At 44.9% G+C, this 71,691-nt stretch overlaps 2 protein-coding genes across 3 annotated transcripts; one reads left to right on the top strand and one right to left on the bottom strand.

Annotated features, from left to right (window-relative positions):
• The first annotated feature begins 13,410 nt into the window (after nt 1–13,410).
• On the top strand, nt 13,411–23,617 carry GTF3A (general transcription factor IIIA). The gene is given in 11 exon segments (XM_025364195.1): nt 13,411–13,449; nt 13,451–13,525; nt 13,527–13,793; nt 15,950–16,050; nt 18,586–18,682; nt 19,245–19,333; nt 21,441–21,514; nt 22,078–22,158; nt 22,741–22,970; nt 23,067–23,126; nt 23,360–23,617. Coding segments are annotated over 11 exon segments (1,278 nt in total). The 3' UTR covers nt 23,525–23,617.
• MTIF3 (mitochondrial translational initiation factor 3) lies at nt 23,570–38,188 on the bottom strand. Of its 2 annotated transcripts, XM_025364197.1 has the most exons (5): nt 38,124–38,188; nt 32,681–32,748; nt 27,894–28,354; nt 25,035–25,192; nt 23,570–23,820 (listed from the first exon to the last, which is right to left on the bottom strand). In XM_025364197.1, exons 3-5 carry the CDS (start codon nt 28,351–28,353, stop codon nt 23,602–23,604), a joined length of 837 nt encoding a protein of 278 aa, XP_025219982.1. In that variant the 5' UTR covers nt 28,354; nt 32,681–32,748; nt 38,124–38,188; the 3' UTR covers nt 23,570–23,601. The 2 variants fall into 2 exon arrangements, with proteins under 2 accessions (XP_025219982.1, XP_025219981.1); XM_025364196.1 differs by lacking the exons at nt 32,681–32,748; nt 38,124–38,188 and having other exon boundaries at nt 27,894–30,961.
• Nucleotides 38,189–71,691: the final 33,503 nt, after the last annotated feature.

Raw genomic sequence — 71,691 nt, forward strand, 5'->3', positions numbered from 1 at the left:
GGCGGATCCCTTGAGGTCAGGAGTCTGAGAAGTGCTCCAGGAGAAATTTCTCCCAAAGCTAAAATTGGTCAAATACCTGATGCAACATTGAGCTGCGATTCAGATAAGTTGAATTTGTGATAAATTTATAAGACACAGAAGAACAGATAAACAAACAAAAAAATAATTTTAAACTCTGGGTAAAATAAAACGTCTTGCAAGAGGGAAAGAGAAAACACAGTTTACCACCTGCATAGCACTGATGTAATCATATTAGTATAAATACTGAAGACTGGTCTAACTAAAATTATGGCATAATCCCAGCATATGATGTGTAATTGAGTGCATAGACTCTGAAACCATACTGTTTATATTCAAATCTGTATCCATCACCTGCTAGCTGTGTGACTGGGCCATCACTCGGTGACCCAGTTTCCTTATCTGTAAAACGGGGATCATCACAGAACTTATTATCTAGGGCTTGGGGGAGTATTGAGTGAATTAACACATGTAAAATGCCTAGAGCAATGCCTGGAATGTAGTAAGTTCTATATAACAGTAACCTAGTATTGTTTTGTTTTGTTTTGTTTTGAGATGGAGTCTCTCTCTGCTGCCCAGGCTGGAGTGCAATGGCGTGATCTCTGCTCACTGCAACCTCTGCCTCCCGGGCTCAAACGATTCTCCTGCCTCAGCCTCCTGAGTAGCTGGGATTACAGGCGTGAGCCACCTGTAATTTTTGTATTTGTAGTAGAGACGGGGTTTCACCATGTTGACCAGGATGGTATTGATCTTCTGACCTTACAATCCACCTGCCTCGGCCTCCCAAAGTGCTAGGATTACAGGCATGAGCCACCGAGCCTGGCCCCTAGTATTGTTTCATAACCATGTTAGGAAAATGGAGAGAAAGAGGTGAGCTGAGGGTGGGGGTGGGGATGGAGGGTGGGAACTTAATTGTCTGTCACATTCCATAGAGGAAAATCAATAGAAATGCCTAAAACTGAAAAATCAGGAAGCCCCACTATAGGAATGTTATTCAGAGATCTGAAGGAACATAGGGGGAAAAAAAGCTAAAACAAATGTAGAATGAATGGTTGCTTCTGGAGAACATGAAACTGAACGGAATCCAGGGGATGATGGCACATTGTTTTCACAATAAGCTTTATATAATGATTTGACTCTGAGTTCCCCAGAAGCAGACCCAGAGATGGAGATTGGTGTGCAAGTGATGTATTAAGAAAGTGCTCCCAGGGGAAACTGGTAAGGGCAGGAGAAGCACATCCCAGACTGCACCAGACCCTGCTCCAGCTCCAGGCAAGGCTGCTGGGCTTTGTCACTCCCTCCAGCACCTCTGGAGGGCCAGGCACTGAGATGGAGAGGGCCAAGGGCACCAAGGGCCACAGGTGGAGAGGCTCCTGCACCCCAGGGCACCCAGAAGGCTGGTGACATACCTCTGAGATGTAAGAGGATCTGAGAGGATTTGGGTGATGACCTCGAAATACCTACGAGTCCTAAAATATAGTTCAATATGCTGCAATCTGCATCTCCCAGCCAGACTTTTCCAGATTTGTACATCACATGGGACAGGCAATAAACCCAACTTGTTCAAGCTCAGGGGGTCCCAGAGATCTGTGCTGGTGGGTGCTAATGAGCAGCTTCCCAGGAAGATTTGCTTTGCGTTTCCAGGTACCCAACACCTTGTGTGCCTTCAAGCTTGAAAGAGAGGAACGATCATGGGGTAGGGTTCTTTCTCGAACCCCAGATTCATTCCCTGGAGACAGTCACTTACTTCTAGGTGGGCATTAATGTGATGAGTGGGCTACACTCTGGAGATTAATTCTTGCTGTTTATTCCCACTCCTGTATAATTTATTCAAGTAAAAACAGTAGTGTTTCAGCAAAGTCAATTTTAGAACAATGATAATATTCAGAAAGTATTTTTTTTTTTACAAATACAGACAGCAACAAAAAACTCCCTGTTGCTCAAAATAACTTTGAAAGAGAAAAACTGGCCCTTTAATTTTCTCCAGAGGACTACAACCTAAATTTCTCCCAGTTGTACATGCTTTCATTTATTAAGCAAAATAAACTAAGCAGAAGCTTAATTAAAAGTTTGTATGTGATATGAACAAAGCTCACAGGAAATCTCTCTTTACCAATCCTGCTATAAATGAGCGACCTCACACTCTAATGTTTTAAATACTTTTTACCACTAATATGGCACTGGCCCCAGTTGTCTCAAGACAGCGAGGAGCTGGAAGGTTCTGTGGCACATGCCCTGAGCATCACCTTGGGGCTGGCACAGCATGCCACATGGAGATGCCCAAAAAACATCTGACAGACAGCCGGGCAAGGTGGCTTACGCCCATAATCCCACCACTTTGGGAGGCCAAGGTGGGCAGATCACCTGAGGTCAGGAGTTTGAGACCAGCCTGGCCAACATGGCAAAACCCCATCTCTACTAAAAATACAAAAAATTAGCTGGGTGTGGTGGTGCGTGCCTGTAATCCCAGCTACTCGGGAGGCTAAGGCAGGAGAATCATTTGAACCTGGGAGGCAGAAGTTGCAGTGAGCCAAGATAGTGTCATTGCACTCCAGCCTGAGCCACAGAGCGAGACTCCATCTCAAAAACACAAAACAAAACTGAAAGAACCAACCTGAAGCCCTTACGTGCAGGTTTACTCCATTGTCACTGCTACCATAAGCAAATGTCTTTCTGTGGCAGTTGCTGAGGAAGGTGAAGTCACGGGTAAGAAAACCACCTGCTTACATGCAGGATTCCTTGTCACAAACGATCCCATGGGAGGACAGGCTCCCTTCCGGGGGATCCTGGCCACCCACCTTTGGGATGCTGGAGGAGGGTACTGAGCTGGAAACAGTCAACAGCTCCAGGACTTAAACTGTGACAATGAAGACCAACTGAAAGATCTAATTTTTTTTTTTTTTTTTTTTTGAGATGGAATCTCACTCTGTCACCCAGGCTGGAGGGCAGTGGCACCATCTCGGCTCACTGCAACCTCCGCCTGCTGGGTTCAAGCAATTCTCCTGCCTCAGCCTCCCAAGTAACTGGGACTACAGGCATGTGCCACCATGCCCGGCTAATTTCTTTCTTTCTTTTTTTTTTTTTTTTTTTGTATTTTTAGTAGAGACGGGGTTTCACCATGCTGGTCAGGCTGGTCTCAAACTCCTGACCTCATGATCCACCTGCCTTGGCCTCCCAAAGTGCTGGGATTATAGGCATGAGCCACCGCCCCCGGCAAGATCTAAAATTTCAAACCATGTTGCTGTCCCCATTCAATCTCAGCTGCCCTAAGTTACTTTTGAAAATTTTTTTTCTTCTGAGTGCCATGGCTCATGCCTGTAGTCCCAGCACTATGGGAGGCCGAGGTGGGAGGATCATTTGAACCTAGGAGTTTGAGGTCAGCCTGAGGAACATAATGTGACCCCATCTCCACAAAAACATTTAAAAGACAACCATGCAGCTGTAGTCCCAGCTACTGGGGAGGTTGAGGCAGGAGGATTGCTTGAATCTGGGAGTTCAAGGCTGCAGGGAGCCATGATCACTACGGTACTAGAGCCTGTCTTGAAAGAGGGGAGAAGGGAGAGGAGAAAGGAGAGGAAAGGAAAGGAAGGGTGAAAGAAAGATCCTTTTCTACGCACCTTAGGAGCAGGAATTCTGAACCTGGGGTCAGAAGTCCATGAAACTGCATGACATATGTTTTGCTTCTGTGTGTATATTCTGGGGAGACAGCCCTGGGATGGTCCTCCAGTTGTAGTGATAGAGTGGTAAGGGGGTGTAAGGGTGACAAAGGAAGAGCTTTTGGTGTGCTGTATTTTTTTTCTACATTTGCTAAAGGAAACGCCCACATAATTCAGTGTCTTAGAATGACAAAAGGCCTGCAAAGGAGAAAAGCTGAATAGAAACACATCATCCCAACCCATTCCAGCTGCAAGCAGATGAGGGCATGTTCCCTTTTTCGAGTCTTTCTTCCCTCTGGACGGGGCGGGGCAGCACACAGTCAGGAGAATTAACAACTGTGCCTGCATCTGCTCTAATCCCTATTTTTAGAAGAAGGCACATTTGAGACCAGCTGTTTTCTCTTCTCCATGGGTAAGAGAGTATTTATAGAAGTCCTATTGAGACTCTGGGGCAAGTTTGTATCATCACGTCAAGTAGAATAGTGGTTTTCCAGGATATATCCTGCAAGTTCTCAGACAGGACCCCAGATGTCCCAAGGAGAACAGAAACCTTTCCTCTTCTATCCCTTCTCAGGCCAGCCCTCCACCGCAAGAGAGATGGTTCCGATCTCTGAAGCTGGCCTCAGCGACAAGCAAGAAAGGACTGGACCCGCCTGTACTTTCCTCATCTCTTCTGTCTTACATTCCTGTTGAGGTCAACATAGAGGCTGGAATCTCCTCAACATGAACTTTTTTGAGCAAACATGAACAAACCCGTCAGTTTGAAAGTTCCAAGAGGGAGAGAACTTGCCTCAAGTTTTAAGTCTCCCCTTGCAGGGGCTGGAGACCACCAGGCACCTGGTAGTCTGGGCTGAGAGCCTGGGCTTCCCCGTCCTCTACAGGAGGTGAGGGGAGATGGATGGATTCTATCCCTAAAGTAAGCCAAGGAGCCATCCAGAAATGGGGTGAAGGCTCCCTAATGGTGACTGCTCACCTCTACCAGGGGCATCTCTGGTGGCTCAGAGTAAAAAGCTATCAGAGGAAATTAGCGAACACAAGGATCTTGCATGTGCTGTGGATGGAACTGCGCACATTCAAGCACCTGACCCTGTGGGTAATCAGAGAGCAATTAGGCCTCGCTTACTAGATGGAATCTGGCCACCACAGACTGAAATGGATTTGAAGTGGATGGCAGTGATTAAGCCCAGGCCTGTGGCGGTACCCTGCAGGGTCAATTACAGCTGCAGAAAAACGTGATGCTCCAACCAAGTGAGAGGAGGGCTAATTAGAGAAGCCGGGCCAGAATCGCAGATGAGCCCATCATCGAGAAGGCAAGATGGTCCTGTGTCTAAACACCACCCGCTAGATGATTCCAGATGAGCAAACATCCAAGGGAAGTGGTGGGCAGCATTCAAAAAGCTGACCCTGAGAGAGGGTGAGAAATCTGCTGATGAGTTCAGCTGGGAGCCAGGACAAAGGCACTGGTGACAGCCTGGGGGACCTGTCCTAACTGGGCGATTAGACAGTCAGTGACTCATTGAGGCTTCCTCAGAGACTGAGATATAGCAGGAAAGTGGCCTAGAAGTGAGAATCTTTCTTGTTCAATCCAGAGGCAAAGTGGAGAGCACTTTTTTAATCCCTTGTCTTCCAGCTCACCTTGCCAACATAATGGTGCTCATCCACTCGTTCACTGTCTGTCTGGGCCAATATTTGAGAACCTATTGTCAGACACTATTGTCAGATGGTGGCACTTTGTCACTGACACGTGTTCCAGCAGATCATAATGATAACAATGCGAAGAGCTAACATTTCCTGAGCAATTCCTCTCTGCTGTGTCTTTTGCTATGTGCTTTACATGTATTTTCTTGTTGAATCCTTACAAACTGGGAGGTAGGTACCACTATCATCGATTGATGAGGCAGACAGAGGTTAACTTGCCAAGACCTCACGGGATGCTTGTAATACCCCTGTGAATGAGGCAGGCAGGGTCTCCTCCATTCTTTAGAAGAGGTCATGCAGGCTGGATAGAGTTGCCTAAAGTCAGACTCAAGTCATGAATGGCAAGTAGGGTCCAATCTGAAGGTCTTTCTACCATGCCATGTGGCCGATAAGAGGAGAAACAGAGCATGTGGTCTGCTTCTTTAGTTAAAGGTGTGTTTCTGTGGTGACGTCCTGGTTCCTTGCCTGACCTGCATGGACAGTGGCTCTCACTAACCACCTTGGCTGTGCTGCGTCCATCTGGGAGGAGATAATGTTGGAGATAACAGGAAAATTGGCATACAAGGGACCACCCATTGAAGAATTTTCCAGGACAGTCCACATTTGAGACAGTTTGTGCAGTTATCATCATAACTACACTCATTCTTGTCACACTGTGTACAGTAAGTCCTCACTTAATGTTGTCAATAGGTTTTTGAAAACCATGACTTCAAAGTGAAATGACATCCGTTTGGTCCTTGCAGAAGGCCATTTCTCTAATGTTGGTGGCAAAAAGAAAATGTTTTCATTCAAAGTCATTTGCTTTAAGAGTTGCAGTTTCCAAGAACCTACTGACATTATTTTATTTATTTATTTATTTAGAGACAGAATTTCGCTCTGTCGCCCAGGCTGGAGTGCAGTGGCACGATCTCGGCTCACTGCAACCTCCGCCTCCCAGGTTCAAGTGATTCTCCTGCCTCAGCCTCCTGAGTAGCTGGGATTACAGGTGCCCGCTACCACGCCCAGCTAATTTTTGTATTTTTAGTAGAGACGGGGTTTCGCCATGTTGGCCAGACTGGTCTTGAACTCCTGACCTCAAATGATCCGCCCGCCTCGGCCTCCCAAAGTGCTGGGATTACAGGCATGAGCCACCACGCCTGGCCCCTCTGACATTATTAAGTGAGGACTTACTGTATCTGATTTATGGTTAGGAAGACATTTTGTAAAATGGCTGGATTTTGTGTCAGAGCCCCACCCCCTTCCAGAACCCCCTTTGTTCAAATGCTCCCTCCTCCATGTGAGTTCAGAGCCACCAGGCCTAGAGTCATTTTGTGGCATGAAAAGCCTGGACTCTGTGTATTAGTTATGCAGCATAACAAGTTACCCTAAAACGCAGTGGCTGAAACCAAATACACGTTTATTATCTCACAGTTTCTGTGGGCCCAGAATCAAGGTATGGCTTAAATGAATTCTCTTTCAGGGCCTCTCCCAGGATGCAGTGAAGAAATCAGCCAGGTTAGGGTCTCACCTGAAGGTTTGACTGCAGCAGAAGCCAATTCTAAGCTTGCAGCATTGCTGGCAGAATTCAGTTCTTTCTGGGCTCCTGACTGAGGGCCTCTGTTCCTAGTTGGCTGTTGCTCAGAGGCCACCACCAATTATTTTCCTTGTAGACTTCTCCAACAGGGTAGCTGGTTAAAGCAAAGTGTGGAAGCCAAGAAGGTCAAGGAGGCAAGGAGGAGAGTCTGCTAGCGAGATGCAAGTCTCAACCTTCTGTAATCTAATTGCACAAAAAAAAAAAAAAAAAAAAAAACTACTATTTTTTGATTGCTTACTATGTGCTGGGCTCTGTGTTAAACACCTCACATGAATTATCTCATATAATTCTCACGACCATGATGTGGCATAAATATTATCTCCATTGTACAGAAAACCTGAACTCCAGAGGGATTAAATATCTGTCTCAAGGTCAAATAGTAAATGCCAGAGCCAGGATTCAGTCAGGTCTACCAACCTCCAAAGCCTGTGCCTCCAACCACCACCATTGCTGAATTGCCATTTAACCTAAACACTCAAATTTCTTCTACCTGTCCCCTTCTTTTTGGTTCCATGGTCACACCCTGGAGTCCAGACCTCCTACTCTGGTGATGATAATGATGATACTGTCAGGAGAGTAGTGTGCCTTCCTACTCTACGACTCTCTCCTAATCCTATTCTACATCCTTATTTGCTTTAGCACCATATTTATCCTGTCAAGCCCTGACTCAAAAAGTTATCACTACCTCCCTCTTTCTTATCATAGAATCATAGAACGTTAGAGCTGGAAGTATCACATTTATCTTGCCAACCTCTAGCTCAAAAAAGTCTTACCATCTCCCTATTTCCTGTCAAAGAATCAGAATGTCAGAGCCGGAAGGGATCTTGGCTTTCTATTTGATGCAAATTCATTCATAAGTTGGATAGTGGCAAGCGGGGAGGCTAATGTGGATTTCCACATGCTATGCCCATGATAAAATCACACTCACTCAGATGGTATAGAAAGAAGGCCCAGTCTTGGCAGACTAATGGGAGAACTGGGGAGATGTGGAACCGTTTGGGGGAGAATGGCCCCTGAGCAGGACTCTTTCCACATGACTAGGGGGTGGCTGGTTTGCTCTCTGGACACTCCTTTTCTGATGGAATCACAGCTGACTATGGGAACTAGAGGATCAGAGCCTCCCTTCGGTGTCACTGAAGATGGGGACATAAAATCAACAGTGACAGATCATTTCATAAATGCAAGGGTGAGAGAAGGGAAGGAGCCATGGGTTCATTCAGCTGGGTGGATGGTGGCACTGCTCATGGAGACAGGGAAACCCTGAGGTCAGTGGGGAGAGCAGTTTTGAATATGCTGACGTTGAGGTCTGTGAGTCGTAGATTGGCCCTGGAGGCAGTTAGATAAAACAAGAATGGCAAAAAATTGGCTATTGAAACTGGATAATAGGTCCAAAGGGGTTCTTTGTACTACTCTATTTTTGTATATGCTTAAAATTTCTGTGATGATGATGAAAGTGTGAACAGGCAAACTAGAAGAAGATCATGGACTAATCTTTTCAGTGAATTTGGCCATGAAGGGAAGGAGTGAGATCCAGCAATGACTGAGAGGCATAAAAGGGAGTTGTCTGATTACGAGAAGAGAGAGTAATATAGTTTGAATATTTCTCCCCTCCAAATCTCAGGTTGAAATTTGACCCCCAAATTCAAATTCATAGGGATCAAATTGTTAAAGGTAGGGCCTCATGGGAGTGTTTGGTTAGTGGGGGCAGATTCCTCATGAATGGCTTGGTGCCATCCCGAGGTAGGCTGTGAATTCAGAAGCAAGTTCAGAGTTCTTGCTCTGTTAGTTCATGCGAGAGCTGGTTTAAGAGAGCCTGGCATCTCCTCTTCTCTCTCTTGCTCCCTTCCTCTTACCATGTGATGTCAGCTCCCCTTCCCTCCCACTATGAGTGGAGGCTTCCTGAGGCCATCAATAGAAGCAGATGCTGGCACCATGCTTCTTGTACAGCCTGCAGAATCATCAGTCAAATAAACCTCTTTTTTTTTTTTTTAATAAACTACCCAGCCTCAGGTATTCCTTTATATCAAAAATAGGCTAAGACAAAGAGACCTGAGCATGTATATTGGCTGAGGGGAAGCACCAGCAAAGAGGGTGTATCAGCTAGCTATTGCCACAAAATTGCTGCATAACAAAACTACCCTAGAGCTATTGGCTTATGGTCATTTATGGTCACAGATCTGTGGATTGGCTGATGGGTCAGCTGATGGGAGGCCAGGCTCAGCTGGGATGGCTCAGCTTTGCCCCTCACATCTCTCTTCTTCCTGAGACAGACTAATGCAGAAATGTGGTCCTTGTGGCAATAGCAGAGCACAGGGAGCAATACGTGAGGTCTCCTGAGGCCTAGGCTTGGAACCTGCACACTGTCAGTTCCAACTTACAGAACTGAAGCACGTCATGTGGATGGACTCATAGACAATGGGTGAGAAAATATCTCCAGCCCCCTTTATGGGCAAAACAAAGCCACATGGTAAAGGGTGGCTAGTACATGACATTTACTCGCTTGGGCAGGCACGCCATAGTTCTGTTTAAGTTCACCTTCGAGGTTGACCTTCATGACCCACAGTTTTATCACCTCCAGACCGAAGCTCTGGGCCTGGGGGAGAGCTTGAACCCCAGTCGGGCCACAGGTTCTCTTTCAGGGGTCATTAGCCATGGGGAGTTAAGAGAATAGATTACATAAGGTCTGGGCTGTTTGGGTGGAGTCAAAGCCCTCGGAAAACTACACTCACAGAGGCAGAAACTCAGCCTTATAGACGAACTTGATCTGCACAGAAAAGAGTGGAGAGACAGGCAGAGGTGAGGAAAGGCCTGGGCCTGTGAGGACTTGAAACCTGGGAGGGTAGGTGGGCAGGAGGGAGGAAAGAGAAGGTCAGGGGAGGGACAGCTGAGCAACACACACGTATGTGCACACAGGACATGAATGCAGCAGTCTAAGAGATGCCTGGAGAGCAAAGGGGGAGCGAGACTAAGGAGAACAGCAGATTCCAATGATGACAGACTGAGACCCAAGCGTTTGCAGACAACTCTCCCACCCTGAGGCCTTTCTGCAGTTGGTCCCATGAGATCCCCTTGTATCCTTAGAATAACTCCCTTTTCATTAGATTAGTTTGAATGGAATTATGTTCCCTGCACACAAAAGATTACTTGCTGAAGACATTCATGTAAAATCTTTAAGGCTTCGCACAATGAGTTCATAGTTGTTCATTCGACTAACAAATAATAAAGTTATCCCTTCACGTATGCATGTCATCTTGCTACTGAGGACTTGAAAAGAGTATCTTCCAGTCCCTAGCCTTATAGAGGTTAAACCAAGGTCAGGGAAATAAGAAATTATGTGCCTGAATAGTCAAAAATAACCCAACACATTTGAGGATTACTATAGAAAGAAAGGGCCACAAAAGTTCAAAGGAAGAGAAGACAGGTGAGGGTTGTAGTCACCAGGGGAAGCTTATCTAGAGGAGGCAGAACTTGATCTGGGCCTGGAATTGAGCCTCAGGTAGGAAGGGGCCTGGAGGAGGCCTGCACCCTGGGCTTCTGTGTCCCACCTGAGCACTGTTACCTGATTTGTAGGAATAATTGCTAGCAGGAATAAAAATGCTTTGCAAGTATTAGTCTTGTAAATTTAAACCTATAACGAAACTACCCTAGAGCTATTGGCTCAGGTGTTTTAGGGAGATGACACGGCAGCTATATGCAAGAGAGACTAAAGGTAGGAGAGTGTAAAGGCAGGAAAATCTGTTGACAGGCTGTTATAGGTGGACCCACGGCATAGACACTCTCTCATAATGCAGACTCCACCCAAGCAGCCCAGACCTTACGTAATCTATTCCCTTAACTCCCCGTGGCTAATGACTCCTGAAAGAGAACCTTCAGCCCAATTGGGGTTCAAGCTCTTCCCCAGGCCCAAATAGCTTCGGACAAAGAAAAGCCTAGCTTTCTATCCAAGGAAAATGGATAGGACAGGTCCAGGAGCCAGCTAGGGAAGTGCAGATGAGAGAGCAGGTGATACTGTCAGTGGTTTCCAACCCTGAATCAGAGACTCATTTCACTGGTATGGTGGCATCAGCATTTTCAAAAGCTTCCAGGTGGCTAACGTGCAGCCAGGGTTGAGAACCACTGTTGTAAGTTTTCATGACTGGAGACAGAATTATGCCACCATTGACAGAGAGAAAAAGGGCAAAAAGAGGTGTGGCAGATAAAGGCAATGAGATTGACTTACAAAGAATGTTGAGTTTAAGGTGACTGCCTGACATTCAAGTAAAACAAAGAAAAAAGAAACAAAAAACACAAACCCCAGTTGTCATCTAGAAATGTGGGATATTAGAAAAATTAGAAAACCACATTGGGGGCCAGGCACGGTGGCTCACGCCTGTAATTCCAACCCTTTGGGAGGCCAAGGCGGATGGATCCCTTGAGGTCAGGAGTTCGAGACCAGCTTGGCCAACATGGTAAAACCCCATCTCTACTAAAAATACAAAAATTATCCAGGTGTGGTGATGTGCTCCTGTAGTCCCAGTTACTCAGGAGGCTGAGGCAGGAGAATCATTTGAGCCCGGGAGGCAGAGCTTGCAGTGAGCTGAGATCGCCAAAATTCCACCACTGCACTTCAACCTGGACAACAGAGCAAGACTTTGTCTAAAAAGAAAAAAAAAAAAAGAAAAAGAAAAAAAAGAAAAACACATTGGGAAGTAAACTGCAGAGAGAAAGGAGGTGGAGCTGTGGATCACACGGTGAGAAAGAACAAAGAAAAAAGACCAACAGTTGTTGAGTATACAGAATGACCTGGATCCTATTAGCTGCTTTACGTGGAGAGTTGTTGGAAGAGCTGTAGGTTGTTGGTAAATGTGTCTAGCACAGGGGATGGCACCTAAGAAATACAACTACTGGTTAACAGAATCTCATTTAATTTTTAAAATGGCTCTAACTGGTGGGTATTAACAGTCTCAGTCTAGAGATAAGAAAAGAAACTCAAAGAGCCCTTATCCAAAATCCTACAGTTACTAAATTTAGAGTTGGAATTCAATGTCAGGGATTGACGCTGAAAGCCAGCGCTTGCCTGCTATATAATATGTCAGCGCACAGGGCTAAGAACCAAGCTAAAAAGGTGGAAGAACGATTGTCCAAGGAGGCAGGACAAGTCAGGAAGGCAGGGGGAAGCCATGAGTGTGGCTACGCTGCATGGGGTCACTGGCCAAGAAAGGCCAAAAGAAAGTAGGATCTCAGAGATTTACGTGCACCCTGGCCCTGGGCATGAGGCATGGGGAGGAGAAAACCAGAACTCGCGCAAGGGAAACCATTTTTGACTTCGGAGTTGTGGGAGGCATGTGTGTAGAATTCTCTCATCCATGGACGGGGGCTGGAGTGGCAAATAAAGAAAGGAACAGGTGGACCCACGACATAGACACTCTCTCACAGCCCCGTTATCTTGAGACGGAGGACGAGATAGGCGTTATCACCTTTCCCACTTTCAAGATGAGGAGACTGAGGCAAAGGAGTGTTCGTGAACTGGAATACTCAGTTCATAAGCGCTGATGTTAAGCCCCGGCTTGTTTCCACAACTGCGCTGCTGTGCAGGGACCTCTTCATCAGATTCCGACAAGGGCTTAATGATTTGGAATAATGCAGGATGTGAAAAATACGTATCTGGCGATCATCCCACAAATCATCCTGCCAGTTATCTGTACCCAAGGACATTTTTTAGGCACGTGGTCCTCATAAACTAAGATACTTATATTCATTCAGGCGTCTCAAAAGGGCTTCTCAGGTTTTAATATGCACTGAGTCACCTGGAGATTTGTTTCAAGTAGGTCATCAAGACTCCAGGGCAGTGTTCCCAAATTTTTCCTTTATTTTTTTTCCAACCACCTGGTCAGTTTGCGGGGGGTGGGGAAGGGTAGGATGGGGAGACATCTGTATTTATTCTTTTAGAGGTCCGGGTCTCACTCTGGGCTCAAGCGATTCGCCCCCGTAGCTGGGACTACAGGTGCGCACCACTGTGCCAGGACAGTGGTTCCCAAACTTTTCTGCGAATTGAAATCACCTGGGAAGTTTCCAAAAATACTGACACCTGTTTCCCACCCCCAGAAATTGTGATTTAATTGGTCCAAGTATGCTCTAGGCTTCGGAATTTTGTAAAGCTCTCTCCACGTGCATCTGAGTTTAGGAACCTCTGAGCTGGGGCTTGCAGCAGAAGCACGTAGAGCATGCAAGGAAACGAATCCACAAAGAGGACACATTAGCAATGTGGCAACAGGCTAACAAATTATGTAAGGCTAGTGCTTTCCAGAGTGTACTGGAGGACGGGAAACAAGTCCCATTTAAGCAGTGCCTCGGGATTTCAGTTGCCTGTGAAACGCAATAGCCTTTTGCAAAGGACGCAGAAGCCCCGCCTCTTATCCAGGGCGGGCGGGGCGCGTGGCGCGGGCGGCGGCGGCGCTTTCTGGCGCAGGCGCGATCTCCCGGAGCATGCGCAGCCGTGGCGCCGGCGCGGGGCGGGGCCTGGTGCCCCCCCCGACCCCGCGCTCCCGGAAGTGTGCCGGCGTCGCGCGAAGGTTCAGCCTGGAGCAGTGGGCCGGGCGCGCCGGTTCCCGGCACGTGTCTCGGCACATGGCAGCGCGCCTGGCCCGGGGCGTGGAGGCGCCAGCGCCCTGGATCCGCCGGCCGTGGTCGCGGAGTCGGTGTCGTCCCTGACCATCGCTGAAGCGTTCATCGCAGCCGGCGAAAGCTCAGCTCCGACCCCGCCGCGCCCCGCGCTTCCCAGGAGGTTCATCTGCTCCTTCCCCGACTGCAGCGCCAATTACAGCAAGGCCTGGAAGCTTGACGCGCACCTGTGCAAGCACACGGGGGAGGTGAGGGGGGCGAGGCGGCCAACCCTGAACCTAGGGATGGCGGTGGCTCGCCAGTGGGCTCTGCCCAGCGGCCTGGGAAGGGCGCGTGGCCCCCCGGCAGCCACTGCAGTCATGGCCAGGGCCTCAGGCCCCGCTGTGCCGGGCGTTCAGCTTTGACATCCTGGACTTGGGGAAGGAGCTGAGGAAGTAGACAAGAAGTTCTAGGACCTTCGTTCTGCGACCTTGGCTTGGGGCTAAGCAATCATTTCCCCTTCTTTGATCGTGAGTCTCGGCCAGCCAAGTGCCTCTGGTAATCTGCAAATAAGTGCGAGGTTTGAGGGGGCCCACCACTACTAGACACCTGCCAAATACTGGCCCCTGGAGTTGGTACAGAAGATAGGTTACGTGTACCGGGGGTCGTGAAAGCAGCATGTGCTCCTTTCTTCATAACTCCACACTGGACAGAGCAGTGAGCAATACAGGCAAACCCAGGGTTTCTGCTGCCATGGGCCTTCGTTCCTGGGTCGAGCCGACCAGAGGATAGGTGGGAATGACTTGCAGTGTTGTGGTCAGGAAAGGCCTCTCTGTGTGAGCCGAATAAGAAGGATCTAGCTATGCAGACATTTGAGTTGGGCAGAGAGAACGCAAAGGGAGCCTGTGGCCCTCGGGGTGGGAAGCAGGTGGGTGTGTTTAGGTGCGGAGATCACGGTATGAGTTCTGAGAAGTAGGTCTAGTAGGAGTTTGGATTTTATTTTGAGGGCAGGAGAATGTCAGATACCATGATATGACGTGGCAGCCCATGTCACACACAGGTGAGGAAAACGAGGGTCATGGAGGTCAAGGAATCTGCCCATCTTCCCAGTTTTTGGCAGAGCTGGGCTTCACACTGCCTCAGCTTAAGGCTCTTAATTTTAAACCACTGGGCTGCAGTCCATACCTTTGACCCTTGCACCTCCTCTAATTTATGGGCCACCTCCTCCAGGTGTCCTCATGGGCCTCATTCCTTACCCTCTCCAGCACTGGAAGGTGGACGGCTTCCTACTTGAGACCTTCTCTGGTTCTTTTCCTCTTCCTCGTCTGCCCTTTTCATTGGATCTTCTGCCCTCTGCATTTCCACCCCACCCACTCCCTCTTGCAGTCTTATGTAGCCACTGGCATCACTCATAACATCCTTTATGCTTTGCTCCTCTGCCGTTCTTCTTGCCCGTTCTAGTCTCTAAATTCTGGGCTCTGTATTACCAGTAGATCCAAATAAGAGCTTGCCTTTCCTTTTAGACCTGTGTGCTGTATTTTGGATACTGGCACTACCAGTTTCCTTAATACAGGTTGAAAAAGTTGGAGTCATCTTTGTTGTCCCAAATCTCTCATGTAGATTAATTTGACAAATGTTTATTGAGCCTACTCCACGCCTGCCACTGCAAGGTTCTGTGGCTCTGCCCCTGGTGATACAGCTCACTGTGTACCTGTTTGCTCGCTTTGCTCCTAGTACTCTTATGGAGGCCTGGGTGCCTCCCTCCTGGACACCTTGGTGGTACGCTCTTCATAGTTAGATGCACCAAACTGGTTATTTGGGTGTGTGTTTGGCTTTTACTGTAGATTCAAAATGAGTCACCCCCTCCCAACCCCTGAATCACAACAGGTGGTTGCATTTAGGGTGTTGAGCTGTTTGCTTCGCCCTGGCACCTGTGAGCTTTTTCAGGTGTGACACACTTTCCTATAGCTGTGCTTGGCATTCTCTTAGCACAGACACTGGGCTTGTCTGGGATGAGACAGGCCTCCCTCATTCCTCTGCCCTAGGCTTGCTTTTTACATGTTAAATCATGCGGCGGTGGGCATCTGTGCAGACAAGCCATGCTAAGAGCCAGGGCATCTTTAAGATGCCCCGTGAAAGCCTGCTGCCAGGTTGGGAGCAGGTTAAAAATGCTATGCCTGCTTATTTTAAATGCTGTTCATAGAACAAAAATCTGTGTAGTGACTTTGTGAGAAGTTGTGGCGTTTATGTTGTGTAACTTCGTGCAGGAACGCTGTGTCTTGCAGCAGGTGCATAGCTCTTATGAGTAGAAACCACCTCTGCATAGGAAGTCTGTGGCCTTAACACTAGGCAGTTTAAGCTTTTAAATAATACCAGAGTTACTAACTAGTGCAGGAGTGACATGCTTTTTCTTTTTTCCTGCTAGAGACCATTTGTTTGTGACTACGAAGGGTGTGGCAAGGCCTTCATCAGGGATTACCATCTGAGCCGCCACATTCTGACTCACACTGGAGAAAAGCCGTTTGTGTAAGTAGAGACCTGGTTTTAGGCTTTGAAGTGGGCTGTGTTGGGCATATAGACCTGGTAAGAAGATTGATTGTTAACTCATGAGATCAGGAATGTGAAGCCTGGCAGGGTGCGGTGGCTCATGCCTGTAATCCCAGCACTTTGGGAGGCGGAGATGGGCAGATCACTTGAACCCAGGAGTTTGAGACAAACCTGGGCAACATGGCGAAACCCCGTATCTACGAAAGTACAAAAATTAGTCGGGGGTGGTTTGTGGCCTGTAATCTTAGCAGCTAAAATGCTCATGAGTGAGGACAAGTTAAAGTGTATCAACACAATGGGATACCCTACAGCCAGGAAAATGAATGCAGATGCTCTCTGCAAAGCCATGAGAAAATCACCAGGGCACTTTAATTGAAAACCCAAGGTGCAGAAGAGTCCTCCGTAGCCTACCTTTATGTGTGTAAAAAAGCTAGGGGGTGGAGGGAGGGGTGAGCAGTGGGTGTTGGGTAGGCAGGAAGCAACTGTATTTGTATTTGTTCTTATTTGTAAAGAAGTCTTAAAAGTTACATAACAAAACTAAAAATGTCATCTGTTTTGGCAGCAGTGGGGGGTCCTGGCCAAGTAGGGGGTGGATATGGTAGGAAATGCCATGCAACCGGGAACTACTGGACAGTGACTCTTCCAGCTTGTGCTCTAGCCCAGACCGTGCCCCTCTTTAGCTGTAGATCCCCGTTTCCCACTGCTCGGGACAGCGCCACTTGGCTGTCTCTGTGTCTTAAATTCCATGTGGTAGGCTGGGTGTGGTGGCGCAAGCCTGTAATCCTATCACTTTGAGAGGCTGAGGTGGGAGGATTGCTTTGAGGCCAAGAGTTCAGGCTAGGCAAGATGGTCAGGTCAATCTCTATTAAAAAAATAAAAAATTCCATGTGGCCCATATTTGTCACAGTCAAACTGAACTCACTTTTCTCTTTGATCTTCTCTCATGGTCTTGTCTGGAGAGGTGGCCTTGCTGTCTGTCCAGTGACCCATAGCAAAGATAAGGCAGCTCCCTGGACTCTCCATTCTTTCTCCCATCCCTTGCAACAGGTGGGTTGCCAGGTCGTGTAACTGACCTGTCAGATCCAGCAGCCACCATCTTATCTCGGTCCCTTCCTTTGTCTGTAGGCCAGCCCTCTCCCCCAGTGCCCTCCCGCGCGCTTCCCTTAAAGCTGTGCAGTGCTTTCAAGCACGGCCTACATATGAAGTCCAGGTTTCAAGTGTGTCCTACAGTGACCTGTGTGATTTGGCCCTTTTCTGCTTCTCTTGCCCTATTTGCTTGACTTGCAGGCATGAAGTTGTGGTCCAGCTCTGCTAACTAACCAGCCCTCTCTCCAAGTGTGCTGGGGTCTCTCATGCCCATTTGGTTCCTGTCAGGACTCTTCCCCACCTGTCCTCCTGCCCCACACTCGGTTGGGTTAGATGCCTGTGTCAGGTTTAGAGTGAAGAATGGCAAGAAACCCAGCATAAGAGACGCTTAAACAAGATGGGCTTTTTGTCTTGTGTGACTGAAATACAGAAATACAGAGGCAGGAGCTCTGGAGCCCCTTCTAACTGGTCTCTGCCATCTTCATCTTGGGTTTCAACCTCACTGTGCTATCTGTTAGGGCCCAGCTGTTGCATAAGCATGCCGCGGGCAGGAAGGAGGAAAGGACGTAAGAGGCACGCCCCCGCCCCCCTTATTTAGAGAGGTGGGCTGGACTTAGCCATGAGCCGCCCTAATTGCAGGGGAGGCCGGAGAGCACGCTTACTGTTGGCTGCCTGCCCAGCTAACACTCAGCATTCTGTCCCTGCAGTTAGTGGGGGCTTCTAGGGTCTCTCCCATTTGTGGGCCTCTGCGCTGTGCCTCCCATGGTCACTGCTGGCTTGTCTCTGCTTGGCCCTAGGAATGGGACAGTGCCTGCCCTAGGGTTATCAGTGAGTGATGGCTAAGATTGATGCTGGGAAGGGAAGTCCTGCTTCATCCCTCAAGCTTACAAAGGCTCATCACAAGAGGCACAAATTTTCTTTTGGGGAAAAAAAAAAAAAGCTTTGCAGGGACTTAGATCATTCGAAGCCAAGATGCCAAGATAAGAACTAGAATGGCTTGATAAGCCAGGGAACGTAATGGTTCTGGTTCTGCTCTAAGTATCTGTTTCACCTCTAATGGTAAGCCAAGACAAGTTTTATTGAGGCCTTTCTGGAAATGCAGTTTATAATGACATCTCAAGCACCATTAAGGTTGTCAGATTCTAAGCTGAGAATAATTTATCTTAAGCATGATTTAGGCCTGGTGTAGGCTTTTGCCCAGTGTGTATAATTTCAGAAGCCTAATATGAAAAAGCCTCTTGTTACATGATAGTCATCAGGGTGAAAGGTCTAGGTGGTATGGCTTAACACTCTGGAATTTGCTAAGACTATTTTATAGTATTACTGTTCTTTGGAATAATTTGCTTTTATAAAGCAGGAGGATATGTGTGTCTTAAAACTTCTTTTCCCTTGGTTTATTAATATTTTGGTTTATACAACTTCTTACAGTTGTGCAGCTAATGGCTGTGGTCAAAAATTCAACACAAAATCAAACTTGAAGAAACATTTTGAACGCAAACATAAAAATCAACAAAAACAATATATAGTAAGTATGATTTTATATGCTTAAATTTATTTTTACACTTACTGCCTGTGTTGCTGACATTTTCAGCCAGGTGCGGTGGCTCAAGCCTATAATCATAGCTTGAGGCCAGGAAATTGAGACCAGCCTGGGAAACAGTGAAATGCTGTCTCTGAAAAAAAACAAAAACAGAAAACAAAACAAAAAATTTTGGGGTAACAGAGAGATACCCTGTCTCTAAAAAATAAAAGTGAAAAACACAGTTTTCATCAACCAAATTTTGTGTCAAATGTCTGAATTTACTTAATGCCATCATAATGATAAAGGCTTTATTTTGGAAGCAAACATTGTACAAATTAAAGTGTATTGGGAGACTAGTCCAATGGAAACATTTTTCCTTTTTCAAATGTCATATGGTTCTTCAAATCTTTTTGAGATAAAGCAGAATTTTACAGTAACAAAAAGGGTGAAAGTAACAATTATATAATCTCCAAAATAGTTTTATCTTGAGGATTCTGTTATGAACTGTTGATTTTTTTTTGACTTTCCATAAGACTAACGAGCCTTTACAATTTAAAATTAACAGTGCAGTTTTGAAGACTGTAGGAAGGCCTTTAAGAAACATCAGCAGCTGAAAATCCATCAGTGCCAGCATACCAGCGAACCTCTGTTCAAGTAGGTACTTCACGTGGCTGAAAATCCCTTGGATTCTAGGTGTGAATAAGATTGGAAATGCAAGGGTGGTGTTGAGCATTGTTTCATGTTTTTTGGCTATTTATATATCTTTTGAGAAATGTCTGTTCATATCCTTTGCCCACTTTTTGATGGATTATTTGTTTCTCTTGCTGATTTGAGTTCTCTGTAGATTCTGGATATACGTTCTTACTGGATGCATAATGTGCCAATATTTTCTCCCACTCTGTGGTTGTCTGTTTACTCTGCTGATTATTTCTTTTGCAGTGCAGAAGCTTTTGAGTTTAATTAGGTCCCATTTATTTCTATTTTTGTTGCATTTGCTGTCAGGGTGTTAGTAAGAATTCTTTGCCTAGGCTGATGTCCAGAGGAGTTTTTTCCAATGTTTTTTCTTGAATTATATTTATGGTTTCAGGTCATAAATTTAATTTCAGCTGATTTTTGTGTAAGGTGAGAGATAGGGACCCAGTTTTTCCAGCACCATTTATTGAATAGGGAGTCCTTTCCCCAGTTTGTTTTTATATGCTTTGTTCAAGATCAGCTGGCTGTAAGCATTTGGCTTTATTTCTGGGTTTTCTATTTTGTTCCATTGGTCTAAGTGCCTATTTTTATACCAGTACCACCCTGTTTTGGTAACTGTAGCCTCGTAGTATAATCTGAAGTCTAGTCAAAGGAAAAGAAGTCACTATATGAAAAAGATACATGCACATATGTTTATAGCAGCACAGTTCACAACTGCAATTTACATGGAGCCAATTTAAGTGCCCACTGACCAATGAGTAAAGAAAATGTGGTGTATATACACCATAGAATACTACACAGCCATAAAAGGGAATGAAATGATGTCTTTTGCAGCAGCTTGGATGGAGCTGGAGGCCATTATTCTCAGTGAAGTCGCTCAGGAATGGAAAACCAAATACCATAGTTTTCACCAAGTGGGTGCTAAGCTATGAGCCCAAAAAGACATAGAGTGATTTAATGCACTTTGGGGATTTGGAGGGGGGAGTTCGGGGAGGGGGTGAAGGATGAAAGACTACACGCTGGGTACAGTGTATGCTGCTTGAGGGACTGGTGCACTAAAATCTCAGCACCACTATAGGGTTTATCCATGTAATGAAAAAACACCTGTAACCCGAAAAGCCATTGACATTTAAAGCAACAGTGGGACAAATCTTCTGAAAGCTTCCTAATCAACATTTTTCTGTTAATATGTACTGCATATGTACATTTACATATTGGGAGCATTTTAAAGGTTTACTTTGCTCTAAAAGAAATATGTGTTTGAAAATAATTTTTGAGATTATTCTAGCTGTGGTTAAGCTTAAAGGCTGCGAAATTACTTAACTATTCAAATAGAGCCTGTGCAACTATATGAAATGTCATTATGGAGACATTCATTATGCTTTTCCTGTAGAACAAAACAAGTAATTGGGTTTATCTGCAGTTAGAGAGGGTTTTTTGAGGAACATGAGGGTGGCTGGACAAGTTGGGTAGACCTGCAAAAGGGCCAGCGGCTCTCTGCATGGCTCTGGCCATCTGGCACTTTCCCTCAGCTTGCACAGGCTGCCTTGTGCCTTGGAGTTGCTGCAGTGACCCTGCTTCTCCCTTGCTTGTGGGTGTGCTGCTGCTTTGCTGCTGATAGCTTTAGCACAGAGGGGGCATGTGCTTTTTATTGCTCACCAGAGGCAGATGCATCTACCGCTGTGCTCTCTTGCACACCCCCTGTGCACCATCATTAGGAAAGCTAGTCACAAGTGATTCAGAATGGCTTAGGGGTTTACCTAAGCCAAGTCAGATAACCTCTCGAAGTATCTTTTTGTAGCCATGAAAGCAGAGTGTATTTTCGGAGGTATAAAGATGAAAACTGTTTAATTGGGTTAAAAAAAGTAACGTGACTTTTTTCTCCAACAGTTTGTTTTGCCCTAAAGCTGGTCAAGTAACTTGAATCTCACTTGTGATGAGGTCTACATTTTAACATGGGTTTGGTTATGGGAAGAGGAGAGACTTCAGTGGGAGAAACAGGACAAAGCGCCATTGACCCTGAGCTGTGAAAATGGATTGGCTAATACCTCATGTGTTGCCAATGCAGGTGTACCCAGGAAGGATGTGGGAAACACTTTGCATCACCCAGCAAGCTGAAACGACACGCCAAGACCCACGAGGGTGTGTACGGACAGCCTGGGTGTGCTCCTCTGAGGGGGATGCCAAATCCTGGGTGCCTTTGAATCTGTTCCGTGATCACGCTGACAAGAAGGGAACTCTGTGGGCAGGGGACACCATCCTGCTTATTTGGGTCTTACATTCTTGTCCAAAGAGGCACTGTATATGTCTGTTTTTCCACTACCATGTCATTGCTGTTCACATGTAATGTGTTTTGTTCACAAGTGCCTGGGTACACGTTACACTGACGAATGTGCTGATGAGAGGGAAAGGCATCCTTCCTGTGAAGTCTGCCTATTCCATGATCATGCTGAGAAGATGGGAACTCTGTGAAGTTTGCTTCACAGGAAGGTGAAATCCTTAGAGGGAGGCACCTTGCTGTGCTATTGTTCAGTTTTACTATAACGTAAATCTTTTTTAGTTTTTATTCCCACCTCAGGAGGCTGAGTTGAATACTATTAGGAGGGGAATAGAAAATTATATAGGCACCTAAGTTTTCTTTGTAGTTATGGTCAGTGTTTACACTGAATATTCATGACAGACAATGCACCAATTTTTTTACATAGGCTATGTATGTCAAAAAGGATGTTCCTTTGTGGCAAAAACATGGACAGAACTTCTGAAACATGTGAGAGAAACCCATAAAGGTAAGGCAGGCATGAATGGCAGGCATGGTGTAAATGTTTGTCCCCACAGAACTCGTTTTGTGCTTTTCAAGAGTGAAATGCTGTGCGCTTTAAAGTAAAAGGGTTTCTATATGATATTTTGTGAAGTGCTGGGTATGATGTTGGAAAGGGGAGCAGAGCTGTGCTAGGTCTCTGAGCCATCCCTTCCATGCAGAATTAGCATGCTGAAGGCGGTGGCAGGTGTGTAGTGAAGAATTTCGGGAGGCACTGCTGTTCTGTGGGACAGCCTGGTAAATAGTACCCAGCACACTGGGGGACAAGGAAGGACACCGTTTGGTCTGCTTCATGTTCTGTACCTCCCTGCAGTCACCTTCCTGAGAGCCCTGCCTTTTGGCAAGTGAGCAATGACTTTGTGGCATTTAAGAACTTCAGAGAGTTGAGACAAACTTCCTAGGTGATAAGAACAGGGGTTCCTTGGGAATTTCTGATTTGTATTTGCAAATCAGATTGTATTTGCAGGCACTGAATGTTACTTATGTATTAATTTTTTCTAAATGGTGGTATCTGGGGAAATTGGTGAAATTTGTCTGTCTGTCCCACCAGAGGAAATACTATGTGAAGTATGCCAGAAAACATTTAAACGCAAAGATTACCTTAAGCAACACATGAAAACTCATGCCCCAGAGAGGGAGGTATGTCGCTGTCCAAGAGAAGGCTGTGGAAGAACCTACACAACTGTGTTTAATCTCCAAAGCCATATCCTCTCCTTCCACGAGGAAAGGCGCCCTTTTGTGTGTGAACACGCCAGCTGTGGCAAAACATTTGCAATGAAAGTAAGCACTCACCCTCACAGTCGCGGTCCTGTAGTCTATGCGTTCACAACACAGTTTTCATATTAATATTTCATTAATAACTTTCTTTCATTTTAGCAAAGTCTCACTAGGCATGCTGTTGTACATGATCCTGACAAGAAGAAAATGAAGCTCAAAGTAAGTTGAAACTACTTAGGCAGCTTAGTTTTCAAACAGATTGTTTAAAGCCAGAAGGAGTCTGGAATTCTCTTCAGCTGCTTTACTGTGTGAGTCTGCACTACTGCTGAAGACTTGACTTCCTCAGAGAGCAGTGTTGTATACTATACCTGCTGGTACATATGACTGTCGCAAAATTAACTCAGATAATTTTGATTTTGAATTCTAATCGTGTGTCTTCCTTATTCCCAAAGGTCAAAAAATCTCGTGAAAAACGGAGTTTGGCCTCTCGTCTCAGTGGATATATCCCTCCCAAAAGGAAACAAGGGCAAGGCTTATCTTTGTGTCAAAACGGAGAGTCACCCAACTGTGTGGAAGACAAGGTGCTCTCGACGGTTGCAGTACTTACCCTCAGCTAAGAACTGCACTGCTTTGTTTCAAGGACGGTAGACGAAGGAGCTTACTTTCTCTCAGAGCATGCTTTTCTTTATTAAAATTACTGATGCAGAACATTTGATTCCTTATCATTTCCTTGGTCTTGGTTCAAAGTGTCTCTTTTCTGGGTCTTTTGAGTTTCTCCATATGCCTTCTCTTCATTTTTGCTTAAAGGACGAAGAACACACATTAAAGCTTTTCCTCCTTGAACAGCTTGTGGCCTAGATAAGAATGTAGCCATTCCAGGCATAGTCTGGAGTATCTGATGAAACATCTCCTCCTAAAAAAGGGAAACAGCCAGAGATTAATTTAAAATCAGAGGCTTTGTTGCCTTCTAGTGTTCTGCTCGAACATTCACAAAAACCGGCACCCTTGAATTGCTGCTGTCGGATAAGTGATTAGCTAATGAGTTCATATATATCTGGTTAGGCTGACTGAAATCTGTACAATAACACCATGTAACTAAACTGACATGCTGAATGCTTCCTAATTTTAAATCTCCACTTTGTCATGGCACTAAGAGGCTCCGTTTGGCTCAAATTACCCTCTCCCCTAAACAGAAAGCACTGGGTTTGGGCATTGGCAAAATACCTCCTCATCCCCAAGATGTCAGTCGAGCAGTTCTCAGCACTCTCTACTTCCCCTAACAGAGTCACTCTCAGTGGCTGAAACAAATGGATACCTGGACTCAAGAAAGTCTGAATCAGCTGGGTTGGGACCTATGCTAAGTGACTCTACTGTGGAGCTGGATTACTAAGGATGCCCTTAGTGGATGCTAAAGTTATCTAACTTAAAAAAAAAAAAGCAAAACAGGTATTCCATACACTTTCGGGATTGGAAACTATACACTTTCTAGAAGACAGTCTACATAATTAATGCCCCTCATAAGTGCAAAGAGGAAACAAAACATCAATCTGTAAAGTTTCTAATTTTCCTGTTTAAGGGTTATTCTACAATGTATAAAACAATAGTATATTGCTTTTAAAGTATGAAACATTTTCATATGGCTAAATACACTGTAATGGAAGCTATATCTACAGTATGCTGTTTTGAAAAGCAAACTAGAAAGCTGTTAACATCATTGGGTGGAAGAATTACCAGTCACTTTGTCTTTATATTTCAGATTTTCTACTTTTTTTTTTTTTTTGAGACGGAGTCTCGCTCTGTCGCCCAGGCTGGAGTGAGTGGCGCGATCTCAGCTCACTGCAAGCTCCGCCTCCCGGGTTTACGCCATTCTCCCACCTCAGCCTCCCGAGTAGCTGGGACTACAGGCGCCTGCCATCATGCCCACCTAATTTTTTTTTGTATTTTGAATAGAGACGGGGTTTCACCATGTTAGCCAGGATGGTCTTGATCTCCCGACCTCGTGATTCACCCGCCTCGGCGTCCCAAAGTGCTGGGACTACAGGCGTGAGCACTGCGCCCGGCCTACAACTGTATTTTTAGATCAGAAGACCAAAAGCACAAGCAATGGCTTGTACCTTCTTTACTTACCATTTTATTTTCTGACACGTCTACATGTTTTCCTTTCTTTATAGTAATCCGGACTTGGCGTTCTTTCTTAATCCACTGTTGAATCTGTTTAGTCTTTGTGTCCAAATCATGTTGTCCAATATTTGAAGAAAAAGTCAGTTCCTTTGTCACGGTTGGTCCTGGTTTGAAATAGGGTGCAAGGACTACTGACTAGTCCACTGTGAACCCTGAACTTCCCAACATGCCCATCATAAAATCTTAGGTTGCCACCTGACAGTCTTCTCGTCTGGCTTTCAGTTTCACACACCAGTACGTCTTTTCAAATGGGGGAGATAAACATAAAGGTACCAATTTTTTACCTGCCCTGGAAGGGTACTTAAAATCTGAAATGCTTCCATTTATTGTTAACCATCATTTGTTGAAAGAACACCAAAAGACAGTCATTTAAAGGATTAAGTTTGGCTTTATGGTACACTTAATATCCTCATCTTTCAGCTGTGGGTTGGCATCTGGGAGTACTCTACCCGCTCCTTTTGAGATGCTCTCCTTGCTACTAAGGGGTCAGCCAGACTGTTGGACAGGTAAGGGTCCCTACGTCCTGTGTTCATGCCCTCTGTCTCCAGAAATCCTGCCTACTGGAAAATTACAGAGAAGGAACAGGCTACTCAATAAAGGTGTTGGGACGTTTGAGAAGTTTATAGATGACAAAAAGTTAGGTCTCCTCAGATGTACTAATGTTCTACAGGTGAAAAATACAACTTTAAAACAAATAGAAGAAAAGATAAAATGGTTTGTGATCTCAGGATAGGGAAGGAATTCATTAGGAAAAAAAAGGCAAAAAGTGAAAAATCTAACTGGGATAAAGTTTTTTTTGTCATACACAACAGAGAACCCTGTAAATCAGGAAGAAAAACCATCTATGTAGAAAAATGAATACAAACAGGCATTCACAGAAGAGAAAAAATAGTGAAATGCCATTAATTTCTCACCATTAAAATGACAAAAACTAGAGTCTGACAGAATGAGGGAGGAGGTAGAGAAATTGCATACACTGCTGCTGACAGCAGTTTGATGCATTTAGGCTCACAGACCCTAGAGCATGCACCAGCGTTCATCATAAAGATTGGGGGCCAGATGTGCTGGCTCACGCCTGTAATCCCAGCACTTCGGGAGGCTAAGGTAGGCAGATCGTTAGAGCTCAGGAGTTCAAGACCTGAGCAACATAGCAAGACCCCGTCTCTACAAAAAATAAAAAAGCCAGGGATGGTGGTGTGTGCCTGTGGTCCCAGCTGCGTGGGAGGTGGAGGTGGGAGGATTGCTGGATCCCAGGAGATGGAGGCTGCAGTGAGCCGAAATCACACCACTGCACTCCAGTTTGGGTAACAGAGCAAGACCCTGTTTTTTTTTTTTTTTTTTTTTTTTTTTTAAACACAGGGTCTCACTCTGTCACCTAGGCTGAAGTGCAGTGGTGTGATCATGGTTCTTCACTGCAGCCTTCGCCTCCCGGGCTCAAGTGATCCTCCCACCTCAGCCTCCCGAGTAGCTGGGATCACAGGTTTGCACCACCACACCTGGCTAATTTTTAAACTTTTTGTAGAGAGAGGGTTTTACTATATTGCCCAGGCTGGTATTGAACTCCTGAGCTCAAGCTATCCACCTGCCTTGGCCTCCCAAAGTGCTGGGATTACAGGCCTGAGCCAACATGCCCAGTGACTTTTTTTTTTTTTTTAAAGTGACATAGTTTGATATCCTTATTCTCCCTAGTTGGTCTCTTCTGAATATTTTTTTGTTTTCCAGTCAACGTCCTTGTTAAATGTGGTGTTACAAAACTGAGCTGCAGATAACGTGATTTTCTGAAGGCACACAACCTCACGATGCAGTCCTGGGAGCAGTCATCTGACACCTGTCCCCGTGCGCCATCCACTGAACTTTCATAGTGATTAGCACTTTTTAGGAACTATGAAAAACAAACATCTTTGCTTAATATCCAATTAATGACTTCTGTGAGGCTTAAATGGCAAGTGCCTTGTGAAGTGACTGGTTGTATATATAAAAGAGTGTTGCTACTGACACTGTAACAAAACGCTTTGGCATGGGAGATGCTCTGTGAATCACTTTAGAGTTTAAAAGGTACTTCCAGGCTGGGCGCGGTGGCTCACGCCTGTAATTCCAGCACTTTGGGAGGCTGAGGCGGGTGGATCACTTGAGGCCAGGAGTTCAAGACCAGCCTGGCCAACATGGTGAAACCCCCGTCTCTCTTAAAAATACAAAAATTAGCCAGGTGTGGTGGTGGGCACCTGTAATCCCAGCCACTGGGGAGGCTGAGGCAGGAGAATTGCTTGAGCCTGGGAGGCGGAGGTTGCAGTGAGCACACATCGCACCACTGAACTCCAGCCTGGGCGGGAGGCAGAGACTCCGTCTCAAAAAAAATAAAAAGGTGCTTCCAGATAATTAACCAAACACCTCCACTTTAGAGATGAAGAAGGGGAAGAAAACTAAGTGACTGGCCTGGCAGAGGGCAGAGGACAGGAAACTTGAACATACCCCTCCCAATCTCATTCCGTTTCACCCATCAGCTACTCAGCTTGCCGCAGCACTGGGAGGCGGCCACAGGATGGGAGAAAGAGTTCTCTTCACTTTGGTCTGTCTGCCTGCTTTCTCCTACATTTTACACAGGTTTAAAGGGAAGAGACAATGGGCAGGGTATTATGGAATAATGGGAACAGAAGTAAGTGCAGGAAGGAGGAAAGACAGACACTAGGAATGGTGGTGGAATCGTGAATTTTCCAGTTTCTCACAGGCACCTTGACAAATGCTAGAATTTAAACTGCTGATTTGTAGCCCTTAAAGGATTCAGGGAGCCAACAGCAAAATACCTACCAGTTTTGGGGCTAGCCTTCTTCATCTCCCTCAGCCTCTGCCGCTCCTGGAGGATCTGCATTCCTGTCATGAGCTGGTACTCTGCAGGCTCTGTGCTGGTGTTCCTTTGAACCAGTCGCAGGTCTCGCTCATCCATAAGTCTAATCACATCTGCTCGGTGCATGTTTCCCATATCATTGCCCTTCTCATCAAATAAGTGAATAATTCGCTGACTAATTTTTCTTCCAACGTTACCAAAAGCTGTTTGACTCTTTTTTTTCTTTTTCCCTTCATTCCGGGTGTCTTCAACAGTACTAAAGGCTTCTGCATGAATTAGGAGGGAGAGTCTCGGGGCAGAAGCAATAGGGAACGACTGTGCTGGTGCTGTCTTTTGCACGATGTGTTTACCAAAACATCTGACGCAACTATTTTCAAACTTTACAGTTTGTAGTGTTAATCTCTTTAGAAAAAGAGCAGCCATCCTAAGAACGTAGTAAGAAGAGTTCATTAAAATTCAATCACTTATTCCCTCGGTCTGACATTGTGGTACACGGCAGGGCATGTGTGAGGCTGTGGAGGCTGTAATTGCAAGTGTGAAGGAAACTGCTGTTCTCTAGACTTTCAGATCCACACACAGGAAGTCTACACTGATAAAGTGGACTAGCAGGTGACTCTGGCCAGACTAACTCACTCATGGTGGTACTGTCCCCAAGACAAGCGGCAATTAGAATAAACCAGATTTGCATAGCACTCTCACTTTTTTTTTTTTTCCTGTACCCATGATCTCATTTGACTACTTAGTTGGCCCCTGAACAACTTGGGAGTTAGGGAAACAGACTCCCAGTGTAGTTGAAAATCTGTGTATAACTCTGACTCCTCAAAAACTTAAAATAGCCTGCTGCTGACTGAAAGCCTTATGAATAACATAAGCAGTTGATGAACACATATTTTGTATGCCATGCGTATTATATGCTGTATTCTTACAACAGAGCAAGCTAGAGAAAAGAAATGTCATTAAAATCATGAAGAAGAGAAAATATATTTACTATTCATAAAGTGAACATGGATCACCATAAAGGTCTTCATCCTCATTGTCTTCACATCGAGCAGGCTGAGGAGGAGGAACAAGGGGAGGGGTTGGTCTTGCTCTCTCAGAGGTGGCAGAGGCAGAGGAAAATCCACATATATGTGGACCCCATGCAGTTCAAACCTGTGTTGTTCCAGGGTCAACTGTGTTTCTCATGTATCTTGTAGTGCCAACTCCAAAAGCAAATATCATCTTAGGGGTTTATTTATGAGGATGCAGTACATAATATGCTTGGTGATTCATAAACACCAATTGATAAACTTTTAATATAATGAACTGTTAACAATTTTTCAATACATCTGATGATATATAGCAGATAGGAACACGTTATGGGAAAGGGACCTCTCCAGGAAGGAAGCCAGCCCACTGCAAGAATAACTGAGACTGTCGGAAAACACTGTGACATAAATCAAAGTGCTGACTGACCTCATAAACTATAAAGATCATTCTCAAGGTAAGGCAGGTATTATTACCAAATGTTAACAGAGGCATGTATGGTGACAGCGCCTTTACTTCATTTCTATGAGACTGAATTTGAAGCACTTACAAATCGCACATTGATTTTTTAATTGCTTTTCTGTCCTTCCATTCGTGCATTTGGTAAATCTTAGAAGTACAGGCTGAAAGAGTGCCGAGAGGACCCATTAATCTCATCTAGGGCATGCTAGGAATCATTCGACAATCACAAACTCCGAGAGGTGTGACTTGTCAAAATGAAAGAGGAAAACAGAAGGTGTCTTCAGGGTGTTTCTCAAAGAATGGTCCCAGAATCTCCTGGGGTGTTTAAAACTGGAGGTTCCCTCTGGTCCCTGGCTTTGAGCCCACCGGGCTGTCCAACCCACTGATCTCTCACCCCTCGTGTTCAAGAGTGATATGCAAAAAATATGGCAAATTAAACAGAAAGTGATGGACATGCATATTCTCAACACCCTCCTTACCTAGTATGGTAACACCCAACACTAATTTACAGCTCTGGTGCCAAGCTCTTCTCTGAGTTCCACACCTGTAGGGTTAACTGCCTACCCAACCTCTCCACTTAGATATGTAATAGTCATTGAGAATTAATGCATCCAAAGTTCAATGCTTCGTCTTCCACACAAAACTTGCTCCTCCCTCAGTCTTCCCTGTCTCATGTAACGGCAACACATTCTTCTGGTTGCTCAGGCCAAAAATACCAACGTTATCCTTGACTCTTTATTTTCTCTCAGCAACCCATCCGCAAAACCTACCGTTCAACCAGTATAACCACTTCTCACCTCCTCCACTGCTATCATCCCACTCCCAAACCGCTGCTCGACTGCAACACAGTAAAACGGTATCACAGTGACAGCTTCCTGACTGGTCTTCCTGCCTCTGCCCTCACGCCCTAGAGTTTATTACTGCCAGGGCACACAGAGCAATCCTTAAAAATGCGTAGGTCGGATCACGTTCCTCCTCTGCCCACAACCCTCCCCTGGCTAGTATCTCTCCAAGTAAAAGCCAAGCCCTCTACCATGCCCACTGGCCTGTGCCGACCGTGCTTCTTCTGGCTCACTCTGTTCCAGCCTCCTTGCTGTTCCTTGTAAACAGTGAACACACCCATCCTCTGAGTCCTGGCACCCAGAAATTCTCTCTCCCTGCAATACTCTTCCCTCAGACAGCCTCATGGGTCATTTACCTCGTCTCTGCTCAAATGCTACCTCTCAGCAAGTCCTTCCCTGACCCCTCCATAAAAGAGCAAACCCCAACACTCTCAAACCTATTCCCTTGCCTTTTAAAAACTTTACTGCATTTATCACTGCTGGACACGTTATATATTTATTTGCATATACGTTCATCATCTTTCCTCACTGGAATGAAAGCTTCATGAGAACATGGACTTTGTCCACTTTGTTCACTGCTACGTTCCCCGGCACTACAGCCCAGAGCCTGGCTCAGCGTGTACATGTCGAACGAACGCATGGGCCAAAGGAAACAGCCAAGGAGCTACGGCAGGGCTGCTGGCATTTAACCTCCAAGCCTTCGGATGCATCACTCCCCGCCAATGCACACGAATGCCTGCAAGCTACACCCTTCACATTTCTAGCTGGCATTTCAGACACCCGTCAGTATTCGTGAGGATCTGTGGCCAGATGCTCCATCCACAGTGCATGACACGCACTGATTTATGGTTATTACCCAGCTGGCGGCTCCAGCTGTAGATGCGGTCAAGGCTCTAAGGTGGGAGCAAAGTGATTTTAAATCACTGACATATGGTTTCTTTTGTGAATGGAAGAAGCTTCCAAACCAAAAAAGAAGAAAAATCTGAAGAGATCAGACAAGAATTTTTTTTCACTTATCATCAGAAAACCAGCAACAGCGTCCAGTCCCAAATGTCACCAGGTATTCGGTAGGGGACGCTTCAGTTCCTGCTCACAAGCCTGCCCTATACACTTTATGTCTAAAATCAGTGTTGTTTCTTTCCAAAGTCTGTATCAGCAAGAAGAATGTAGAAGTTGCCACAAGTAAAATCATGTTACTAGATAGATATATATAAATTTAAATAATCTTGATGTACACAGTAGATGAAACAGTCCACTGCAATGAAGCTTTAATACTAACTCAATATTGGCTATCTTTTTCCCTTAGTAATTATGAATAAAAGCTAAAGTGCCTTGTTTAATAAATTATCAACATATTAAAATAAAAAAAAATTTCAAAATGTAGGATTTTTTTCAAACAAGCAAACAAAATAACTAGATATAGGAAAAGATGGAAAAAAATTATAAAAATGTGGAAGACAAAAGCAATTCTTTCCCGTTTTTCCTAATTGCCAGTATTTCTCAAGTTCTTATAAGTATTATTTTTATACTTGAAAATCCTTTATTTACAAAACAAAGACTATTTCAGAAAAATGATGTAGGTTTTTTTTAAAAAGCTTTAAAAACACTTTCCAAGAAGGAAACGAAGGAAAGGGAAAGAGCAGAAAAACACTGGAAGTATATAACTTTTAAAGTCCTTTGCCATTATTCAAATTTAATTTTAAATTTTTAAGAAGCTTCCATTTTTTTTGATGTCTACAGCAAGCAATGCAATTCATTGCAATTAAGCTTTAATACTAACTCAATACTGGCTTTAAATCAGCAAAATTGAAAATATACGTTTCTTCAAAATAGGCCCTTATAGATAAAAATATAAATACCAAGTTAAAACAACCTGTAATATTACATTTAAATTGCAGCTATCAACATAAATTCATAATTTAAAAACTTTTTATTAGGGAATCTTTCAACCTCGTACAGAAAGAACTGGATAATAAACAGCACCTGCGTTTCGTCTTTACCCCTCAACTATCTCCCCGCAGCCATCTAGGAAGACTTTCAAAGTAAATCCTACTTTTTCAGGAAATAGTATGTATCTCTAAGAGGCACTCCTTAATCTTTTTAATACTCACAATAACATTATCCCAATTAAAAAACGTTCCTTTATGTCGTCAAATATTTTAGCTTTCAGATTCCCATGACGCTGTTATTATTTTGTTTGTTTACATGTCATTTACAGTTTGGCAGCATGAAGAGACTCCCACTGGTCAATTCTGGTGTAATTTAAACAGTAAGGCATAATTACTGTCATTCATGTCAATACACTGAATATGCAAAAATCTATGAAAATGATAATTTGCCACAACTGCATGGGACTATTATCTTGATTCTTTACTTTGAAAATTGGTAATTAAGTAAAAAGAACTAAGCATTTATCCTACCTTTTTAGGAAGAACTGTAATCACCCCCGATTGATGAGAAACAGCTCCTCTGGAGAGAAGAATGATAGCTAATAAACACAAAAGAAAAGCAAAAGTCATTAGAAAATCATGCCATGCACGATGTCTCACACCTGTAATTCCAGCACTTTGGGAGGCCAAGGCAAGAGGATCACTTAAGGCCAGGAGTTTGAGACCAGCCCGGGCCACACAGCAAGACCCAGTCTCTACAAAAAATTAGCCAGATATGTTGACACGCAGCTGTACTCCCAGCTACTGGAGAGGCTGAGGAAGGAGGTTCACTTGAGCCCAGGAGGTTGAGGCTGCAGTGAGCTCTGATCACACCACTGCACTCCAGTCTGGACAACAGAGCAAGACCCTGTTTCCAAAAAAAAAAAAAAAAAGAAAATCACCATTTTTCCAACCCCAGTGAAACTACGGATTCAGGCAGGGATGGATGCAAGAGAGCTGATGCCAAAGGGTCACCACAGATGACTTTCAGACTGAGAGGGAAAAGCATACTCTGCTGAGGAGACAGCTGTCTGTCATCCCAAGCAAACGTCAGACTCAGCATCTCCAACAGTGGGACAACCTGCCATCCTTGCCACATCTCCGGATGGGAAGTTACTGAAGTGCATGGCGCCTTCTATGAAGCAGCTTTGAAAAAAGGTTTGACCTGAACCTGATGCAGGGTCTAGCTTCCAGTTTCCAGGGGATACAAGGGCCAGACTCAGAGGAACAACAGAAGATGCCACAAGGAAACAATCTGACAAATCCAGATGGAACAAGACACCTGGTTAGTGTCTAAAAAAGCCAATGTCATTGGGAATGAAAAGGGAAGGGGAAAGCTATTCTTGAGTGGAAAAAAAAAATCAAGGAGACATAATTATGCTGAAAAGACATGTTGGGGATGAGGGGAAAATCTGAATAGAGACTAGGGATTAGATACTATTAGAGACGTATTGTTAATTTTCTTTTTTTGAGACAGGTTCTCACTCTGTCACCCAGACTGGAGTGCAGTGGGGCAATCTTGGCTCACTGCAACCTCTGCCTCCCAGGTTCAAGCGATTCTCCTGCCTCAGCTTCCCAAGTAGCCGGGAGTACAGGTGTGCACCACTACTGCCCAGCTAATTTTTGCATTTTTAGTAGAGATGGGGTTTTACCATGTTGGCCAGGCTGGTCTCGATCTCCTGACCTCAAATGATCCACCTGCCTTGGCCTCCCAAAGTGTTGGGATTACAGGCGTGAGCCAGGGCACCCAGCCTGTTAATTTTCTTAGGTGTGAAAATGGAATTCTTAAGAAACAAATGCTGAAGTATTGAGGATAGTGTCATGACATCTATCACTTGCTTTGAAACCATTCAGCAGAAAAGATAAACAATGCACTTATGGCAGCATTTGCTGAATCTAGGTTATGGTTATATGGGTGTTCAATAATTAATACATTTTTAAAGAACAAATCAATAGCCTAGAGGGAGGAACGGTTCACTAGTAATGCCAATGTAACTATTCCAGTCTGTGTAAGTTCTAAATTTCACTGTAATTTAATACATTGGCATTCTGGCTTTGTACATAATTTTAAAAAATATTCCCTTTATTCGTTTCAAGCCTATATCTAAGTGACCCATAAATAAGGAACTTCATAAACTTAAAATTCTGATTTTTTGGTAATGCATACTGCCTTTATTTCTTCATTTAGTTTTCCCTAAACTCAAGTGTAAAAGTCTTATCATAAAATGGTGATGGGGCAGGATGGGAGGAAGGCTGGCATAAAAAAAGTACACATTAGCTACAATGTACACAATTCGGGTGACGGTGCACTAAAATTTCAGAATTCACCACTATATAACTCATCCATGTAATGAAAAGCCATTTGCAGTCCAAAAGCTACTGAAATAAAAATTTTAGAAGAATAAAATAAAGGGTGATGGTTTCAGTTTGAGGCAGAACTGGTACTTTTTGCTAGTGAACGGTTAAAAGCCAACTGGTCTACAATGGGGCGGTGTTTCTCAGAAACCAGGGCCTGTCCGCATCACCTGGGGATGCTTTTCAAAACACAGATGTTTCCTCTTCCCTATCCTGTTCAGAACCACTGGGTTAGGCCAAAAAAAAAAAAAAAAAAAGATGAACTAAGAGTAAGAAAACACTATAACTGGGGTCAAGGGTAGTTTGAGCTAGGATGCCTGAGACTGCCCCTAACCTTTCAAGGTTGATGAAAAATAGGAAGCCACGTTCTCTGATGAAAATCTCTGATGCCTCTGTGACGTAAACACTAGGCTGCATAGGCCGGGAGACTAACTCAAAATAGAAACAAACGCTTACATTCTCATGATAATCCTGGTGCATCTGCTGCACTCACTCCCACAACTACACTCTCCGAGACATCCACAATATTCTAAAAGTCAATTATCTTAACGTCAATTACTTATAATGCATAACTTTATAGTATGATATCCATTTTTAATTCGATGATTACTCAGACTTTATCTGAGTTTTGACAAGTGCATACACCTTTGTAACCAAAACTCCTATCGACAAAACATCACCATCATCCCAGAAAGTTCCCTCTTGCCATTTCCATGTCGATCTCCAGCCCCAAGAGGCAACTATTGTTCTGATCTTTTCCCATCACAGTCTGTCCTAAGACTTCATATAAACGGAATCAAACAGTATCTACTCTTTGTTGTAAGGCATCTCAGCATGTTTCGAGATTAATTCACGTTGTACGGATCATTACTTTGTTCCTTTTTATTTCTAAGAAGTGTCCTCCAAGTATATGAATATATCGCAGTTTTTAAATCTAGTTTTCTGTTAATGAACACCTAGGCTGTTCCTTTTTTTTTTTTTGGCTCTTACGAATAGCTGCTGTGAACATTCTTGTACCAAAAAAAAAAAAAAAAAAAAAACAATTATTACTGCTCCAAAGGACAGCTGTATTCCCTGCATTATTTTGCATTCCACTGGAAGTACTGATAAAATATTTGCAAGGAAACTTCCTGGAACATGATTTAAATATGTGGTTTAGGAGATACGAGGGGTGCGTGGGTGGGCATTCTTGTCCAATAAAAAATTAAATCACTTGCATGCATTTGAAATCATGTGGACTGAAGAGACGAAAATAACTTCTATTATTTGTTCACTCACTGCTTTTCTCATATAGCTGATATTCACAAGCTCATACTGTTATCTGTTCTTTCCTGGGAGACTGGATCAAAGTTGCATAGACTCTAGCAGACTAAATATTTGTGAAATTAATTTTGCCAATTCTCACGACCCTAAGAACTCTCTTACATCTTCCAAAGAAGTTTCATAAAGTCCTTTTTTCTGCCTGCAAACTGTTTCAGTTGCCCCATTCTAGCCTGAGCAGTGCAGCCTTAATCCGAGAGGACCAGCACTACTTTACTGGGCCTTCATGCTGCCCTCCCTTGGCTCTGGTTTTCCTCTTCCATAGGAAACACAAAGTGTACTCTCCATAATGAGGCTGAGCTGTTTACGTGCTAGAACTCCCACTCAGAACACTGGAAAAAGCCAACATATATCTTTGGCCAACTATTTAACCATATTTCTTTAGCTATTAAGTTGAAATAATAACCATATGTTTTTAAAAAACTTTTAAACCCAGAGCTAAAGACTCAGTATTAAAAACTGGACTTATGGCCGGACGCAGTGGCTCACACCTGTAATCCCAGCACTTTGGGGAGGCTGAGGAGGGCAGATCACTTGAGGTCAAGGGTTCAAGACCAGCCTGGCCAACATGGTGAAACCCTGTCTCTACTAAAAATACAAAAAAACTAGCCGGGCCTGGTGGCACGAGCCTGTAATCCCAGCTATTTGGGTGACTGAGGCAGGAGAAGCACTTGATTCCGGGAAGCAGAGGTTGCAGTGAGCTGAGATCGTGCCACTGCACTCCAGCTTAGGCATGCAGCCTAGGCAACAGGGTGAGACTCTCTCAAAAAATAAATAAATAAATAAAATTGAACTTATTCTCCTATGTTAATCCCATGTTAGTCTTCTTCCAGAACTCTAGTGATGGGGTCACCACCCATCCACAACCTCCAGTCACCTCCAAGACACCTTTGACGCCTCCACTTTCCTTCACTTTCAGTCAACCCAACACCAAGCCTCATCGACTTCATTTCCTAAACCCTGCGCGAATCCATCCAGTTTTCTCCGTATCCACTGTCACCACCGTCAGTTTAAAACATCGACCACCTAGTTTGGATTCCTGCCAGTCTCCCAACTCGGCTTGGGCCCTGGCAACCAGTTCCCACTGCACTGCGGTCACTACACCCGTCAGGACCCTCCTCATCTTAAATAAAACTGCCCCGAGATTAAGGATCTACAACTTCACCAGGCCAAAAGGCCCTTCCCACCTGTCCAGTTTCTCCTTCATGCCTAGGCCACACTGGCCATTTGGCTTTTGAAATACAGTACTCTTGTCCTTGGTTTAGGAAAAGCCAGATCAATGCCTAGCGCATTCTTCTGATTACCTCCCAAACTAAGCCAGGTCTCCCAACCCTCCCGCAATTTACTGAGCCTAACACTGAATGCTTCTACAGTCCAGTTTATCTTTCCTTTAAAACATTCATTACAATTACAGTTTCGTGATGATCTTAGTACTACTGCTCTCCATCACTAGACCGTAAACTCTACGAAGGAACAAAATCGACTTATTCATTACTGTGTTGTGCCTGGCACAATAAATAGTCGATTTTCCAGATTTTTCTCTCCTCCCTCTACTTTCCTTAGACTTAGGCCTTTCACAACACGTACTTGAAACTGAGACTTCTCAGTAAGAGAACTTGGTTTACTTCGTTCAAGTCTTAAGCCACGGAGCCTACTAAATGATAAATGAGAAAATAAATCCCAGTCACTTAGCGACCTTCCCCCATAAGGTCTCCTCCCGCAGCAGCAGGCAGCAAGAACAATGCATTTCTTCAGGCTTCCCTGCGCAAGCGCCCTTCGCCTGGCTTGTTCTGCCCCAGAGGTGCCAGGCAGTAAGGGGCACGAGCACTTCCGGGAGCCCCTGATCTGGTCGTGGGTAACACTGCGGCCACGCCCACCTGGAGAAGGCCACCGGCGGCGCGTCCGGGTTAGAGGCGGGACGTAAGGACGTACTGCGTGCGTGCGTGCGCGCGCGCGCACAAAAGTGAGCGCGCATGGCGGGGCAGAACTAGGAAAGCTCAGTAGGGCCAGGGCCGGCGCCGACTCTAGGTCTAGCATCCTTGGAAAGTTCGTGCAGCGGCCTCCCTGAAAATGGCATTACAGCCCGGCAGAAAACCCCCCGACTCTGCGGCAGGACCTGCGGGGCCTCTCCGCCCTCGGTACCGGCAGGACGGGGTGACCGTGACCTTCCAGGTGCCTCCTCTACAGGGGCGCCCCCTAAGATCACGTCCTCCCGGTGCTGGTCCGCACACCGCTCCGCACGCCTCATATTTAGCATTACCTGTGCCGGGGCAAGCGACTGTTACACTCTGGCGGGCGCACGTACAGCGGCTCCGTGGGCAGTCCCCTTCGCTCTCCGTAGTGGGCGGGGCTTCATCCCGCGTCCTTTAAAGGAGAGGTGGTGGGTGGAGCCACGGTTTTCTACAGTTGGGATGCAGTTCCGCCGACAGAAAATGCGGAGGGCGCGGCGGAAGTGTTTGAGGGGAAATTGCTGCTCACCTGGCTCCCGCCGCTCCGCAGGTGTGGTGAATCTAATGTCAAATTTCTGCAGCAATCGGAGCAGCCCTTCCTCCAGTTATATTACATTCACACCAATCTCGGTCTCCCACTAGGGCTTTATAAATAGCTTTTATAAACGTCTTTTTAATGTGACACTGAATAAAGTGTTTTATAAGCTTCTTTTATAAGGATCGTGAGTGAAAGGGCGCTATCTCCGATTTGCAGGTGAGCAGACAGCTTCGGAGTGCGAACGGCTCCCCTTGGGTGCCCGGTGGAGCGCGGCTCCCGGAGGCAAAACGAAGCCAGCTGGGGCCGGGGCGTCAGAGCCTCCGCGTTGTAGTTGGGAGAGGTTCGAACGGGGCCTCAGCTGGCGAAGGGGAAAACGGACCCGGACCCGGACCCGTGGAGCCCGCTCGAAAGCCGGGTGCTGGGGGTGTGGGCCGCCCTTCCCGCCTCCTCCTTCAATAAGAAATTCCTCAAGGGCTGACTGCGAATCCACAGTCGTGAAGCCGCCTAATCTGGCGTCATACCTGGAATGTTTGGATTCCTGCTATGAAGAGAAACTAACATTTATTGGCTACTTGTCCACTGGAAGGCGTTGTCTTATTTCTCATTAACTCCTTGAATCAGCATTACCTCTTTTATTACAGATGACAAAACTACTTCAGCTTTAAATAGTTCTTTGAGAGCAAAGACGAAATCTCCATTTCCTCCTTAGCTGCTGGTAGCTCGACGCTCACTGTTAAAATAGGGAGGTGATGAAACAAGTCTTGTGTGAGACTGAAAGTCCAGGTGTGCTATCTTGGCTGTTTCCAAGTTAATCAAGAAGAATTGAGGATTCATTTCATTCTATCAAAATTATTTCTCAATGCCAAGATATTTTGTGTGATGTAGATTCGGGGATAGAGTGAGTAGCACAATACCTGGGGAGAGTTAGGTGCTCAGCAATTATAATTGTCCACACTTATGATTGCTTTTACCTATGTGCCAGACACTGTTCTACGCACTGAACATATCTCAAGTTATTTAATCTTAAGGACAGCCTTATGAGCCAATTACTATTATTACCCATTTTACAGATGAGGGAACTGAGACAAATTTGCCCAAGGTCACACAACTAGTAGCAGAATCAAGGAAAAAAAAAACCAAAAAAACCGAAAAAACCCAAAGCCCAGGCAAACATTTTAAATGTTCCTTGCATCGCTAGACTGAAGTAGTGAAACAGTAAAGTTACGAGTCCATGAAAACATTAAAGGATGTGAAGTATGTACAAGTAACTGAAACATTTAATGCCCAAACTAAAGACTTAAAAATTGCTAAGGTAGGCCGGGCGCGGTGGCTCAAGCCTGTAATCCCAGCACTTTGGGAGGCCGAGACGGGCGGATCACGAGGTCAGGAGATCAAGACCATCCGGGCTAACACGGTGAAACCCCGTCTCTACTAAAAATACAAAAAATTAGCCGGGCGTGGTGGCGGGCGCCTGTAGTCCCAGCTACTCGGGAGGCTGAGGCAGGAGATGGCGTAAACCCGGGAGGCGGAGCTTGCAGTGAGCTGAGATCCGGCCACTGCACTCCAGCCTGGGCGACAGAGCGAGACTCCGTCCCAAAAAAAAAAAAAAAAATTGCTAAGGTAATAGTACAGATAGATTGACACCATGTAATCGCTGGTAACTGAAGCTACTGCCCAGCATCCATTTGCAGTCCCTCTTTGAAGGCAGCTGTGTCCAGAGCAGGTGGTTTAGGAAGCTTTGTAGATTTACATTGTCAGATGTCTCCACACCTAGAAGATGTGCTTTAGTTCCTGGGAGGAGACATGCAGAAATGGGATGACCATTACAGACATGCTCACAGAGGGAGAGAAGCCTTTTTTTTCGTCTTTTCCCGTGAACTCTCCTTTGACCTCCAGCCGAAATGGAGCCTGGCAGCTTTTTTTTTTTTTTTTTTTTTTTTAGACAGAGTCTCGCTCTGTCACCCAGGCTGGAGTGCAGTGGCGCGATCTCGGCTCACTGCAACCTCTGCCTCCCGGGTTCACGCCATTCTCCTGCCTCAGCCTCCCGAGTAGCTGGGACTACAGGCGCCCGCCACCTCGCCCGGCTAGTTTTTTGTATTTTTTTAGTAGAGACGGGGTTTCACCATGTTGGCCAGGCCGATCTCGAACTCCTGACCTGAGGTGATCCACCCCACTCGGCCTCCCAAAGTGATAGGATTACGGGTATGAGCCACCACGCCAGGCCACTTGGCAGCTTTTAAGGAGTCACTGAGAGCCTTGAACTCTACTTGGTGGGGGGCAGACTTTGAAGATCCTTGAATAAAGATGACTTTGGTTTGGGGAAGTGATATTAATATGCCACAGATCTTTTGTAAACTACTCCATTATGTACATAGAAGAGGACTCTGAGAAATGTGTAGCGCTTTCCCAATTATGTTATCGTTTCTACACATAATTTAACCCCCTCAAAAATGAAACTCAATAAGACTCAAATCACAGTGACTCTAAAAATGCCTATGTTTTCTACCACATGGTAATTTCTACGTTAATTTCCATAGCATGCCCATGAACTTTCTCTTGCAATGAATATATTGGTGATTTGCTCTGATGAAGGAATAATGCAAATATCCTGTCCCTCTCTTTGCCTGTTAGCTTTCCAAGTCCTCCCACTTTTCCCCAACGCCGAGGGGACCTTCCAAAATAGGATTGTATGTGAGATTTACTTGCTTAGCCCAAGGTCATTGAGGTACAACATATCTGATCCACAAAATAATCAGTATGTGGGTGATTTCTTTAAAAAGTTTTGAACACTGGGCTGCATCTTTATAGTGCCACAATGACTGTAACAATTCATTTAAAAATCTAATACTAATAAAAATCCCGTTTGTTTTTTTTTTTGAGATGAGGTCTCACTCTGCTGCCAAGGCTGGAGTGCAGTGGCACCGTGTTGGCTCACTGCAACCTCCATCTCCTGGGTTCAAGCAATTCTCCTGCCTCAGCCTCCCAAGTAGCTGGGATTACAGACACCCACCACCACGCCTGGCTAGTTTTTATATTTTTAGTAGAGATGGGGTTTCACCATATTGGCCAGGCTGGTCTGAAACTCCTGACCTCAGGTGATCCACCCACCTTGGCCCCCCAAAGTGCTGGGATTACAGGTGTGAGCCACCCTGCCCAGCCAAAATTCTGGGTTTATTTTGAAGATACAAAGCATCTTCAAACTTTAACGCCCATGTGGGTTCAGATATTCAGCATATTCTTCAACAAATAATTGTTCATAGATTATATACTCCTCCCTCCCCAGATTATAAACTCTCACCTGGGCAGTTTTGCTAAAACTGGGGGAATTTAAGTCTATTATGTGTGAGATCCTATGTAGTGCCAACTAAATGTAGCTGAGAGCAGTTATCTTAAACGGCAGCAACTCTGTCATTACAAGGCCAGTTTAATAGCCAAGAGGGCCCATGCTCTCCTTAGCTGATGTTTACAGACTTGTCAAAAGATAGAAACAAGGCAGGCAAGAGGCTTTGGCTGAGTATTAGATAACTCGTTGAAAACTTCCTGAAGATACTCTCAGCCCAATATTGTGTGTCTATTATTGTCTGTTAGAAACCATTAAAGCCGAAAGCCTTCTTACAGAATCTCTACCATTTTCCTCAGGCAGGACTATAATTAATCCATTCCAAACATGTAAACATCTCTATATTTAAAACAAGACAAAACAAAACAAAATGAAAAAACTCGAGGCAAGGAGATTTAGCTTCTCATTTCAATGTTTTATAAGACGGGAGTCTTTTCCTTTACATAACCTAAATCCATCATGTTGCTACTTAGTCTGGTTCTGCAGTAGAGCTGGAGAACATCTGGTGACCACATCTGTGTTATAACCCTTTGTGTGCTCTCAGACTACTAGATTCAAAATAAATTTCCTTACTGTGAGATTTCCCGTAACATTAGACTCCGGATTAATCATTTCTCTTGTCAGAATATGATGGCCTCAGTTATTAAAAGGTGGTGGTTGTGAATCAGCAAAATAAATCTGTCTAAAATGAATGACATTGTAATACATTTTTAAAAAGCTTTCATATTTGCCAAATAAAAATATTTGTATATGGAAGATCCACTTATCTTCTGTGAAAAGTCTCTTGTGCAACCGCAGAAGCAGAAAATAAGTTCAAAAGTTTCATTTGGAACACAACAGGGACATGTCTTTCCATGTCAGAGGTATTGAGTTTTGGGGTGATTCAGTTAACTTTGATCGTTTTGAAACAATGAAAATCATTTCTGTTACCATCATAGGACATCATGCAGAACAACAGATAGCTAGCACGAAATGTGCCAGGCTGACTACTGTGTAGAGAAAGCAAAACACGACGAAATGACTAGTTAGCATTTTACATTTAGAATGCAACCCAGCCGGGCACAGTGTCTCATGCTTGTAATCCCAGCATTTTGGGAGGCTGAGGCGAGCAGATCATGAGGTCAGGAGTTCGAGACCAGTGTGGCCAACATGACGAAACCCCATCTCTACTAAAAGTACAAAAAAAAAATTTAGCTGGGCATGGTGGTGCGCACCTGTAGTCCCAGCTACTCAGGAGGCAGAGGCAGGAGAATCCCTTGAACCAGGGAGGTGGAGGTTACAGTGAACCAAAATCGCACCATTGCACTCCAGCCTGGATGATAGAGGGAGACTCCATCTCAAAAAAAAAAAAAAAAAAAAAGAATGCAACCCTATACTATTTTTAAACACTTACGTGAAACGTTGTAGTTACAAGGCTATTTAAGGAGGGGACGACTGACAGCAAATAGAATGTTTGTGATAAAATAAATGTGTGCTCTGTTTCCCATCTTTGAAGCAAATGGAATTAAAGGCAAATTATTCCATTTTGGAAAGTTCCTCAAATGTGGCGTTTCAGATGTTTACTGTATAGGGAAGTAGACTTTCCACTGTACATTGGAGTCATTGTTTTGCTGCTTTTTCACCTTGCAAGTTGCTGGGTTCCGCTGCAAAGATTTTTAAAGCCTGCTTTGTTAGCAGCCTAGGACGCATCCCTGACCTTACCAAAGTGAAAATGAAAGCTCTTAGTTTTTTCTTCTTCTTCTTCTTTTTTTTTTTGCAACAGTAAATCTACTAATTTTACAGTCAGTTGAACAGCAATAGATTAATTTGGGTAAAGTCTGCATTCACAAAGAAAATCTAAACTTCAGTGGCTTGAATGCCTGAAACTGCAGTGTGATATTTGAAGGATAGACACTCTCACAACTTGCCAAGAAGGATACAGGCAGTTCACTGTCACCTGCTTCTCGGCACAGGTGCTGACCCCTCGGTCGACTCGGGGCCTCCTGATGGGGTAGCAGGAAGGCTGGGCTTTGTGTGCTACAGAGAACGCTTTTCCAATGACTGGGCTAGTTCTCTCCAGCAGCCACAGGAAACAGAAGAAAGAAGAGGTTAAGGGCCGCCAAGAGGGTCAGAATGGGTTAAATTTAGTTAACATCAGAGGTTATAGCTTTTAACAAGAGCTACAAGAAAACTTATTCGAAAATGCAATTTGTTTCTTCTTTGTCCACTGTTATTTTTTTCCCACTATTGATAGTGACAGCTTAACAAAGTTTTTATATACTAAAGGTTTTCATCCCTTAGAGAATAAAGAACTGTGTTCCTAAAAAGAGATGCAGGTGGAAAACTTTATAAAGCTTCCATGATTTCCAAATTGGGAGCTTTGAAATAGGCTCCCTGCTTGGCTAAGTCAAAAATAATCTGTGAAAAAAAAAAATCCCTATTGGAAATGGAGGAACGCTCCAGTAGTCAGATGCAGAGCTCCTACCTCTAGAAGACTCTGTGTGTGAATTTTTCTCTCGGCCGTCCTAGTAGACTTTTCCCAGTTATTCAAAATTATCAAAGCGGCCTTCTCTGAAGGTGCATTTCTTCAAATTTAGGACATAATACTGGGCAGGACTAGTTGTTTATTGCATTTCTATGTAAGCAAAGAAAGATGGCCATAGATTTCTGTGTATGTCCTTTATGCTCGCTCTTAAAATTCTGTTACTCTGCATTTTCTGTTCAACAACTGAACTGTTAGGGAAATTGAGCTTTCAAAAGAGAGTCATGTAAATTCTAGCTCCTCAACTGGAAATGTATGATTACCTAGGACTGATATTCAGTGTCCGACATCATACTAAGGCCTTATGTGTTTTTCCGCTGCATTTCTCTGATAAATACGAGGCCTTGTTTTTGAATGAGTTTAATCATTCATTTAGTTGAGATTATCAAATGCTGAACTTGGGTTATCAGAGCCATGTTTCTACCTGATGGTCAGCAAGGAAAACGTAATCTACACATCTGAGTGCTGAACTATAATCCACATTTGAAAACATGTTTGTTTCAGGTATGGTGAGGACTCATTTAAGTATTATTTGGGAAATAAGATGTTTTATATAAGGAAATCTTCCAGATACCCTAAGCTTACCTCTCCAATGAATACAAACTTCTATATTTTTACCTTTATAAATGAAAGTATTTTATATAATGTGTTACAGACATTCTTGCTTTCTGAAGTATGGTGTGATATTTTTTAAGAACTAGGAGTATCAGGCTGGGCATGATGGCTCATGCCTGTAATCCTAGCACTTTGAGAGGCTGAGGTAGGCAGATCATTAGAGGTCAGAAGTTCGAGACCAGCCTGACCATCTCTACTAAAAATACCAGATTCCCCTTGACTCTGTCTCAAAAAATAAAATCCAGTCTAGCCACATCTTTCATTTTCTGTATATAATAGGCAGATTTGATGACTGACTTGGACAAATGTTTTGGTATTAACACTCACAGTCAAAACCAGATACCATAAAATGGATTTATTTTAGTAATTATAACTGCAACTTCAAATTATTACTAGGACAGCATGTAACTGAATAATGTGGCCTAATGAAAAAAAAGTGTGCCACACATGATGATGCATCACTTAAAGGTTATAATCTATAATCACTGGCAATTCATCACGCCTCCTTTCACACTCAGCCATCATGTCATCATACACTGGTATGTGTGTGTCATTTGTGTTAATAGTTTACATCATAGAAGTTGCCACTGATTTTACTTGATTTTGTTTTTTGCAAATTAGAATGGATTTGAAGTTATTCTGTCTATAGTGGGCCTCTCGTTCACTTCTTTTTTTCCTTTTTATTTTTTTAGAGACAGGGCTTTGCTCTGTTGCCCAGGCTGGAGTGCAGTGGCGCAATCACAGCTCACTAAAGCTTTGACTTCCTGGGCTCAAGCAATCTTCCTGCCTCAGCCTCCCAATAGCTGGAACTACAGGTGCATGCCACTACGTCCTGCTAGTTTTTTATTTTTAATTTTTTTTTTTTGTAGAGAAGAGGTCTCACTATGTTGCCCAGGCTGGTCTCAAACTCCTGGGCTCGAGCCATCCTTCCACCTCACCCTCCCAAAGCACTGGGATTATAGAAGTGCGCCACTTTGCCTGGCCCACTTGCTTCTTGAATGGGTGAGAGAACTGCTGAGTGACAGTTGGCATCACAGGAGCTGTATCTTACCCCCAACCTGGTTAGGCGAGACCTTTGATTGCTTCCTGGACGCCTGGAGCGTGGCAGGAGGGCCCACACATGAGCTTTGCCATGTGTGTGAGCGTGTGCGTGTACGTGTGTGTGTGTGTGTCTGCTCCTACGGGGTAAGAACCGCTTTCACAGGCAAAGGCAATAAGTATGGACAAAAAAACAAAACTGGGGCTGAGAAACATTAGCACTGTTATGTAACAAACTCAAAGACAAAACACAGGGCAGTGGAGAATTCTGAACATGTGGAGAGGTCTGCGGAGCCACATGGCAGCCTGCTGGACCTGGAGCCAGGCTTTGGCTGGCTCATCTGCTGTGTGTTTTCCCTAGCGAGTCCATATCTCAGGGGATTGAGGGTGCTCAGATTTTATACTTTGGCCTTAGCAATTAGAAAAACAGTTACAGCAGGATCCTCACGACATTTATGTTCAAAAGATGTCATAACTTTATTTTGCTTACTGCTGATATGTTACAGAAAATGAAAATGAAAACATGGCTAATATTGCATTAGATTGTGTATCAATCCATTTTGGTGAGAGAGATTTTATAAATTCAGTCTGTGTGCAAATGGAATTTGTTTTATTCATTAACACACACAATACAACTTACTATCTCACAAGAAGACAGATTTCTGTTTTTTACTGACAGTTGTCTAAAATATTCTCATGAGAGGGGCTGGACTAGCGCTAACACTTTCTATACAAATTACTCCTAAGCAAAGTGTTGGAGTGTCTGAGGTGCTCTGTAGAAGCTGAGTCTGGAAATTTGTCCTAGAATCCTCTAGAATTTCTTTTCTTCCATTCAACTCTTTAGTAAACGTCCTGTCTCTCTAGTTTAGGGTGTGGGGGTGCACATGCTACTACTGAATAATTCTCATTTGTCCATAAGATACTGTACTAAATGGGAATTAGGCTTCTGAGGAAAGAAGCGAAATGATTTGGTGACTTTTGTCCCTAATTCCGTGACAAATGACCCATGGCTTTCCTGAGGGGGCAGCACACGCAGCCGTAGGAAAGCTACAGATGAGAAATCTGTGCAGGAGAGGAGCTGCCAATGGAAAGGACTCGTCAGCTGGCACCAACAGTTAGCAAAAGGCCCTGGAACAGGGGACACCCCGGTTCCATCAACCCGGGGAAGCAGCTGTCTGAGCCCAGCAGCCTGTGGTTGGAGCCACACACCGCCCAGAACCGCGTGGTGCTCTGGGTGGTAGCGTTGTATACTCTGTGCCACATTTGCTGGCTGGCTGATTTTCAGCTTCAGTGCTTTCTTGGAAGTGATACTGTCACTTAGCCACACACCTCCCATGACCCAGCAACGTGTACACATTGGAGGGAAGTGAGCGGCAGCAGATTACGGTGCTCAGCTAGCGGGAACTGCCTGGCCTTGCCCCACCTGCATAGCTCCCCCATGGCCGCTCCCCCGGGGGCCTTTGGCCTTGTCCTGCCTCTAAGACAAGGGCTAGGTCAGCCCACTCCTTGTCAGGGGCACTAGCTCTCTGGTCTTTCTGATGGAGGAATTCTGCCTTGTTTGTGGGAAGAGAATTCTGGATCAGAAAACTGGGCTTCAACACCCAGGAGTCCCGCTCTAAATTAAGGCCTCCTCCGGATCCCACTTGGCCTCAGGCTAAAAGCAAAATGGCTTCAGGGCGTATATTAATAAATAGCATGGGCCGGGCGCGGTGGCTCACGCCTGTAATCCTAGCACTTTGGGACGCCGAGGTGGGCGGATCACGACGTCAGGATCAAGACCATCCTGGCTAACACGGTGAAACCCCGTCTCTACTAAACAAAATACAAAAACTCCGCCGGGCGAGGTGGCGGGCACCTGTAGTCCCAGCTCTGGGAGGCTGAGGCAGGAGAATGGCGTGAACCCGGGAGGCGGAGCTTGCAGTGAGCCGAGATTGCGCCACCGCACTCCAGCCTGGGCGCCAGAGCGAGACTCCGTCTCAAAAAAGTAAATAAATAAATAAATAAATAAATATTACACATCCATGCACACGCAATGCATACAGTATGTACCATGTGTGCCAGTCACTCTTGCAAGCACTTTACATATACTGACTCATTTAGTTCTCATTAAAAGGTCTGTAATTTAGTAGTATTGTTCTTGTTATGTATCCTTTCATTGGTAAGGAAACTGAGGCCAGAAAGATTAAGTAACGTGTCCAAGGTCACCCAACTAAGAGGTGGCAGAGCTGGGATCAGGATTTAGGGAATCTGTCTCCAGAGTCTATGCTCTTAGCTACTGCTCTATAAACGGTAGCTAAACTAATAGTGCCCTATGTTATCTAAGTAATAATAATAATATATTCTTATTCAACTGAATATATATCTAGATATTTCTTAAAGTGAGTATAATCCCAGAACTTCCTTGACATCTCAAAAATACTGTTAGAAACGTGATCCTGGAAATCACCTACTATGAAGGAATATTTATACTGGTGTTTCCTTTATTCTCAAAATTGTGTCTAGTGTGGAGGAAAGAACTTCATAGCGGGAGTCAGAGGACCTGGATTTATTTCCCAACTCTGTATTTCACCTGCCGCGGGTCCTCGAGCAAGTAATTTTGATGGTCTGGTCCCCTGCTTTTTCATCCATAAAATGAGATAATAATGTCATGGAATTGCAACAGTCAAAAAGATAAACTCTTTTGGAAACTATAAAGGCATACACACATGTAAGAGAGTATTAATCTCTTGATCCCAGATCTCTCTAAAATACTTAATCTGAGGGTTTTTGACTTCTATGTGTACACTGAAGAGTCCAGGCCGCAAAGACTTTCCACCCAGCCTTCCTGAAAAGAGAAATAATAATGAACCTCGCAACGCCTATCACTGTAGTTTGTTGTATAAAATTATATTTAAGCAGCCTCTGTAATAAATGGTATAAAATTCTCTATCTAGAAAGCAGATTTAATCATGTTCAACCAAAGCTTTCATTATTAGGATAATGCCCAGCCCACAGCACTTTGGGAGGCTGAGATAGGAGGATCATTTGAGCACAGGAGGTGGAGGCTGCAGTAAGCTATGATGGTGCCACTGCACTTCAGCCCGGGTGACAGCAAGACCCTGTCTCAAAAAAATAAAAAGGGAAAAAGGGCTCTGTGACTTTTATGATTAGGATAATGAAAGCTTTGGTTGAACATGATTGATTTAGGGTGACGGCTAAAGATCTCTGCGGAGTATCAGTGGTAATCCACAACTGAAACTGATGGTCCAGCTCTGATCACTGCTGTCCGGAGTCTGCAGAGTATCAGTGGTAATCCACAACTGAAACTGATGGTCCAGCTCTGATCACTGCTGTCCGGAGTCTGCGGAGTATCAGTGGTAATCCACAACTGAAACTGATGGTCCAACTCTGATCACTGCTGTCCGGAGTCTGCAGAGTTATCAGTAGTAATCCACAACTGAAACTGATGGTCCAGCTCTGATCACTGCTGTCCGGAGTCTGCGGAGTATCAGTGGTAATCCACAACTGAAACTGATGGTCCAACTCTGATCACTGCTGTCCGGAGTCTGCAGAGTTATCAGTAGTAATCCACAACTGAAACTGATGGTCCAGCTCTGATCACTGCTGTCCAGAGTCTGAGGCACATGAGGAGGAAAATGAAGTACACAACATTCCTTTTAGAATATTGCTTCAAGAAAGCTCAAGTTTTGGCAGTATGTCCTAGGTGGCACCTACTTGCACTGCCCAGTGGCTGCCATTTCGGCTGCTCTTCCCTAGGAAAACAGACAAACTCAAACAACAGGGTGTGCATATGGCGTTCTTAGAGGGGTGGACACTGAGCAGCTCTCCCGGGCCTGAGGGTCCTCCCGGCCTGCCTCCCGTCAGCACCTTTCCTCAACACCAGCTCCCTGACAACACGGGAAAGAGCCTGGGCTTTGCTATCAGGGAAAACTGGACTTGGGACATTCACTAGCTGTTACCTTGGGCGTGTTATCAAGTGTTTCCCACTTGTCTGTAAAATGAAGATAGTGATTTTAACGTATAGCTAGGGTGTCTCCTAAATGTTAGATACCACATTATTGTTATTATTGCTTTATGATACAATATTACATGAAGTGCTGTCGGGGGGGGGGGGCAGGTTCAGGGTTTCTACAAACTGGTGATGTTGGAACTGCTACAAAAGAACTATGAACCTTGAGTCTGACCTGTAAGAAAGCCTTCAGCAGGACCACAGCAGAGGCCAGAATGGACGAGGCAGAGAGGAAGGTGAAGTTGATGTTTGATGGCCCCTGAAATTGCCTCCCTACAAAGGGCTGTCTTTCCTCTCTCACAGTTTAATGTCTTCTCACCCATAACTCGCCCCTATCTTCTCTTCTGTCTGCATTCTACACCCAGGAAAAATTTCAGATCAGCACCTGGGGAGATAGTTTTTGACAGGTTAATCATTTGGAACTCTTCCAATTACATTCTGAAGACATTGCCAACTTCCTAAATGTAGGCCTGATGCCATGGTCCTCTGCTGAGGGTCATGTTCCTTCCAGAAGGTCTCAGCTGAGAGCCACAGCGTGGCAGTGCTGCCAGAGACCTTATTTGGTGATAGTTGAGCTTTCTGGCACTGTTCTTTTGTGTTGAGTGGGGAAGTGGAGAGGAAGCTGATGAGGAGGAGGGTGGAGATGGGCTGGGTGATTCAAATTGTGCTCCCAGAAGCACAGAGCCTCATTTGAAATATTAATTCCTCTGTGGAGGTCACAGCCCAGCCTTTGTTGTGCTTTCAGAGGGGCTATTTATACATTTTGGTCTTTGTTTCAAGTCGCCTCTTATACTGGTGACACTCCAGCTTTGCCGAAGTCGTGTTTAAAAAAGAAAGTAGTAATTATTGATTGCACACTCAAATGTGGGGATCAGAATGAATGCAGACAAAGGCTTGCAGAGAAGTATTCTACTCCCACTGCTTCAAGGGTAATCTGGACTCCTAAAGCAAGGTTCTTGAAATAAATAAGGGCTTCCATGCCCCTGAAATCCAGTAAGTCTATCTTGGGTTTTCAGGTCCATCTTCTGACTTTTGCACTGTGATGGTTTCATCTCCCCTCCTTCAGGTGGAATGAGGCCAGGGTGAGGGTGAGGTGGGAGGGGAGCAGAGCTATGTAGACTGAAAGGTTTGATCTTAAAGGTAATCTGTCCTTCTCACACTCCTGAATTCTCTGCCTCCCTCCCATTCTTACCTTGGCAGTTTATTTACCAGAAGGCTGGAAGCATGTCAGAGCCTGGAGATGTCATGCCAGAAACTCAGGATGTGCCCAAGTGCTTTCAGCCTGTAGCTGAATGAGCAGTCCCAAGCGAGCCCAGCCTAAGCAGCAGCAGCAGAACCAACCTTCCAAGCTGAGCCCCGATCAATCCTTGTAAACATAAGAATTAGTGGAATGGTGGTCGCTTTTTAAAAATTATTTTAAAAATAGAGACGAGGTCTCACCATGTTACTAGGGCTAGCCTCAAGCCATCTTCCTGCCTTGGCCTCCCAAAGTACTGGGATGACAGGTGTGAGCTACCTTGACCAGTCAGTGGTTGCTTTAAGCTCTAAAGTTAGATTGTTATGTAATAATAGATAACCAAAACATAACCCACTAGACTACTGTTAAGAAGATGAAACTATTACTCTTTTGGAAAGCAAAAAGGTAGTACTTACCACAATCTAGAAAGGTATTTATATCCTTGGAAGCAGAAATCGTGCCTACTCTAATATTATCCTAAAAGTCAACAAGCAAAAAACCGCATGTATGAAAAGTATTCGGTGTAGTACTACTTTTTTAGAAACTTGCAAATAGTGTAATGGAGCAAAAATTAATTACAGGTTTACTAAATTATGATACATCCACACATGGGAATGTTAACGTACTTTTTAAAATAAATCCCTCTTGTGCAACTAACTTGAAACCAGTGATTTTAAAAAAAAAAACATATTTTAAATATTTATTTTTACTTCGAGAATACAGTTACATTTACTTTCCTGTCTTTCAGTTTAGAATCAAACTTTTCTTCCAGTGTAAGTCTGCTGCCTGGACTTCCACATTATCTTGTGCATAATCACATCTATACACTACCATGGTATAAGAAATTAAAGACATTTGGGGACCTATATGAATGCAGAATCACCTAGATTCCCCTCCCCCCAGGCTTTTATAGTTATCTCACTATATCCATTTCAGTAGCCTTAATTTTCAGTGACTCATTGTTGTTGAAATTTGCAACTTAGTCTTTATAGTTCTTTTTGCACTCACATTTTAATGGTTTATGTAATATTTAATTAAATTTAGCAATTATAAAGTCAAATATGATGGCAAGAACAGGTATGGGGACAAACACAACAGACTTTTGGTTAGAAGACAGTCCAACAGGTGAAAGCAGAAGTGTGAGGGTGTGCACCAGAGCACAGCCTCCCGTCCTCCAGTGTCCCTGACTGGGGGCCATCAGAGAATGTTCAGCAGAGGCCGTGGGATTGGCAAGTACCATGAGTGGCTGGTTCAGTAGAAGGCAGTAAAAAGGCCGCCTTCTCTAAACGTGAACACTGTGTAATATAGAAGCGTTATGTTATAATGTTAAGTGAAGAAATACAAAATGCAAGAATGTGATGGCAAAAAGTAGTAAAAAAAGTAACTTACTGAAAAGTCTGGGGTTCTGTTTGGGGCCTGCTGCTGGCTGCACAGAAAGCCAATGACTGAGACGATTACTGCCAAAAAAAGAAGGCTTTAATTGGGTGCTGTAGGCAAGGAGACAGGAGGGAGATGGGAGATCAGTCTCAAATCCATCTCCCTGACCTACAAAATTAGGAGTTTATGTAGCAGGGAAGAAATGTAACAATGTGTTAGAAAACAGGAACTAAGGAGGGGCCTGGCTCTCATTGTCTGGATGCAGTGATCTGGTGAGGCTGAGATCTTTGATAGTTTTTGGGAAACCTGGCGTCCTTTCCTGAGGAAGGAACTAAGATAAAGCAAATGTAAATTTCAAGCTTTAAAGACTCACCCTGTCACCCAGGCTGGGGTGCAGTGGCAGGATCTTGGCTCAATGCAACCTCCGGCCCCTGGGCTCAAGCTATCCTCCCACCTCAGCCTCCTGAGTAGCTGGGACCACAGGTACACATCACTATACCCTGCTAATTTTGTGTGTGTGTATTTTTAGTAGGAATGGGGTCTTGCCATGTGGCCCAGGCTGGTCTCAAACTCTCAAGCTCAAGAAATTCTCCCACCTCGGCCTCCCAAAGTGCTGGGATTGTAGGTGTGAGTCACTGCACCCAGCCAGAAAGGTCCATTTCTATGTTTATCCAAAAGAACTATCTCTGGGACGACTGGGTCGGTTTCATAACCATGTAGACAAAGACTGTGATGGTTTATCTCAGGAACCTAGCTCCAAAAACTGACCAAGAAAGGGCTGTTTCCTATGGCAATGCAAATACATGCTGAAACCTCAAGTATACCAGTTGTCTATGATAGATTCATTATATGGTTTACAGCAGGGCTAAGAAAGAACTGTGTCCACCACTCCTATTAGAAACTTATGAAAATAACTTATAAAGGTTGTGGGAAGTACTTAGTTAGTGAATCTTAATTTTGTGAAACATCAGTGATGTGGGATTTATTTATATAATTATGTCTGTAATCCCAGGGATGAGCTAAGTGAGTTTTATCCAATTTTCTTTCTTTGTAAAATAGTAATGGTTTAGTAGCCCCTAAACAAAATCCACATCTTTCCGGCATTTAATCACGTGAAGTATTAATCACATATATTATTCTTGTGATGCATTTGTACCTTTGATAATTGCACTTTTTGGTAGAGAAATTTAGTAGAGTTTAATTTATATTTACAATTAGAATAAGGGGTCATGTTGAAATTTATAGTCAAACTCTCTGGAGATATCAATTCATATAGATTGCAATATCAATTTCTTTAATGTTTGGATAAATTATGACCATTAAACTAAAAATGTAAACAAAATTCATTCACTATTCAGTTACTGAGCACCCACTACGTTTCAAATCCTGTTTTGGCAGCTGGGATTAGAAGAATGTTACTGGTCCTGCCTTCAAGAGTTAAACTAATTCGTACCAACCTTGAGTGCTGAGGCACGTCTGAATTCAGCTTGCCACCCCTTTGATTTTATGGATAAGGAAACTGAAGCGTAAAGAGAATGAGCAACTGTCCCAATGTCAGGCCAGCTTGGATCTGCCAATTTCATTTTCGTTTCTGGCTTACATCAGTAACGGAAACTAGTTAACAAAATAGCATGGGGTTGATTTCCTACTATGTGACATTCTGGAAAAGGCAAACCGATGGAGGCAATAAAAGGATCAGTGGTTGCCTAGGGTTAGGGAGAAGGGAGGGATGAATAGGCAGAGCACAGGGAATTTTTACTGCAGTAATACTGTTCTGTAGGACACTCTAATGGTAGATACATATGTAATGTATTTGTCAGAACCCATAACGTGCAACACCAAGAGTGAACCCATGGTGCCGTGGCGGGCTGAAGGGCTCCTCAAGCACCGCCAGAGTGGACACCGAGGCCGGAGGCTGAGGAGGCGCTGAGAGTGAGGGCTGCTAGCACATTGTCACCTCTCAGTGGTATGTGCCTGTGGACCAGATATTTAGAAGACTGAGATGGGAGGATCACCTGAGTCCAGGAGGTCAAGGCTGTAGTGTAAGCTGTGATTGCACCACTGCACTTCAGCCTAGGTGACAGAACAAACCTGTCTCGAACAAGCAAAATAAAACGAGCAAAGGTTGCAGAAAAGAAGACAGGACAGTTGGCTTTAGAAGGAAGGCGGTCCTACTCTGGAATCACACAGATCTGAATTCAGCCCAGTAGCCACCCCTCCCGCTAACCAGGGACTGAGAGGGGTCTGTCTGGATACAGATTGTTCATCGCCCTCAGTGTGATGGAAGCACTGCAGGAGAACTGGAAAAGGCGGCCAGGAATCTTGTCTTCCAGTTTCTTCTCCTGGGAGGGGTAACAAAAAAAAAAGACCAGAAACGGATGGGATTCTGTTTTTTGGTTTTTTTAAATAGTTGAATGGGTGACCTTTAAAGATGCTTAGAAGGTAGAACTTCCTCCAAAATAGCTTTATTTTAGCCTTGAAAACACATCCATTTCCTTAAATCCTTTGAGGTTTTTTTTCTTTTTTTTTTGAGACAGGGTCTCACTGTGTCATCCAGGTTGGAGTGCAGTGGTGTAGTCATGGCTCACTGCAGCCTTGATCTCCTGGGCCAAAATGATCCTCCCACCTCAGCCTCCTGAGTAGCTGGGACCACAGGGTGTGCCACCATGACTGGCTAATTTTTTGCTTTTTGGAGAAATGAGGGTCTCCCTGTGTTGTCCAGGCTGGTCTCTAACTGTTGGTCTCAAGTGATCCTCCCACCTCGGCCTCCCAAAGTGCTGGGATTACAAGTGTGAGCCATTGCCTCCTTTCTCTTTTTCATTGAGAATACCCGGTATGCTAGTACTAATGTGGAGATCCCATGGTCTCTGCGGCATGACCAAGGCAGCTCCAGGGCCTCCCCTCTGCCTGGATTGCCTGGGACTCATCTAGGAGAGTCTCAAGAAAGAGCCATCTCCCCTATAAGGACTCTGGGTCCGTGGGCACCCCCTACAAGCTCATGAGAACTGCAGACTCTCAGGCTCTGCAATCCCCAAACTACGAAGTCAGAATCTGTGTTAAAGGGTGAGCAGCTCTACTGTGGACTCATCTGGAAGGCTGGCCCAGGCCTGTGCACTGCTCGTTGGGAGCAAAGCATGTCATCAAACCAAAGTGTGAATTTGCCTGTGTGCAACAGAAATCCAAACACTGAGTCACTGGGTTTTGGCTGTGAGAAAGGTTTAGTGTGAGTTGACTGACAAGGAAACAGGGGGCTATGCTCAAATCTGTCTCCCTGAGCTGGGTGCTAGGTTGGGTTTTTATAAGCACAAGGTAATGAGGTGTGATCTGATTGGATCTTGCAATGAGGTGATGCCAGGAGGCATGATCTGACTGGATCCTGCCATGGAATGTTTGCATCTTAACTCAATCCCAGCTCCTTAAGCACTTAGGTCCGCCAGTGGTTGCATGCTTGGTTCATCTGAGCATGCTGAGGTTATGTGATCTTCAACCTGGGAGCCCGTGGCAACTGAAAAACTCACAGGTTTGTTAAATAAAAGTTGAACCAGATTGGTTTGATGGGTTACCAGCAGAGGCCTTTGGGGGTTGGCTAGAGTAGCAGCCCTCTGTGGTGTGCACCTGGAGCACCAATCCACATAGGCCCCAATGACGAGATAGCATTAACCACCAGCTGTCCCGGCAGCAACCCAGCCCCTGTGGATGGCCACATCATGGATGGGGAAGTCCCAGGTTTTAACCTGGGCTTCTTTATTGGAAACGACATGCTTCTTCTCAAATGACTTTGTGGGCACAGAACCCAAGAGCTGAAACAATTCTTTCCCAAAACAAGACACAGATTATTGGGTGGGAAGGAAGTTTTGGGCTTACTGAAGAAGTCTTGTCTGTATAAAATTACGACTACTTGTGACATCTGCTCTTCAGATTGTTTCCTGTGCTCTGTTTGTCAACTTGGAGCACCATAATGCACTTCGATTTATGGCTGCTGTCCTTAAAACCCACTTGAAAATAAGAACTCCCTCTTAACCTGTGCACAGAACTAGAACCCTGCCCCAATAACAGCTAATATTAATTTTTATTTAGTGCTTGCCAATCATCTCACAGCTAGGGGTGATGGAAGTGGATTTAACCAATATGCCTTAATGCTACCGTTTATGTGTGTCTGGCACTGTGCTGGGTGGTTTCCGTTTTATTTCTCATCCTGAATATAGCCCTGAAAGATATTGTTTATCTTGATTTTTCAGATGAGGAATCAGGGCTCAGAGATGTTAAATAGCTTGCCTGATGTCACAAAGCTAAGGTGCGATTGGCTCAGATTTCTAAACCTGCCTCTGTCTGACCCCTGATGCTGTGTCCTTCCCACTGCCCCACACTGTCCTTCCAGCAAAGGTAGCATCCATGTGGAGGCAAGAATTGGGCTGCAATTCGCAGGAAGTGCAGATATGTCGGGGACAGACTCAGGGTATCAGAGCTGGAAAGAACGATTCAACTGAGGGTTTTCCAGCTTCACGGTGCATGGACAACCATCTGGCTTGCGTGGATAGTGTATGATCCCTTAGATTTAGGAGTGTCTTGTGACCCCTTAGATCTGGGGGGTAGTGTGTGTCCCCCTGGATTTAGGGGTAGTGCATGACCTTCTGGATTTTTGTACAGATGAAGAAATAGGCCCAGATAGGTGACACGGCTTGCCAATGGCCAGAACCGGTTGGTGAAGGACTCAGACTCTCTGACTGTCTTCTTTCCTGAGCCAAATACATCATTATCTCTTCCAGAGTATGGACAACTGGCTGTGACTGCTCACTTTTCTTCCAAGTCTGGGATTTAAGGCCTGAGGTTTTCATGATCATGGCATTTGATACACAGATGTGTGGCTTCTGAAACAGAGGCCTCAGCTTTCCTGCTGCTTCATCTACTTCTCAGATAAAGGCAGCCTTATGGGCACAGTGGCTCACACCTGTAATCCCAGCACTTTGGGAGGCCAAAGTGGGCGGATCACTTGAGGTCAGGAGTTCAGGACTAGCCTGGCCAACACGGTAAAACTCTGTCTCTACTAAAAAGAAAAAAAAAAAATACTAAAATCAGTTGAGTGTGGTGGTATGCGCCTGTAATCCCAGCTACTGCACTCCTGCCTGGGCAACAGAGTGAGACTGTCTCAAAAAAAGAGATAGCCTTATGGTTTCATTAGAATGGGGAAGGGCAGCAGGGCTGAAGGGAATTACCAAGACTCGACACACACTTGCTTATGAATCAGAACATTACACTTCTATGAGACCAAGTCTCATACATACATTTTTAAGCTGGTACAGTATTTACTTCCATTTACCTATTGCCTCACGGTCGGGGACCAGCCTCAGATACTCCCTAGCGAAAACATCCCAGGAGAGCGTGGCCACCATGACACACCTCAGGCCTTGGTCAGGGACACAGAGGACGAAGGGGGTGCTGCCTGGGAAGGGCCTCCTCCTCCTGGAACATAGACCCAAGAAGGTCTAGTGTAGCTCTGGAAGTCGAATCTCCCACACGCCCACGTCTGGGTACCCACCCACAACCGGCATCACTTAGTCACTTTTATATTTAAATCGCCAGAAGCCTGAAAACTGTGGCAGGGACTTGTCCCAGGTGATTCGCTGGGGATCCTAGCCACAGTCTTTTACTTTCATCCTCAAAGGCCTACGATGACAAACATACCCAGGCTCAGCGCCAGCCCACCTGACAGGTAAAGACAGCCAACAGCATGCCGTGGAAGCTCAGATGCCCCTAGTTTACAGAGCTCCAACCCTCTGCTGGGTTTGTGCAGGAGCCCATGGTTGAAGGAGGCAGCCTCCATTGGAACAAACACCAATCAGACATTGTGGAAAACAGAGAACATCCCCTGAGGAATTTTTCGGTGGGATTCCTACCTAAGGAGATGAATATGGTACGTCTCTCACCTGCACTCCTGAAAGCATCATATCTGGTTCTGTTCTTCATGATCTAACCTTCCTTCTAATCTGTTCTCCACCTGGCAGCTAGGATGTTCTTTGTTTATAAAAATTGGTTAAAATATACATAACATAAAATTTACCATCTTAACCACTTTTAAGCTGAAGTTCAGTGGCATTAAGAACATTCACATTGTTGTGCAACCAGCACCATGATCCATCTCCAGAACTCCCTTCATCTTCTCAACTAGAAACTCTGTGCTCATTAAACAGCCACTCCCCATTCCTGCCTTCCCCAGCCCCCGGCAACCACCGTTCTATTTTCTGTCTCTAGGAACCTGACTGCTCCGGTACCTCACATTAAGTGAAATCTTGCAGTGTTTGTCCCTTCGTGACTGGCATAGCATGATGTTCTCAGAGTTCATTCAGTCATAGCATGTGACAGGATTTCCTTTGTTTTTAAGGCTAAATCATATTCCACATTTTGCATATCTGTTCATCCATTGATGGACACTGGTTTTAGAATATTCTTTGCAAAAACCCTTGTCTGATTGTATGACTGCAGGTAGCATGAGGCCCAAATCTTTAAAAAGCCATCAGGCTGTGCCCCCTTTGCAGGATCATCAGCCTCCCTCTGTCCCAGGCTCCCAGTGTTCTCTCATTCCTCTGGGGCCTGGGCCTGGGAATCTGCTCCCACAGCTCTTCACCTGGTTAACTCCCCATGCCAGTCCAATCCAAACCCAGGGCCCCATCCAAGTCAGGAGCACAACCTCCTCTCTCAGGACCCCTCGTGCTTCCTCCCAGCACAGCTCAGACCCATCATTACACATCTGGTTCTATGGGGGACCCCTGTTCTGCCAGTGGACTTCAAACCCAATGTTTAGTTCACCCCTGGCAGTCCTGAATGCCTGGCAGACAGGCGGTGCTCCACAGACGTGGATGTGATGAAAGAATAAATGTGGGGAGGAGCACGGAGCTGGAGCCAGGCTAAATTGATTGATTGACTGATTGATTGATTGATTGATTGACAGAGTCTTGCTCTCTCACCCAGGCTGGAGTGCAGTGGTGCAATCTTGGCTCATTGCAACCTCCAACTCCCGGGTTCAAGCAATTCTCCTGCCTCAGCCTCCCAAGTAGCTGGGACTACAGGCATGCACCACCATGCCTGGCTAATTTTTTAATTTTTAGTAGAGATGGGGTTTTGCCATGCTGGCCAGGCTGGTCTCGAACTCCTGACCTCAGGTGATCTGCCCACTTTGGCCTCCTGAAGTGCTGGGATTACAAGCGTGAGTCACCACGCCTGGCCATTGCTTGAAGAATTTAGAAAATAAAGCACTAGCACAGCACCCAGCACAGAGTAGACGCTCAGCAACATCGCTGCCCTACTTTTCTGTTACCCTAAATCCAGTCTGAAGGGAGATACAGGTGAGAACACCCGTATCTCCCTGATTTGTATTGGCTCCCATAAGTACCCTGAATTGTATTGGCTCATACGTAAGGTGGCATTTCCCTTGGAGAGAACAATGGTGGAAAGGGTCTGGGGCCTTGGGTACCTTATAAGGTCCAGAAACCCTCTTGGCAAGACCTGAACGCCCTACCTCAGCTCCGTCAGCATTACAACCACCTGACCTTGTCCTGAGCCTTACGCCCTGGTGTTAGCTGGGGATGCAGGAGCGCAGGCTTGGGGGCGGGGGTGAAATTCTCCCTAGAGCTGGACAACTTGAATGACACCCAGCAGGAGAAAGCCTCAATATGATTGTGTAAGATCACAGTGGTTCAGGAATCCCTTTTTTCCTACACTGTCCTGAGCAGGCTGAGCTCAGAACCACGAACATCTGCACACACGGGCGGCTGGCCCCGTCACCGGCCTCCAGGGGCAGTGCCCCGGCCATTATTAGTTATTACTACAGCAAACATTAGTACAAGTTCACACACAACTGCAGAATCATTGCTCTGATTGGAAACACTGGTATGGAGCCTTGCAAGCATTCACTGGGTGAGAGAGAAACTGTGAACTTGTTTGTCTAGGCTCAGACACTTCTTTCAGATCCAGGGCTGACAAAGGAAGGCCCATTATGTGGGGCACCTCCCCCAGGACTTCCTCTTCAAATATCAGCTGGGTCAGGTTCCTTCTATGCAAATCATTTGCGCATTTATCCTGCTTTTCATTAACATAATATCTCCTGAGCCATCACCCTAGCCTCTCTCCTTTAAACATTTCACAAACAGAGCTCAGTAGAAAGAGGGGTGATACCAGTGTCTTTGTTAAGGCGGTAGTCTTTATCTGTGTCTCCTCTGCCTGCTATATATTACTGTATGCCATAGCCACATCCAGAATGCTTTATATTTTCAGTGAAGAACAAAATAAAGCTGAGATGAACTACTCCTGGATTCAGAAGCTCCCAAATCTCAAGGGAGATGTGAATTCTACCTGTCTGCACATAGTACATGATACTATGCTTGTTATCTACGAGACGGGCCAGATACTCGGTAGAAACTAAGAATAAATTGTGCAGGGGATGTGCTCTTTGCAAAAGACACTTATTACTGAGGACACATCTCCTCTTGATGGAGAATTTACTCTGTGCAGGAGGGGGCTGTAGTGGGGGTTTCTACACCATGCTCTCTTCTGGGAGAGCATGCTTCATTGCTTTGCCAGGTAGGGTCAGGTGGATGGGGTGGGCACCCCCACAGTCCTATGCTGCTACTGACCACTTCTTCCCAATGTCACCTTTTTACAGTTTCTCACTTGATTTGTGCACACAAACATACAAGGACGCTCTTTTGGGGTCTCTGTATGGTGATGTCAGCGTGTTTCCAACTCATTCTTCCTTTGTACCAGTGCTTAGTAGGGAAACATAGGAGAGAACTCACTTGATATTGTTAAGCTGAATTAATTTCATGTTTTGGGGTGGGAGGTAGGGACTTTCTGACTTCAAAGAGCCTTTGATTCTTATGTGATACAACAGGGTTCAGAACCATATTAAGACAAAATCTTAGATACGAATACAACCAATCCTGACACACACACACACACACACACACACACGCTTGTGCATATATGCAATTTAAAAAAAGACTTCAGACTGGGCGCGGTGGCTCACGCCTGTAATCCTAGCACTTTGGGAGGCTGAGGAGGGCGGATCATGAGGTCAGGAGTTTGAGACCAGCCTGGCCAACAAGGTGAAACTCCATCTCTACTAAAAATACAAAAAATTAGCTGGGCGCAGTGGCATGCACCTGTAGTCCCAGCTACTTGGGAGGCTGAGGCAGGAGGATCGCTTGAACCCAGGAAGTGGTAGTTGCAGTGAGCCAAGATCGTGCCATTGCACTCCAGCCTGGGTGGCAGCGTGAAACTCTGTATCAAAAAATAAAATAAAATAAAATAAAATAAAAAAAGACTTCATACTGATACATCATAATGTTAAGAGAGCTTCTTCTGAGTGGCTGGGATTATCGTTGGTTTTTAGCTTTTTTATTTTTTCTTTCAAAATGTCTATAGAAGCCTTTATTACTCTTGTAATCAAAAAAGGTTACAAGAGTAATCTTTTATTTTGTTTCTTCTATAAAATAAAATCTTTTTTTTTTCCTCTATAAAAATACCCTGGAAACTGATTCTTAAGTAGTCATCAGACAAATTTTTCAGAGGAATTAATTAACAGCTAGCTTAGAGAAAGGCATTGGAGAAATAGAATATGACATTAATATTCCAGGTTGAGGGAAAGATAGAGTGGTGACAGGGAAGAGGAGAGGAGCATGGTCATGCAGGATAATCTTACCAGTGCCATGGCTTTCTTACTGATACTTATCTGGGACACACACATACACACAGCCTCTTCTTCTAACACCTCCTAGGTCTGACACTCAGCCCTGAGCAGCCCTCAATCCAAGCAGTTGGAATACCTCCATGCCCAGGCTTTAAGGCCACAATCAAACTAATACTGTCTTAGTCCATTTTGTGCTGCTATATCAGAATATCTAACACTGGGTAATTTATAAAGAACATAAACTTGTTTCTCACAGCTCTGGAGGCTGAGTAGTTCAAGATCAAGGCACTGTCATCTGGCAAGGGCCTTCTTGCTGAGTCCTCACATGGCAGAAGATGGAAGGGCAAAAAAGAACCCACCTTCTGCCGTCAAGCCCTTTTAAAACGGTATTAATTTATTCGAAAGAGCAGAGCCCTTGTGACCCAAACACCTCCCAACACTGTTGCATAGGGATTAAGTTTCCAACATATGGATTTTGAGGGACACATTCAGCTCATAGCAGACATTAGCAGTCAAGGTCCAACCAGGAAAATGAAAATATCTCCGAATATTTAAAATGAGGAAAATAAATTTAGGAATTGGCTTCATAAGTGAAGGAAGAGCTAAGAGGCCAACCAGGACCATGAAGCCACTGAGAGGTTAGTACCAGCAGGAAGCCACTCCATACACTTGGACTGAGCGTTTCTGGTGAATCTAAGGCTAACAAAACCACAGGGGTGGGGAGGAATGTCCTGGCTTCTCCCTTCCTTCCTCTTGTACCAGCACCTCCTACACCAAACCCGGCTGGCAGTAGCTGCCCCTGAAGCCCACTGTGATACCAAGCAGGGCAGAGGAGGGAGGAGTAGTAGGTCTGAGGGCAGAGAAGCCACAGACTGGACACCACCTATCACTGGGCTAAAGAGCCTGTGAGCTGCCAGCTTATCCCTTTCCCTCCCACCCTACCCCCCTGCCTGTTAGCACGATGCACTTGAATCATGCCAGGTAATTTGTTGTTGTTGTTTTCTGAGACGGAGTCTCGCTCTGTTGCCCAGGCTGGAATGCAGTGGCTCGATCTTGGCTCACTGCAAACTCCACCTCCTGGGTTCACGCCATTCTCCTGCCTCAGCCTCCAGAGTAGCTGGGACTACAGGCACCCGCCACCACGTCCGGCTCATTTTTTGTATTTTTAGTAGAGACGGGGTTTCATTGTGTTAGCCAGGATGGTCTGGATCTCCTGACCTTGTGATCCGCCCACTTTGGCCTCCCAAAGTGCTAGGACTACAGACGTGAGCCACCATGCCCGGCCCATGCCAGGTAATTTTTTCCTAGACTAATATCACCTGCCAGATTACAAAGATGAAAATGTTACATTAGTTAAAAACGACTTTGTAGTCATTTTCATAAACGAGGGAACTGAAGTTTCAGAATGGAGTCCCTCTCAGCCCTTGCTTCCAAGTTCCACCAAACTGAGAACAACTTCAGGGGCCAGAGAGGATCAGGTTTACAACTGAAGCTCATATGAAAACTAGTCTGCCCCTGGCAAGGTAGGAGCTTTCTTCTCCCTTTCCCAAAGTCACCAACTGAAAGTCCTCATTGCCAGCAGGTCGAGAAGCAGGAAGGGGAAGTCCTCTAACTCAGAAGGGGCATCCCCAAGGGCGAACAGATCCAAGGAACAGGAGAGGAGAGCTGGGGCTGGTGTTGCTTTTTTGGCACAGTGGTCTTACCTCTGCCACTGTGGTCCAATAGACGGAGGGTCTCACCAATTAGATTACTACTGCTCCCTTGTAGGGGAGCGCTATGCTTTGAATGTCCATCCCATCCAAAACTCATGTTGAAATTTAATCCCCAAAGGGGCAGTATTGAGAGGTGGGGCCTTCACAGGATGACTGGATCATGACAGGGCTCTACTCTCATGAATGGATTAAACTATTCATGGACTAGTGAATTAATGGGCTATCATGATAATAGGACTGGCTGCTTTATAGGAAGTGGAAGAGAGATCTGAACTAGCATGTGAGCTTGCTCAGCCCCTGACATGTGATGCCCTGCACTGCCTGGGGACTCTGCAGAGAATCCCCACCAGCAGGAAGGCCCTCACCAGATGCAGCCCCTCGACCGTGACCTTCTAAACCTTCATGAGTGTAAAAAAGAAATTTCTTTTCTTTATAAATTACCCAGCTTCAGGTGTTCTGTTATAAGCAACAGAAAACAGATTAGGATGAGGAGTGAAAAAGGAGGCGAGGCATCTGAAGCTCCTTCTATAGTATTTCTCTGAGTGGTACAAATGTACATAGAAGATCCTATTTTATGAGCCAAGGCAGGAATTAAAGAAATGAAACAGGAGGGAAGCCTCCTCCCACCCACACCTCCACCCTCAACTGTGAAGATAACTTGGGGCATTTGGGGGCTGCCTCAGCATTGAAATTGTAGTCATGATGGAAAAAAAGGCTACCTGGAGCAAACTGAGTAGGACAAAATAAACCTACCCACACCTGACAACTGAGAGAGAATCTGTTTATCTCTCATAAACCTCATTTAGCCTCATGTTTACATTTATTCCCAGTTCCTCAGATGGTTCTATTTTTGATAGGTAAGTGTAATACAAATGGATCATACATATGTATAGTTTTAAATTCTGCTTTTAAAAATTAACATTCTGTTATATAGCGTGTATCAGTAAGTATTCTTCTGAAACCTTGTATTAGTAGGTTTATAGCAAGTCTCCTGCTGTGTGGGCCAGTTCCTAACAGGTCACGGACCGGTACAGGGATCCCTGCTCTAGAACAGTTGTATAATGTACACTTTCATCAGTCGTGCACAATAACCATTTCATTGTAACTGCAGCAATACAGCATATTTTAATCTAAAAAAATTAGTGGCCAGGCATGGTGGCTCATGCCTGTAATCCCAGCACTTTGGGAGGCTGAGGTGGGTGGATCACAAAGTCAGGAGATCCAGACCATCCTGGCTAACACGGTGAAACCCCGTCTCTACTAAAAATACAAAAAAATGAGCCGGGCGTGTTGGCGGGCGACTGTAGTCCCAGCTACTCGGGAGGCTGAGGCAGGAGAATGGCGGGAACCCGGGAGGCGGAGCCTGCAGTGAGCTGAGATCCCGCCACTCACTCCAGCCTGGGCGACAGAGCAAGACTCCGTCTCAAAACAAAACAAAACAAATTAGCCAATTTGTTAAAAAGAAGAGTATTTAGAGGTAGCACTTCATTAATGTTGAAGTCGAACATTTTTTCTATATGCTTATTTTTGTCCATTATGATTCAATTTATTTGAAACTGTAGAACATATATGGAATTGGGGGAGATAGTTTTTGTTTTTACTATTTATATAACTTCTATAAGTTGCTTTGTAAGTCTTTTACTCATTTTTCTAAGGCAGACTTAATATTTTTCTTGTTGATTTTCATAAACTTTTCACATATTAAAGATATTAATTCCTTATCCTATTTCATTCAAATATTTTCCCAGTTTTTCATTTGCCTTTCAATAGTGCCCTTTGACATATTCAGAATGATTCAATTTGGTCTTAAACTTTATTTGTGCTTAGATAAGTTCTTATGCATCTAAAAATCAGATATGCATATTTGCTGGGTTTTGTTTGTTTACATTTTACTCTGTATTGCATGTGAAATTTTAACCTATATTATGAGATAGGAATTTAACTTTATTTCCCCTAATAAGTCATAATCTGTACAACACTGAAACAGTCCTGAACTCAAATCCTGGTCCAGAGGTGAATTCTTTTTTTTTTTGGAGACAGAGTCTTGCTCTGTCACCCAGGCTGGAGTGTAGTGGCGTGATCTTGGCTCACTGTAAGCTCTGCCTCCTGGGTTCTGGCCATTCTCCTGCCTCAGCCTCCCGAGTAGCTGGGACTACAGGCACCTGCCACCACGCCCGGCTACTTTTTTGTATTTTTAATAGAGATGGGGTTTCACCGTGTTAGCCAGTATGGTCTCGATCTCTTGACCTTTTGATCCACCCGCCTCAGCCTCCCAAAGTGCTGGGATTACAGGCGTGAGCCATTGTGCCCAGCCGAGATGAATTCTTGTTTGACCTTGGACAAGTTACTTAATCTCTTTAAACATTGCTTTTATCATCTGTAAAATGGAGATAATAACAGCTACTTTGTAGAGTTATAATGATTAAATAATATAATAAATGCAAAATTCCTAATAAGTATCCTGTTGAATAACCGTGAAGAGCCTGAGATTTTACTCTACTTGCCAGCTGACAAGTTAGCCTGCCAGTTTCACAGATGTTGGCAGAAGACACGAGACTCCTGGATCAGAAACAAAGGACTTTATTATTATTTAATGCATAGCAGGCAGCAAGAGTATCACCATATGTGCATCAGTTTTCCTTGACTGAAGTCCCATGGTGGTGAAAGGATCAGTCCAGATAATTACCTAAACATGCAGTGGGGAGGAACTCTGAGTTTAGCTTATCCAAATTTTCTAAAGCATTCAGTAAGCATGCCTGCCCTTTGCTCTATGGGAGCACCTCTTTCTATTTTCCAAGGATATTTGCTAAATGAAGAGCCATAAAAAGATAATCTAAAACAAAGGAGAGTTACTTCCCCACAAGACTTGCAGAAAAGTGAGAGACCCAAGAAGAATTGTCTCCCAACACCTGCATGTAGACAATGTTCAATTAATGGAACCGTGTTTGTTATTATCTACTAAATTACCGTATACATCTGTCCCTGGGCTTTCTATTCTCTTTTATTTTATCAGCACTATGTTTATGTAATCTTATGTTCCATGAGAAAAATCTATGTTAATTAAAAAAATTACTTTTATATAAAAGCTGAACAGATGATGAATTTAAATAACGTCGTATATAGCAAAGTTAAACAACTTTGCTATATATGGTTTTGGTTATGGTAGAAAAATTGGTTCACATGGAAGTCATCCCCCACTTCCTTTTGTGCTCTGAATACATAACAATGATAGACAAAACATCTTTAGCAACATGTGAAAGACATAACTATCTTAAAAACAAGATAAACATGTCTGGGAACCAGAGTCAGGATAGAAACGTGAAGGCATTATTACATAAAACCACAAGTCTACTGAGCTCCAGATCCAGAAGCAGGCAAAATTGGCCACAGGGCTGCCACATTACACTACTCTAGGGGCAGCATTCACATTGCTGCGTTTTTTTAAAATATATTTTTATTTTTCTCTTTAGAAAAAACAGGAGAGATGCATTGTTATCTATGTGAATAACCTCTCCTGGAGCACAGCTCCACTGGAGGGAGGGATCTGGAACCTGTTTCACTCATAAAGCAGCCTAGAAAACAGTGTGACAAAGTTGAGAACGCTGCTGATCCGGACTCTGTTGGTATGGAGCTGCTGGAGTGAACATTGGTCATTTGTGGCTGCTTAATGTTTTGAGCACTGCCATGGTTTGAATGATGCCTCTGAAACTCATATTGAAATGTAATTGCCACTGTCACGCTATTAAGAGGTGATTAGTCATGCAGGCTGTGCTCTCATGAATGGAGCAACGGTATTGCCATGGGAGTGGGTTTGTTACTGCGAGAGTTGGGCCCCCTTTCCCTCTCAGTCTCGCTTGCTCTGGCCTGTTGCCATGTGATGCCTTCCACGTTATGATACAGCAAGAAGACCCTTGCCAGATGTGGCCCCCTGGTTTTCGCCTTCCCAGCCTGCATAGCCATGAGCCAAAGAAATATTTTTTCATTATAAATTACCCAGTCTGTATTCTGTTATACCTGCAGAAAAACAGACCAAGACAACCACCTTGCCCTAATTGTGGTAATTCTCCGTATAGGAGTCTTGCCTTCCTATAGCAGAAACCAGAAAATGTGCATTCCAGGAATTCCCTGAAACTAGGCTCCAGGCACGGGACCTTGTCTCTGCCAGTCAGGTGTATTCCCATGAGACGTGGACTTGGGTAAGCAAGGTGTTAGGGACTGATTGTGTTCCCCTAAAAATCTATGTTGAAGCCCTAGTAAAGATAAAGCCTTTAAGTAAGCAATTAAGGTTAAACGAGAACATAAGGATGGGGGCCTAATTCAGTAGGACGAATGTCCTTACAGGAAGAGGAAGAAGCACGAGGGATGTGGACACACAGAGGAAAGGCCATGTGAGGACACGGCAAGAACGCACTGTCTGCAAGCCAAGGAGAGAGGCCTGCTGCTGTGATCTGAACGCTTCCCCCCAGATTCATACATTGAAACTTCATGGCTAGTGTGACAGTATTAAGAAATGGGGCCTTTTGGAGGTGATTAAGACATGAGGGCAAAGTTCTCATGGATTGGACTAGGGCTGTTGAGGGAATGGGTTTGCCCTATTCTGTTCTTCCGCTGTGTGAGGACACAGGGTTCATCCCCTCCGGAGGAGACCGGGCAGAGAGACCAGGCCCTCACCAGAAAACTGAACCTATTGGTGCCTTGATCTAGGCCACCCAGCCTGCAGAACTGTGATAAATAAATTTCTGGGTTGTTGTTGTTGTTTTTTGTTTTTTGAGATGAGTCTTGCTCTTATTGCCAGGCTAGAGTGCAATGGCACAATCTCAGCTCACGGCAACCTCCACCTCCCAAGTTCAAGCGATTTTCCTGCCTCAGCTTCCTGAGTAGCTGGGATTATAGGCATGCGACAACATGCCTGGCTAATTTTGTATTTTTAGTAGAGATGGGGTTTCGCCATGCTGGTCAGGCTGGTCTCGAACTCCTGACCTCAGGTGATCCACCCTCCTTGGCCTCCCAAAGTGGTGGGATTACAGGCATGAGCCTCCGCGCCCGGCCTAAATCTCTGTGTTTTAAGCCACACAGTCTGTGCCACATGCTGACAGAGGCATCTATTTATTTGGGGGACAGCAATGGTGCAGAGTTGGGACCTGGTTCTGGATATCATCAGTGAACAAGGAGCAGTGGTGCTTTTGCTAAAATAGACCCTGTGATGTCGCTGGGCCTTTTCCCTGGTTGTGTAGCTCCAGAGCCTGGATTTTCAGCCCTGCCAGAGACCCTTGCGTTACCTAACGTCCTATCGGAAGCTCCTTTTCTGCTTAAACACCGCTGTTATTTGCACCTAACACCCCCAATTGATACAGTGATTTTCTGTAGAAGACAGTATTGCAGAAAACCTGACTGCAGTGTCTTAAATATAAGGAAAGTTTGTGTCATGCTCCAGGCATCCTTGACTTGGGCTGGCCAGGCGGGTACAAGGGGTTTGTTGAGGGACTCAGGCTCCTTTCTTACCTGCTCTGCTGTCCTCCCTGTGGGACTTCTGTCCTCACGGCCATAAGTTGCCTGTTGCATCTTCTGTATCGGGTGTCAGCAGACTTTGAAGGGGCCAAATGATGATGAACGCTGTGCCCTCACGTGGCGAAGAACAGAAAAGGGCAAACCCATTCCCAAGCCCTTGTTTAAGAGCCCTACTCCAGTCCGTGAAGTGTGGGCCGTAGGTCTTTGCTACAGCTACTCACCTCTGCCATTGCAGCATGAAATAGTCACACACATGTTATATAAATGGGCATAGCTGCATTCCAAAACACTATTTATGAAACTAGGCAGCAGGTGGAACTGGGCCTGCGGGCCACAGTTTGTGGATCCCTGTTCTACATCCAGGAGGAGGAGGAAGCAAGGGCTGGAGGCAGCACCTTCAGCTTAAAGCTTAATGGCCAGAGCTGTGTCACATGACTACCCCTAGCTGCAAAGACAGTTGGATGTCTGAGCATCTATTAACATTTACAGCCTTTGGAGCAGGGCCCCCCAAACATTTCCATGCCATGAGATGCATAGAAAATAGGGGTACATGTTTGATGTTACTTACTGCCAACTGGCTTCGGGGCAATGGCTGGCCCAAGTCCTACCTGGCTGCCGCAAAGGTGGAAGGGAGCAATTTATCGGTCACACCTGTAACCCATTTGCAGACACTGATTGGAAAGCTCCACCCTGGAGTCAAACAGGCAAGGAAGAAGGTTGTAGGACAGAACAAGCTCCTTTACATGTGTACAGACTCAGGGACTGTATCTTTAATATTCTTATGGCATGAAAACTCCCAGCCACCATGGAAAACCTGGTTTTCATTAAATACATATTCTAAACTTTGATTGCAAAATGCTTCATAAATAGAGCATTCTTAAAATGTTTTTTTAACACGGTGTGACACTCTTATTCTGGTACTTCCCAGGAAGTGGGAGTTGACACTTCAAATTGTAGTTTCTCCACCAAAAATAAGGGCTTCTTTTTGCATCCTGTGAGTAATTGTGACAGGGTGACAAGACACCCTAGCACTGGCCAAAACCACAAAGCTCCGTATTTTTGGATTAGTGTGGATATTTAAAAAATGTTTCCAATCCCTCACAAAGCTTTCTCTCTGCCCAGGCCCAGCTCTGGCTTTCCCTGGGCCCTCGAGTTCCCCCGTCCTTTTGTGCTCGAGCCCATGCTCTATTTCTACTTTGCTTTACTTCTTGTGACTGAGACACATACGGTGTGATGGAACAGTGGTCTCTAGACTGCCTTTGCCATAACTCCAGGTATATTCCCTGAAACACGTTTAACCATTCTCTCTACCTGGCCCATAGGTACCTTGGCTGCAAATAATAGAATACTTTGCTAGTGGCCCCTAAGCAGGAGAATATGTATTGTTTACTTAACAAAAAGTTAGGAGGTGGGCATCCCGAGGGTGGGTTTGGCAACTCCACAATGTTACTGAGACCCCGACTCTTTTCTGCCACCCTCCGTACGTCAGGTGTCTTTTTTCTTCATGGACACAAGCATTGACTTCTCCTGACAACACCCATGAAGGAAAGGGATGTTTGTCAAAACCTTTCTCTCCCTGCACCTCTCTTAGAGAAGGAGCCCCCAACATATTTCTCCATATGCCTCACTGCCAGAATTGGGCCACAGCCCAGCCTTAGATTAAATGATGTCAACAAGAAGAGGGGACTGGCCAATCCCAAATCAACCTACACCGCTGAGACCAATCATAGATCAACCTGCATGGCTGAGACTAATCACACGTCAACCTGCATGGCTAAGACCAATCAAAAATCAACCCGCATGGCTGAGACCAATCACAAATCAACCTGCATGACTGAGACCAATTACAAGTCAATCTGCATGGCTGAGACCAATTACAAGTCAACCTGCATGGCTGAGGCCAATCACAAAACAGCCTGTATGGCTGAGACCAATCACAAATTAACCTGCATGGCTGAGACCAATCACAAGTCAACCTGCATGGCTGAGGCCAATCACAAATCAACCTGCATGACTGAGACCAATTACAAGCCAACCTGCATGGCTGAGACCAATTACAAGTCAACCTGCATGGCTGAGGCCAATCAAAAGTCAACCTGCATGGCTGAGACCAATCACAAGTCAACCCGCATGGCTGAGCATACTACTGACCAGACGAAAGGGAATTCCAAGAGCAAGAGAAAGGAAGGATGGTTATTGGGTAGAAAACCAACAGCACCTGCCATTGTCCCCTCAGCTCTGAGTCCGTTTCCTTGGTGCTTGTTCCTTAGAGTGGCAGAGGTCCTGTCTTCTGTGTCTTCAT

Source organism: Theropithecus gelada, chromosome 17 (genome assembly GCF_003255815.1).
Source record: "Theropithecus gelada isolate Dixy chromosome 17, Tgel_1.0, whole genome shotgun sequence".
Classification (NCBI taxonomy): Eukaryota; Metazoa; Chordata; class Mammalia; order Primates; family Cercopithecidae; genus Theropithecus; species Theropithecus gelada.

Excerpts from the sequence above, each read along its gene's own strand:
- MTIF3 (XM_025364196.1), bottom strand. The coding sequence starts at position 28,380 with ATGAACTCTTCTTACTACGTTCTTAGGATGGCTGCTCTTTTTCTAAAG. Across the intron at positions 25,193-27,893 it reads GAAGGCTAGCCCCAAAACTG|GACCAACCGTGACAAAGGAA; the intron begins GTAGGTATTTTG and ends ATTTCAAACCAG. Across the intron at positions 23,821-25,034 it reads ACGTGTCAGAAAATAAAATG|GAGGAGATGTTTCATCAGAT; the intron begins GTAAGTAAAGAA and ends TCCCTTTTTTAG.